At 33.3% G+C, this 71934-nt stretch overlaps 4 protein-coding genes and 1 pseudogene across 9 annotated transcripts; all 5 read left to right on the plus strand.

Annotated features, from left to right (window-relative positions):
• The first annotated feature begins 6230 nt into the window (after window positions 1–6230).
• On the plus strand, window positions 6231–6892 carry LOC133292871 (pectinesterase 3-like; annotated as a pseudogene).
• Window positions 6893–23442: 16550 nt separating this feature from the next.
• Window positions 23443–36034, plus strand: LOC133292818 (uncharacterized). The gene is made up of 27 exons (XM_061491267.1): window positions 23443–23554; window positions 23686–23908; window positions 24028–24149; window positions 25158–25274; window positions 25551–25697; window positions 25923–26596; window positions 26819–26940; window positions 27025–27116; window positions 27318–27537; window positions 27669–27735; window positions 28320–28468; window positions 28579–28652; window positions 28736–28900; window positions 29008–29079; window positions 29310–29411; window positions 29498–29587; window positions 30066–30141; window positions 30243–30339; window positions 30464–30533; window positions 30674–30853; window positions 30959–31081; window positions 31193–31276; window positions 33291–33475; window positions 33570–33708; window positions 33808–33867; window positions 34246–34350; window positions 35242–36034. Exons 1-27 carry the CDS (start codon window positions 23474–23476, stop codon window positions 35353–35355), a joined length of 3750 nt encoding a protein of 1249 aa, XP_061347251.1. The 5' UTR covers window positions 23443–23473; the 3' UTR covers window positions 35356–36034.
• Window positions 36035–37899: 1865 nt separating this feature from the next.
• Window positions 37900–40454, plus strand: LOC133292858 (thiamine pyrophosphokinase 1-like). Its single transcript, XM_061491338.1, has 6 exons — window positions 37900–38063; window positions 38148–38262; window positions 38949–39021; window positions 39230–39331; window positions 39615–39864; window positions 40201–40454. Exons 1-6 carry the CDS (start codon window positions 37922–37924, stop codon window positions 40317–40319), a joined length of 801 nt encoding a protein of 266 aa, XP_061347322.1. The 5' UTR covers window positions 37900–37921; the 3' UTR covers window positions 40320–40454.
• Window positions 40455–42349: 1895 nt separating this feature from the next.
• Window positions 42350–52118, plus strand: LOC133292835 (DNA mismatch repair protein PMS1). Of its 5 annotated transcripts, XM_061491292.1 has the most exons (12): window positions 42350–42716; window positions 42845–43168; window positions 43446–44675; window positions 45098–45360; window positions 45439–45565; window positions 45929–45997; window positions 46152–46225; window positions 46575–46640; window positions 47761–47864; window positions 48638–48819; window positions 48988–49085; window positions 52053–52118. In XM_061491292.1, exons 1-12 carry the CDS (start codon window positions 42495–42497, stop codon window positions 52054–52056), a joined length of 2763 nt encoding a protein of 920 aa, XP_061347276.1. In that variant the 5' UTR covers window positions 42350–42494; the 3' UTR covers window positions 52057–52118. The 5 variants fall into 5 exon arrangements, 4 of the variants coding, with proteins under 4 accessions (XP_061347276.1, XP_061347275.1, XP_061347277.1 ...); XR_009748978.1 differs by lacking the exons at window positions 48988–49085; window positions 52053–52118 and adding an exon at window positions 46968–47096 and having other exon boundaries at window positions 48638–48673; XM_061491291.1 differs by lacking the exon at window positions 52053–52118 and having other exon boundaries at window positions 48988–50043.
• A 7379-nt stretch (window positions 52119–59497) lies between these two features.
• Window positions 59498–62449, plus strand: LOC133292847 (probable U6 snRNA-associated Sm-like protein LSm4). Of its 2 annotated transcripts, none has more exons than XM_061491316.1 (7): window positions 59498–59665; window positions 59932–59973; window positions 60094–60192; window positions 60288–60365; window positions 60496–60535; window positions 60858–61025; window positions 62139–62449. In XM_061491316.1, the coding sequence occupies exons 1-7, from the start codon at window positions 59663–59665 to the stop codon at window positions 62159–62161; spliced, it is 453 nt and encodes a 150-aa protein (XP_061347300.1). In that variant the 5' UTR covers window positions 59498–59662; the 3' UTR covers window positions 62162–62449. The 2 variants fall into 2 exon arrangements, with proteins under 2 accessions (XP_061347300.1, XP_061347301.1); XM_061491317.1 differs by having other exon boundaries at window positions 62145–62449.
• Window positions 62450–71934: the final 9485 nt, after the last annotated feature.

Raw genomic sequence — 71934 nt, forward strand, 5'->3', positions numbered from 1 at the left:
TCATCATAACTCTGAGGCTCACCGTCTTCAGCAACAACGGTGTATTCATCAGATGGGTACCTTGTAGAGGGTCTTCTTTCTCGAGTTGGATATCTCGGCTGTTCTTCAGCTTGAGAACCCGGTTCATCATTTTCATCCCGGATCTCATCATCAACTCGAACCTCAATGTCTTGTTCATCTTCAGCTTGTTGCTGGTCATCAATTTCTTCATTCTCTTGATTTTCTCCCCCTGCTTCAGCTCAGACAGGAGGAACGGGTTCTTCACGTCTGACAGTAACTTGGACTTTGGGCTTCGAGATGTCATGAATGTTCTCATGCTCATGAAAGATCACATCTCGGCTTCTCACTATCTTCTTATTGATTGGATCCCAAAGTCGGAACCCGAACTCACATCTCGGCGAACCAAGATAAATGCATTCTTTGGTCTTCGCGTCGAGTTTTGCCCTTTCATCTTTAGGGATATGCACGAAAGCTCGGCATCCAAACACTTTCAATTGATTATAGGCCGCTTTCCGACCTGTCCAGACTTCTTCTGGAATTTCTCCTTCAAGTGGCCGTGATGGTGAGAGGTTGATCAAGTCAACAGCAGTTTTGACGGCTTCTCCCCAGAATGATTTTGGTAACCCGGCATTGGATATCATGCTTCGTACCTTCTCTTCAATTGTTCTATTCATCCTCTCAGCCAGTCCATTTAACTGTGGAGTCTTGGGGGGCGTCTTCTCAAGTCGAATCCCGACCGCTCTGCAGTATGCATCAAATGGGCCGCAATACTCACCACCATTATCAGATCGGACCACCTTCAATTTCTTGCCAGTCTCCCTTTCAACCATAGCATGGAATTCTTTAAAGGATTGGAGTACCTGGTCTTTAGACTTCAACAAATATACCCATACTTTGCGAGAATGGTCATCAATAAATGAAACAAAGTACTGAGCTCCTCCAAGGGATCTTTCCGACATGGAGCAGACATCAGTATGGACGAGGTCAAGAATATATCTGCGTCGTCTAGGTTGATCCGGTCTCACAAAAGAAACTCGGTGCTGTTTTCCAGCTAGGCAATGCGTGCAACTCTCCAACGCTTGGCCTTTCAACCCGGTCAATAATCCTTTCTTGTTCAGGATCTGGAGCCCTTTCTCGCTCATGTGGCCGAGGCGCTTGTGCCATAGCTCTAAGCTAGGTTCATCTCGAACCGAATTGGCTTCTCCGCCATTCATCTTTCCTTGCATCACGTACAAGGAGCCTTCCTTCTTACCTCGGGCCACGACCAAGTTTCCCTTGGCCAGCTTCCATCTCACACTACCGAAGTAGTTCACTAACCTGACATCATCAAGTTTGCCTACCGAGATTAGGTTCAAACGCATGTCAGGAACATGCCTCACATCTTTCAACACAAGTCGGCATCCGACATCCGTGGTCAGAGTTACATCACCGACACCAACAATCTTGCTGGTCACTTGATTTCCCATCTTCACGACTCCAAAATCACCACCTCGGTAAGAGGAGAAAAAACCTTTGTGTGGAGTAACGTGGAAGGAGGCACCAGAGTCAACAATCCAGGTGCAGTCATCATATGCAACATTCAAATAATTATCCTCACCAAGGAGGAATATCTCGGCATCCGGGTTGGCAGCCACCGCAGTGGTGCTCTTGTCTTCCCTCTTCTTGGGAATAATCTGATCCGGCTTCACAGATCCGTTCTTCTCATCATTTTGTAGGGTCCAGCAGTCTGGCTTCTTATGGCCTGTCTTTCCACAGTAAAAGCACTTCAACTCATATTTTGGCTTTGACCGACCTCTGGACTTGTCTCGTCTGTCACGACCTCTACCCCGGCTTTTGCTTCTACCCCGGGAGTCAGATTTCCCTTTGTTCTCAGCAATATTGGCCTCAGACGTACTCGAAGTACCTCGTTCTCTTCTCCTGGATTCTTCGCCCAGGAGGTTGTCTGTCACGACATCCATCTTCAATTTTCCATCTGGAGTCGAGTTGTTCAGGGTCACCACCAGAGTATCCCAGCTTTCTGGCAGCGAGCTCAACAGCAGCAATGCCTGCAATTCTTCATCAATTTTCATATCATCCTTTGACAGCTGATTCACAATACCTTTGTAGGTGTTCAGGTGTTCAATCATGCTCATGTCGTCCTAGTATTCAAGCTTAACAAGTCGGCGAACCAGGTGTGCTTTGTTCCTGGGAGTCTTCTTCTGAATCATGGACTCTAATTTCGTCCACAACTCATACGCGTTCGTGAATTCGGACACGTGCTCAAAGAGGCTTTTATCAATATATTTCCTGATCGTGGCTACCGCCTTCCGACTCAGGATCTCCCACTCCTTATCTGTCTTGCCTGCTGGTCTCTCATCAAGGATAATGGACTCATGCAAATCTTTGTAGTAGAGATGATCTTCCATCATCGGTCTCCAATATGTGAAATTGTCTGTGGTCAACTTGAACATATCTCTATCATGAGTTATGCCACTGGTCTCCATCTCGTCTCCCTCAGAACCCGTCGAACTCGGGCTCTGATACCACTGTTGGGAAAACTCGGTTCCCTCAAGCTCGGCTCAGGGGCCTTTGTGCGGAAGTCAATCAACAAGATCCTGATCTCGGATCTCGGCAATACCTCAGCCTGAACTTCACCAGGTCAGGCAGCGCAGCGGAAAAATCAAAATGTAAACACAGGAGAGAGAGAGAGAGAAGAAGAAGAACACAACCAGATTTAACGTGGAAAAACCTTCTTGAATGAAAAAGTAAAAACCCACGGGACCTAGTCCAGATCAAAAATCCACTATGAAAATAATGGTTACAACGAATCAAATACACCAATGTGGTGGTTAACTCAACCTCTCCAACAATGGAGATAATCAAACTACCCTAGAGATGTTTCACTCAAACTCTCTCTAGAGATCTCTCAAATGCAAAGCATAAAGCTTTACTCAAACAATTAAATAATTTTTCTCTCAAATCTGACCTAGCCTCCACCCACAACTAATGAGTATATATAGAGGAGGTGGAAATTAGGGTTAGGGTTTTTAGGAAACCCCTCAAATGGGCTTGGGCTTAGCATTGAAGGAGGAAGCCCAACACTTCTTCCCTCCATTCACATTCGATGGCCTCCCCTAGCCCCCCCTCCCTTCGGGTCCAAAGAAGCCAAGGCCATTCGACATCAAGTATCATGGCTTCCCATGATGTGCACTAGTTAGAGAGATAATTTAGGTAAATTTTAATCATAAAACTGAAAATCCCTTTCATCGGTGTTATTAAAACATAATGTGATGGAATTTGTTTTGGATGCTACAAAAGTGTATGCGTCGTGCTCCTCTTTCTTAAATAAGGAAAATATTATCATATTTAAATTTAGAAATTATTGTTTATCATATTGTATGAGATATGTCTCATGCCATATAAAAAAAAAACTTGGTCCCACCTATTTTTGTGTTAAAAATATTTCTTAAATCTAATTATTTTTTCTTGTTTTCCACTTACTTATAGCTTCTTCTTTTTTACTTTACCGCGGGACCTTAACAAGAAAAGTAAAGAATATCATTTAGTACTTCAGGTGCAATGTAAATCCCGTAGCGGATGAATTCCAACAACCCTTTGAAACTAGTACTTTTTGTAATCTTACACCAAAAAGAGAGAGTACTTTTTGTAATAAACTCTATAGCTTCCTCTATAATCGGTGATTCTGACTTCTGAGTCCTCACTTTTATTCATTTTTGGGAGGTATGGTGGTACACAGTAAAAGGTATCGTGATACAGGAGATTTATTTTGGCGCTCTTGGTTCAAAAAATATTGGGTAGGGGCGTTCACAAAATATTGGGTGGGGTGGAGGAGTGAGAGAGTGTGAAAAAGAGATTGAAGAGAGAGGAAAGAATAGGGAGAAACAAAAAAAAATTCATCTGTCACTCCCTTAATGGGGCGACCATCATAGTCCAGAAACATGTTAAGAATTTCTGTGATATAGGGAACCTTGTAGGTCCTAGATCTCCTCCTTCTTGTTTCAAATAATATAATTGCATAACTACTTAGCCCCAACAAAACCTCTTTCTTCTTCCTTTCATTCACATTTGATGGCCTCCCCTAGCCCCTTTCCCCTCGGGTTCAAAGAAGCCAAAGTCATTCGACTTCAAGTATCATGGCTTCTGCATGCTTCCCCCACCGGTGCCTCCAACAAGAAGCCTGAGCCACCCCATGTGCTCTATTTCTGCTTCTGCTGCTTCAAGTGAATCATGTCGCGTAAGGGCTTGAGCAGTCAATAAAAAACAAGTGTCATTATATCTGTACCGATAGTGGTACATAAAATGTGTCCCATGGAGGGTGAAATATGTTGATATATGGGGTGTCCATAGTGGCAATGGTAGACGCCAAAGCACTAGTGAAGTTTTCCATGGTGTGCATAAGGATAGTTCTCAATGGTAGCAGTACATGAAGTTGAATAGAGGAGAAGAAGTCCATTCCTCAATGTGAGAGGGGGTATTTAGAGTGGGAGTTGTAGTCAACCTAGCCAGCCTAGCCTTTTCAAGCTAGGCATGTTGAACCCCTGCCTGTGTGCAGGGGCAGCCATGTGCATGGGGAAGAAGGGAAATCCTATGCTGCCTTCTAGAAGTGGACTTTTTAGACTGAACCTAGTGGTTGGGCCTATGTATGTGGGTTATCCAGAACAGAAGCCCCCCAACAATTCTGCTCTTGAAATCACTTGAATTTGGGCAGTGTGAATGCTGTCGGGGTGCTGGGAACCGACCGGGTAGTGAATATGTACTTTAATTCTCACGACGTCTTTTTACAATTTATCAAATGAGACTTGCTGGGGTGCAACGACTAAGGTTGATTTGTGGTCGATCTGCACCGTTGCTGGTCTTGGGTATTCTGGCTTCTCCTTTCTGTAGATCTAGTTCTGGCATTGTGGCTTTCTTTTCTTCCTTCTGCAGATATGGCTCTTCATTCAGCTTTGTCATTCTTTGTGAGTCTGGTTTTTCTTTTTCTTTCTGAAGATCTGGGTTCTTTGTTGTGGTAGATCCGGATTCTGATTTTTTCTTCTTTTCTTTTTGGTAGATGTGGATTTAAAACTTGTTTTGGAGCAGAAAAGAGAGAGCTTTGATCCTAAGCTCGTAGTTGAGAAGGTAGATGCAGAGAACTTTTTCCACATTTGGGTGGGAATAGGAATTTATGATTCCCACAGACGGCGCCAATGTACCGAAAGTGGTACATAAAATGTGTCCTATGGAAGGTGAAGTATGTTGATATAGGAGGTATCCATAATGGCAGTGGTAGAGACCAAAGCACTAGTGAAGTTTCATATGATGTGCATAAGGGGGTATGGAAGTGGCTAGGATAACTCTCAATGGTAGCAGCACATGAAGTTGAATGGAGGAGAAGAAATCTCTTCCTCAATGTGAGAGAGTGTATTTAGAGTGAGAGCTATAGTCAACCTAGCCAGCCTAGCCTTTTCAGGCTAGGCATGCTGAACCCCTGCCCGTGTGCAGGGGCAGCCATGTGCATGGGGAAGAAGGAAAATCCTATGCCGCCTTCTAGAAGTGGGCTTTTTAGATTGGACCCAGTGGTTGGGCCTATGTATGTGGGTTTTCCAGAACAATATATAATTTGATTCTTTACTTATCTTTCAGTCATGCTTCTAGGCTCTAGCTTCTGACTTTACTGTTTTCTTGCTTAATTTGTTTATTACTTGAAGATTTACCTTTATAAATTTCACGATTATGCATAATTAAGTCATAATATTTAATAAGTAAATTAATGCACGCGTTATTTAAATCAAAAACTTTTAATCATGAGTTTTTATTTAATGAAAAATATTTTAGTGTATGTTTAATTAGTTTATTTTATTTTAATAATATAATTAAAATCTGGAAAAAAAAGTGTTTGTTCTCTATCTCAGTGGTCCGGACCTTGCTTTTTGTCCAAATAAAAAATAATTTTTTGGTCCAACTATCACCTCTTGAATAAAAGGATCACACGAGATTTGGAGCACACAAAAAAATTCCCTTCAAAGTGGCTTTTGTTAGAATGAGTATGAGCCACTTTATAGAGGCACTAACAAATGACTACAATATGCATGATTGTTTTTTTTTTATTTTTATCCCTTGTTTGATGCCTTTTGTTTGTGAATTCAGTTTTGTGCATTCCAAATATAAATATGAACAAAACTAAAGCGTTTTCATCTACTTTCTAAATATAAATGTGAAACCAAACTAAAGCATTTTTTCATTTTTCCATAATGTGGATAACCTTTCAAAACACAGCAGGGCCCTCAAAGCACCAAGCATTGGCCCTAAGAGTAGGCACCTTTCAGCCTTCTACAACTTTGACATCTTAGCATACCAAGATACCCTTTATGTACACGACAATCGCCAATTCTTTGTGAACTGTCTCATATCAGGGACAGTGTATTTTATGTTTGGTAACTCAGTTGTTGTGTTCCAAAACTGTGACATTCACTCTAGGCTTCCTGATTCAGGCCAAAAGAACATGGTCACAGCACAAGGCAGGGTTGACCCTAACCAAAACACTGGCATTGTGATCCACAAGTGTAGAATTGGTGCCACTAAGGATTTGGCACCTGTGAAGAAGAGTTTCTCTACATATCTTGGTAGGCCAGAGAAAGAGTACTCTAGGACTGTGATTATGCAAACAACTATTAGTGATGTTATTGACCCTGTTAGGTGGCATGAGTGGAATGGTGATTTTGCTTTGAACACATTGGTTTATAGGGAATATCAAAACAATGGGCCAGGTGCTGAAACTTCAAAAAGGGTTACATGGAAAGGGTTTAAGGCTATTACTAATGCTGCTGAGGCCCAGGCTTTTACTCCTGGAAGTTTCATTGCGGGCTCTACCTGGTTGGGCTCTACTGGTTTTCCTGTCTCTCTTGGATTGTAAAATTGTGTTAGAATTTGAATCCAGTTTTTTCTTTTAACTTTTTTTTTTTTTAAATGTCATCTATTAAGTGCTAGAGAGAAACAATAAAGTTGACCCAAAAATATAGAAAAACATGAAGAAAGGGAAAGTGGAAGAAAATGCAAAAGATGTGACTTGCCAAAGGTTAAATAATAATTAAGTGTGTGCCAAGATTTTGACTTTTTCAAAAATTGAATTTTGATTTGGTTTTATAAATTATAGGAGATGTGAAGCTACCTAATTCCAAGGTCAAATATCTCACAACCCTAAATAAAGATTAACATATTTACAATCACCTCTTTCAATAAATAGGAATTAATATTTTTTATATTGTAGGAGATAATTTTATCTCCTACACATACAAAAATGTGTGTGATCCGTATTTTTTTATTTTTTCTCTTTACATAAGCCCCACACATTTACATATATATATATAAGAGATAATTTATTTTCCATACAGTATGAAAAATATTAATCCCCAATAAATATTATTGATAAGGAGCATTAAACGTTAAGTCTAGCAAGAACCTTAATGCCATCTGACTAAACTTCAATTGGATTAGTAAAAAAAAAAATGCTTGTTCGAGTTACCCAGACCTTGGGTTTGTTGGCCCATACCCGAAACCGTTTGCATATTTTTTTATTGTAAGAAGAGAAGAAGAATTGGGCCGCCTCCCTAAATTGACAAATCGTTCAAGTAATTGGGCCGTTTACTCAGCCTCTTGGGTCCTAACCCGCTGGCAGAAGTCTGATCTGGGTATCCCATGGGTCGACCCGCTCTCTTTTTTTTTTGGAGGGAACAACGCAGTCTGAAAATTTTACTGCTTAAAAGATGCTCATCTGTTAATCAAATGTAATGTAATATGCTAGGTCTTTGACCTATCAGGGTCTTTGACCCCTTAATATCCTTATTTGGTATCCAGTAGATACATTTTATCATTGGGTAGCTTTTGGTTACGCGGGGGTGGGGGTTCCTGTGAGTTTGAGTCTCGCCCCTCTCCCAACGGAACAATTTTTTTTTACTTCTCTCAAATAGTTTGAATTGTTTGAACTTGAAATTCCCTCTGCTGGGGATCTCTTTTTTAAAAAAAAATAAGTTCTGCCTCTCCCCGGAAACTTTGACAGTGTGCCACGTAGCACAATCACAACCGTCCAAGTAAGGGTATTCATAAATTCGATTTAAATCGAGGTGACCGAACCAAAAATCAAAAATTGAAAAAAAATCACATATTTTAATTGGATTAGAACGGTTTTTGGTTTAGTTAGTGAAAACCGATCCAACATATTATGTGTTTATTATTTTTGAAATATGACGACTTGGAATCTTGTTATTTTGTAGACTTGGATCTTAGATGTTATTGATAGCAAACTATATTGTTTTAGTTTTTTATTGGGTTCATTTTATCTACAATCAATGTAGATAAGTTATTTACACTGAGCTCACAACGACGTCGTTTTGGGACGGAAGATCCAAGGTATTTTTATAATTATAATTTATTTCAGGGTTATAATAGTCTTTCTCATTATAATTTTTTAATATTCAAACCCAAAACAATGTCGTTTTAGGAGTGATGTAGATAACTTATCTACATTCACGGTAGAAACATTAAATCCTTTTTTATTATCTATTAATCTATTTTAACTCTTAATTAGTTTTAGGACTTGTTTTTGTTTGAAGACTTGAATTTTTCAATAGTTTGTAACTTTCTATGACTTTATTTTAATATAGATAGTGATTTTTAGGGTAAAATTTTAGGTTTTTCGAAAAATCAAAAATCGATCAAATCCAAATCGAATAAAATTGTTTTGGATTTGATCAGATTTAAAAAAAAAAATCCAAACCGAATGGATTGGATCAGATAATTTTTGCTTCAAAATCGATCCAATCTAAATCGCGAACACCTCTACGTCCAAGTCCTTTTTCCTAATCTATAAATAACCCCCATCCAAAAAAACTTGTTTTATAGGGGGAGTCGGAGGGACTCAAACCCGTTGAGATGCCCACACTGAACCAACCCCCCCCCAACGAATGGTAAAATGTATCCACATAATTAGGGTTGTGCATGTGTCAGGTCGGGTCAGGTTTTTGTCCCGACCCGACTTGGCTTTATAGGTCAGCTATTTTGACCCGACCTGGTTTAATTTGATTCAGGTCAGGTCTGACCCGCTTTGAATTTTTTTAAACTGGGTCAGATGCAACCTGACTTGATTTTCGAAGTGGGTCTGACTTGGTTTCAAAACCGGGTCAAATTCGACTTGATCCACTTTTGACTTGGTTTCAAAACTTGTTTTTGATATGATTTTTTTCATAGTTATTGATTTTATTTTTAAAATCATGTAATTTAATTATTTATTTATTTTAAAAAATATAAATTATATAATAAATTTGATATTTGTTGAATAAATAAACAACTGTAATTTTTGTATACATCACTGTTCTCAGCTTACAATTGTTACAGGTGAAGAAGGATTTTCATTCTTAATGGATTTCTCTTCCTCACCCATTTGGTAAGCACCAAAAGGAAAGCACTGAGTGGAATGCTTTCTTAGAAATTATTCAACTGCATTAAAAGGTGCCATGAAGTTGTTACAGTGAGAAAATGATACAAGGAAGACAAGTCAAAATTCATAAACCAAGGTTCATGCACTTCAGAACCTACTCATTATCTTAGACAGATACCAGTAAAATATAATCTTATACTCAAAAACTGTAAACAGGTTATAAAGGCAAGAAAAACAAAGGAAAAAAATGGAAAGGTAAAACAATTCCAACATTTTTAATTATTGTTTCATAAAGAAAACGACAACATATATTACAAAATAATTACATTGAAGGTGTGAGAGAGGTTCTAGGCTTCTAGCATAGTATAACACCAAGGACAAATTCAATTTTACTCAGTTAATGACTATTATAGTTTGACACTATGACTTCGTAAACTACTATAAAGATGACATCATACAACTATTATAGCTTTTTAGCCAAGGACCACAAACAAACCGAAATCAAAGACTTAATATTACAGTCAATGACATAATGGTAGAGGGTCAATTATGTCTATTTGATAGAAAATCCTAAATCTCCAAATTGTCTTATCCTATGATGCACGGACACGGACACGACACGACATGCCGACACGTTAATTCTAAAAAATATCATATTTGGACACGTTGGGACACGTTTTGATATTAAATAAAAATTTTAATATATATAATATAATTTATATTTAATACATATAAGAGTCCATAATAAGTCATATAACCAATCAAATATTTAAATTTCATAACATAAATATAAATATAAATAATTTTTCATACTTTGTTAATTTTTCATGTCAAATTTCATAACAGAAAAAAAATCAATTTATAAATTATTTCTTTTATATTTAGTTAACAAAATAAAATTAAGATTTAAAAAAAAAAATGTGTCCGAGCGTTGACCGCGTGTCAGAAAAAGTTGACTGTGTGTCGAAAAAATGTGTCGAAGAGTTGACCGCGTATCCCCAAATGTTGACCGCGTGTCGGACTCATGTCCGACACACAAATTTTCAAAATATTTGCGTGTCCGTGCTACCTAGGTCTTATCGCCCACAGAGAGAAGAGAGAACCTTAAAAACGAAAAAATTGCAATTGTGATTTTTCATTTTTTTTCTTCATACAATGGGTATGGGTTAAGTTTTAGGCAAATGGTTAAATTTTTAAAATAAGTCAGGTAAAAAACTGACCCAAATAAAAGTGAATCAATATTTAAAATCAGTTCAAAAAAATAGGTATTTATGGATTAGGTCAAGGTCAGATCAAGGACGGGGTAAGTGAACCAATTTTTTTGCACACCCATACACATAATACCAAATAAGAATATTAACGGGTAAAAAATCCCAAAGGAGTCCAAGTGCATTTTTTCAATAACACATGCAATTAAAGTTACACTTTTGCTCTAGTTTCCCATAAGAAACAAATAATGCATAAATATTATTATTTTTATAGGGAAAACTAAAAAAAAAAAAAAAAAAAAAAAAAAAAACTTGTGAGATTCCTCATAATCACTTACTCTTCCCTAAAATTTTTATCACTTACCCGCCCCCAATTTAAAGTTTCTTTATCATTTATCCCCCAAAGTTAAGGGTTAGTGATAATGAAACTTAAAGTTAGGGAGTAAGCGATAAAGAAATAATGATGTAAATAATTTAAAATTTTAGGGAGGTAGTAAGTGATTCTAGAGAAAACTTGCAATTCTTTATTGTTGAAGTTTTCCCTTTTTTGTATTCATAAATCTTGTTTATATATTTAATTTTTTTACTTTTAAAAGTGCATATAAAGTGCTTTTTATTTACACAAAATCACAAATGTACATGAATTACAAATGTTCTTCTATTTCATGGTCAATTTCTCTCTTGTAATAGATGATTTTTTTTTAATTTTTTTTATTATAGTCCTATTTGGTTGTAGACTTAAATTTTTTATTATTATTTTACAAAGGTCAAACCAATTTTGCTTGCGTTATATACTACTTGGCTTATTTGGTCTAAATTTGTTCCTTCTTTGAAAAAAAAAGCACAGCTGATATTTTAATTTCAGTTTATTAGGGGGATATTGTAATTTGTTGTCAACATCTTAATATATAGAAAGGAGAATCAAACTTTGGAAACTTTGCTGATGTGTCACTTCCTCCTTAATCCTCAGCTTTCTGTTCACACTGGAGATAGTTTGAAAAGTTACTTCTTTTGGAAATGTTTTTTTTCGTAAATAAATAAATTCTACAAAGAAAGAAGAGTTTCTTTTAAATCATTATAAAATACTTGGGGCTGACAGTTGTATTAATGATGTTCTCAATTCAAAATTCAAAATTGAAATTTGAAATGGATGGGAAACGCATAAATGGAGACGGCTTTATTGTATTAAAATACTTGGTGGCAGACAATTGTATTAATGACCTTCGAAATTCAAATTTGAAATGGGTGGGAAGAATAATTCAAAATATATAGTGGAAGATACATGTATTAATGATCCACTACTTTCTATATTGGTAGGTGGGAATGTCCTTAGTGGCAGACAACTGTATTAATGTCCCACTAATTTTTCAATTCGAAATTTGAAATTTAAACTTGAAGTTGGTGGAAAAATATTTAAAATTTAAACTTGAAATTTCGTGTATAAATAGGATATGTGTGGCTGCATATTTTCCATTGTTAATTAGCTTTTGTGCACATATTTTTTTGTTTGTTTCTATCTATTCATCTTCTTCATCTTCTCAAGTTGTTTTTCTCCATTATCTAACATAACATTTTTTATTTTTTTTTGTAAATTGCAGGTGATTGCAAAACAAACTGTGTAGATATTCTTAATCCATCCTTTATGCGTTCTGGTCGATTTGATTGAAAAATTGAGTTCCCACGTCCAACTGAAGAAGCAAGAGCCCGTATTCTGTAGGTATTGTATCTTTAAACTTCATCTACTATTTTTTTTAGGAACATTTACTTATTGCTTTCACTCTATTCTCAAAAGATGAATGTTCACCCAGTTGTCAATTTTGAAGAATTAGCTCGGTCCACAGATTATTTCAACGAAGCGCAACTAAAAGTTGTTTGTGTGGAGGCTAGCATGTTGGCCCTTCGTCGCGATGCATTTGAGGTTTACTTTCTTCTAGATATGAAACAACTTTATAGTTAAAAAATCATGATTAATCTAGCATGAATTTACCGGGTTGTCATTTCAATCTAAATCTTTCTTTTTCTTTTATTTTCGTTATTTCTTTTCTATTTTTTGTTCGATCGCAGGTGAACCATGAGGTCTTTAATGAAGGTATCATTCAAGCCCAAGCAAAGAAGAAAGCAAACTTGAATTATTATGCATAAGCACTCAAGGCAACGGAAAACCGACAATGATGTTTGACATTCATTTTACTCGAATCATGTGTAACTTATAGCGTGCCAATATCACCCCTTTTAGATGAATTAATTTTAGATGAGTGTTTTGTTTAAAAAGAAAAAATAAATGTGTAAGTTGTAATATTGTGTTGTATTTTTTTATTTTATTCTTAGTTCATGGATCCCACATTTTTATACTTTTTTTTCAATAAAAAATGTTATAAAAAAGTTTGTATAATTAAATTTCACCCTTCATTTTTTATAATTAAATATCTAAATCTGCTTTCAATTTTCTAAATACTAATTTGTAAAATTTCAAATATTAATTTGTTTTAAATTCCAACCTTTGCTCAATGTAGCGAATATTTTAATGTCTATAAATTTATGAGACACTTTAACGTTACAATTGATGTTGGTGGTGGCTGTTAGTATTACGTTGATGTTAATTTTATCTTAATAAAGTATTGAATGTTACATTTAGATTTAGTGCAATTTTAAAGCCAACATTTCTCATGCATGTTCCCAAATTAAAAATAAATGAATTCCAATATCCATTATTCTTTTTTTTTTCACCACATCTTTGCATAGAACTAGAAGGGCAATTGTGATTTTCTAGATGCATGGCTGTTCATAGTTTTTAGAAGATTGAGGTTAAATTAAATCCTTATCTATTTAACGAGTAAACATTTGTTTACCAAAAAAAAAAAAAAAAACAAGTAAACATTTAGCTTTAAGTTCACGCGTGCAAAAACATGCAACTAATTCTATGCACAATTAATGTTGACCTGATGAATGCAATTAATGAAGGCAACAATTCATTTTTTTATTTTCAAAAAAAAAGTTTAGAAAACATGCAACTATTTAGTATTTAACTGTTTATTTTGCATCCTTGCCTTTTAAAAATATAATTCAATGATACAATGTTGTTTTATTTTGTAGTAAATACACAATGTTGTTTTGAGTTCTAACCATTTCTCTGTACAAATATTTGAAATACGAAAAATACATGAGGAGGTTAATTACTAGCTTTGGAGATACGAAGAGTCCTATGTTAACTCTCATTTTAAAAAGCATTTAATGTTTTTTTTTCATATTTATCAAAAAATCAAAAGATCCAAAGAAAAGAGTTCAGCATTAATTAGTGGCAGACATATGCATTAATATCTCACTTGTTTTTTAAATTTAAAATTTGAAGTTGATATAGGTGAGAAAAGAATTTAACATCTTTTAGTGGTTACGAAAATCTTTTAGAGTAGTTTGTAAGTTTGTAATTTTTTTATCACTTAAAATATAGTTTTCTTATTCACACATAAGTTGTTACTTTTAACTTTTACGAATTCAATCTTTTCTCTCTCTTTTGTTTCATAAAACAATGTTCTAAATTTGATTTTTGTGTATTTTATGAAATAAAAAATTTGTACAATACACTTTTTTGTTCCGGTAAACATAATGACACTTTTACTTTAACATAAGAGACTTCTTAAATATTTTTTTTTTTAATTATGAGATATGATTTAGTTAGCAAACTAAATTTCATGTAAACGTAATGATTTAAAACCCAATAAAAATTCTTATAATCAAAACTAAATTAACATTATAGTAAAAATTAATCTTTCTCTAAATAGATAAAAATACTTTATAGTCAAAATAAAAAAATATGGAAAAAAACTCACTCCGTCTGTCACTTTTTTTTTGAAGTCCAGCTACAGAAAGTCGCAAGTCAAAAATTAATCTTCGTACCCGCTGTTTCCTATTTTCCTAAACACTAAACCCATATATAAAATATAAATTAAAAGAGAAAAAAATTATTTTTTAAAAGTATGTATAATTAATTTTATTATCATGTTGAATTTTAAATTTTAAAATTAAATATATTAGAAAGAAATCAAACTTTTATTATTTTGATGTAAGAGTGTAATTAACACAATTTCCTATGTCGTTGATTACCTATAAGCTATTACTTGGAGATTGGAGGATGTGCACAGACTTCTATGCACATTTTCCTTTATTTTTTGCATAGAAAATTGTTAAGCTTATTAATTTATTATTATGTCTATTGGGATGGAAAATTTTTAATACTTAAAATTTAAACTTTCTAAATTTAAATTTTGAACTTGACAGGTGAGAAAAGGTTCAGCATTTAATAATGTCCACTACTTTCTGCTTGAGAAATTATTAAGCATATTAATGATAGTTATTATTATGTCTACTGGTCTTAATTATTATACCTATTAGAATTAATTATAAACTGGAAAAAAGATATGTATAAAATGAATTTAATTTTAATAAAAAAAATTATTAATCGAAAAAAATATATAAAATTATAAAAATATACTTAAAAATAAAGTAAATTAAAATCTTAACTTAAAATAATGATACAAAAAGAAAAAAAAATCGTACAAAAAACTTTTTAGAAAATACTTAAGATAAATATTTTAAATGTATATAATATAAATTAAAAGATAAAAAAATAATATTTTAAGAGTATGTATAATTAATTCTATTACCATGTTGAATTTTAAATTTTAAAAATAAATATATTAGAAAGAAATCAAACTTTTATTTTTTTGATGTAATAGTGTAATTAACACAATTTCCTATGTCGTGAATGATTACCTAGAAGCTATTACTTGGAGATTGGAGAATGTGCACAGACTTCTATGCCTGTTTTCCTTTATTTTTTGCATAGAAAATTGTTAAGCCTATTAATTTATTATTATGTCTATTGAGAGGAAAAATATTTAATACTTAAAATTTAAACATTCTAAATTTGAATTTTGAACTTAAAAGGTGGGAAAAGATTCAGAATTTAATATTGCCCACTACTTTCTGCATAGGAAATTATTAAACATATTAATAATAGTTATTATTATGTCTATTGGACTTAATTGTTATACCTATTAGAATTAAATAAAAAAACTTGAAAAAAGATATGTATAAAATAAATTTAATTTTAATAAAAAATTATTAATTAAACGATTTCTTTTTTAAAATATAAAAATATATTTTAAAATAAAGTAAATTGAAATCTTAACTTAAAATAATCATGTAGTTTCAGCTTTGTATTCAAACTGTGTATTCACACTTGCATGTCAATTTAAAAAAATTACATAATAAGGTTTTAATTAAATCAAAAATTGAAATTAAGAAATTAGTGGGAGATATCTAATTAATGATCCACTATCATTTTTACATTGGAACTGTAAGGTTTTTAATTGTTATATTGAAATATGGAAGGTTCTTTACTAATGTTATTTGAAAATGGAAAACTCATCATTTGATATTTTCTTATAACCTTCAAACTATTCAGACGCTTAATCATTTGCCTCCCGTGTGTTCTCACTTGCTTGCCAATTTTGAAAATAAATAAATAACTAAAATTTAAGTTTTCAGTAAATTAAATATCGAAATTAAAGTATTAGTGACAGACATCAAATTAATGTCCCACTATCGTTTCTATATTGAAATTGTAAGGTTTTTAATTATTCTGTTGGAAAGTGAAAGGTGTATTACCAATGTTTCTTGAAAATGGAAAACTCATCATTTCATGGAGAATATACACAACCTTCTAGGCATGTTTCCCACTACTTTTAGTATGAAAAATTATTAAATCTATCAATAATATTTGTTATTATGTCTATGGGTGAGAAAATATTTAATATTTCAAAATTCGAACTTTTTAAATTTGAATTTTTAACTTGATAGGTGAAAAAAGAATTCTGCATTAATGTTTCTTTAGTGAAAAAATATATATATATATATATAGTAAAATTAAATTTAATATTTTAAATTATAGATTAAACAAAAAATTATTTAAAATTTCTAAAAAAATATGTATAGTTGATAAAAAATAATTTAAATATGAAATTTAAATGAAAAAATAGAAATGACATATTTATACCTAAATGTGACGATAAGAACCTTTTTGTGTGGATTCTCAAAGAGATAATTAGGGTTGGGTAACTCCAAAAAAATATATATATATAGTTAGAGGTGGCAAACTGGGTTCGGCTAACACTTTTTTATAATTAAATTAAAATTTCATCTTTCTTCTTTTATAATTAATTGCTAAATTTGATTTTAATTTTTGTAAATACAAATTTGTAAAACTCAAAATACTAATGATACAAATCTTTGCAAAAAAATAATCATTTGCATAAAATGCTGATAGTTAAAGGTTGCAAACTGGGCTTGGCCCTGAGAGCCTGCCCGCTCCGCCTGCCAACACGTTTTAATAATTAAATTAAAATTCCACTATTCTTCTTTTATAATTAAATTCCTAATTCAGATACTAACGACACAAATCCTTGCAAAAAATAATTATTTTATAAATCTGATTGTATTAAATGAAAGTTCATCTCTTAGATAAAACATAAAATGCTAGACGCAATTATAAGAGCCTTTTTGTGAATAAATATAAAAACTTATTACATACTAATAGTTAGAGGTAGCAAACTGGGCTCGGCCCGGAGGGCCGGCCACCAACACATCTTTATAATTAAATTAAAATTTTATTCTTCTTCTTTTATAATTAAATTTCTAAATCTGATTTTAATTTTTGTAAATTCAAATTTGTAAAATTTCAAATACAAACGGCGCAAATCCTTGCAAAAAATAATTATTTATTATTATTTTTTAAATCTGATTGTAATAAACGAAAGTCCATCTCTGAGATAAAATATAAAAACGTAAATGTGACTATAAGAACCTTTTTGTGGATAAATATAGAAACCTATTGCATGCTGATAGTTAGATGAGGCAAACTGGGCTCGGCTTGGAGGGTCTGCCCACCAACGCCTTTTTGTATTTAAATTAAAATTTCATTCTTCTTCTTTTATAATTAAATTCCTAAATCTGATTTTAATATTTATAAATACAAATTTGTAAAATTCTAAATACTAACGACACAAATCCTTGCAAAAAAATAATTATTTATTATTATTTTATAAATCTGATTGTAATAAATGAATCTCTATCTCTGAGATAAAATCATAAAATATAAAAACTTAGATGCAAATATAAAAACTTTTCATATGGATAAATATAAAAACTTATTACATGCTGGTATATAATGCTGACAATTAGAGGTTGCAAAGTGGAGTTGGTCCGGAGGACTGGCCCGCAAATATTTTTTTGTAATTAAATTATAATTTTGCTTTTCTTCTTTTATATTAAACATAATAACTCAAAAATTTGCCAACTCTATATGTACAAAAAGTTAGAGTTAAGTAGCCACCAGTATTGATTTAAATAAAATGTAGAGATATATTTTTATAATTTGCATTAACTTTTACGAGACAGACAAACAAATTTCTTTTTTTCCCGTGCATCGCACGAGTTATACTTAATTTTGAAGGAGTTTTTTATATAGGTGCTAATTTGGAACATTATCCAACAAAACTTAACGTTCTTAAAGAAAAATCCATGTTATTTAAGGTCAACGTAAAAAAAACAATTTGGAGTCATATAATGAGCCAAGATATCAAGTCCCAAGTGTTTGAAGCAGCGAAGCTATTGTCACCTCATTCTTTAAGTCTTTGGTGGACCCGAATGTATGTTGTTATTTTTTAAAAATTTATCATCGTGAGTTCTTTATATTGTTACAAGTTTTTAGCATGTGTATTGATTTGGTGCTGTTCAGACACATTTGTTCCAGTGTAAGCACAAAATATGACTCATACATGACCATTTGATTAATTTTCTTTCAAATCCCTTTCAGACAACGTTTTTTGGATTCTAAAAAAAAAATTCCATTTTTTTGCTAAGACTATTACTTCTGGGTGTTAACATATTAGCGTAATTTATTTAATGAACATTTGCATTTTGTATTGTAGGCATAAATATGATGGTAGAATAGGCCTGGTAATGCATAAACATAGAAAATCACATGTTTGGTATGTGTTGAACTCATCCCTCCAATGATTGCTACAGAATGACACTGAATTAATCGCGTTTTCTTATTAGTGGTTGTTATAGTTAGCAATAAGTTCTATGCATTTTTCTTTTTTTACCCATCCTCATTTTAACATAGTCAATTATGGCGTATTTATTTTTTTCAAAACTCATCGAGTAGATAACTATATTTGATTTGCATAATATTGATCACTCTGAATAGTAGATTTTTGTTTATGGTTGATATTTGCAAAGTTCTGTATCAATGTTGTAGTTTTTTTCACCTGAAATATAGAACAAGATAGCAACACGAGTTTTTGTAAGTATAAAGTTTGCAGTGCAATTAACCAACCACGGCGGACGACAAATACTTTGTTCTTTTTCCCCAGGCATCGCACGGGTAATTCGCTAGTTTGAAAGAAAGAAAAAACCGGTTCATGGAATTTAAAGCAGACACGTGTCATTTTTGTTGTTAATCATTTAAGTGTAAAAGAAATCTGGTTCATGGGGTTATTTATGTGAATGTGACAGATAAATTTTTCTACAAAAACATTAAATCCTTATATATATATATATATATATATATATATATATATGATAAAATCATTTCTACATACGCTTCACGTACAACAATGATATGTGTATGATTATATTCTCCACATTTAATGCTTTCATCTTTTGTATGATCATGATTCCTCATATTTAATATTTATATATAACAAGTATTTAATTGCTGCACGTATAGCAGCTGCAAAAATGTAAACCCATAAATATAAGAGAGGTTATATTTACAAATTAAATAATTTACAAACTTTTACAACTAAATCTTAACCGTTGATTTCCGTTAATCTAACAATTATACTTTATTGAGAATTAATAATAAATTAATAAATGTGACCCAATAAATTATAACAATTATAATGACAGAAATCAACCGTTAAAATTTAGTTGTAAGAACAAATTAAAGTACGAACATGTTGTGGCAATAGATGACTTATATAATTGTGGATGACATGTGCATCAATGTTAATTGATGATTCACATGCCATAATAGTTATACAAATGTTTAAAAAGTCATGATCCATTAATGGTAGATAATGGAAATAATTGTTAGTGTCTTAATCATAATAGTTCATTCAAATCTTCATAATAATTAAAATCTAAATTTGGCTCATACAAATAAGCATTTAGTTTAGAACTTACAGTTGTGCGAATTAATGAATGAAACACATTATCGAATAACCATCTCATCTATACGGTGAACGCTACTTAATTTAAATTATTAAGTGAATGTCACTTCTGAAGTCTTAACAAATTTGTATAATTTAGTTTCAGGTTCGAGTCTCTCCACTGTTATTGGAAGTTGTGATTCTCATAAAATACTTTAATAATATTTATATTAAAATTCTGTAATACATATAAAAAAAGAAGAAGGTAGAATCTAAAAAATACACAATATAAAATACGGGTTTGTTTTTTCTGATGTTACTTTAGATAACTTTATCTAATGTTCATCAAAATGACGTCGTTCAGGGTTATAATATGGGTCCCACGTGTTTTTTATCTTTATGAAATGAGATTTCAATTCTCATGTAAAATAAGAATTATAAAACCTATATATATAGAGAGAGATAGAAGTAGGATCATTTCACTCTAAGAGCCATTAGATTAAAAAAGATCAACGACTCTGATTTATAAGCATGTGAATCTTTTTCGATCTAATGGCTCTTAGATGAGGTGTTAAATTTCAAATTTAACATTGATGTCAAAGGATCTTACCTTATATATATATATATATATATATATATATATATATATATATATATAAGACCCGCCTACTTTTACGAAAATGTGGCCGATAAATTTTTTTTATATCAAAAATAGAAATATTAAATTTACATATAATATATATAAATAGGGATAGAAGATTATACTTGTTTTTTTTTTCCATACCTATTATTTTCTAATACCATTGTATGAGAATATTAACAGGAGAGAAAAAGACGAAGATTAGTTGAGATGTGATCGAATAGTATTAGAGATGAATAAATAAAGTAAATATTAAACAAGGTAAGCAGAATATCTTATCTAATATAATTAATAAATAAAGGGACACGATCATCTTACATCGGTGTAAGAATAACAAGTCTTATATGAAATCTTAACCGTTAATTTTTGTGCGTATAATGTTTAAGATTTATTGGATCTCATTAATTAATTAATTTTTAATTTTCATTAAATCTCAATGGTTAGATGCACAAAAATCAACGATTAAGTTTGATTAAGACTTATTATTTATACGATTATATCGCATAAATAAATATTATTGTAAATATTTTAAGGGATAGAGTATTGTTATTACCAAATAATGATACTACCAATATTACTATTATATCTTAACTGTTGATTTTCGTCAATAAACAGTTATCATTTATTACGAATTAATAATTAATTAATGAATTTGATTTATAAAAATAATAACCGTTGATTGACGAAAATCAACGGTTAAGATATGATAAAAATATTGATAATAATATTATTTGATAATAACATTATCCTATCCCATATTTTAGTATTGGTATTTTGTATTGATTCATTTTCGTTGTTTCTCCCCACATATAAAACAGGAAAACACACGAACCTTGATAATATTTATATGTCTCTCTTTATCATTCTTGAGTTGTAACTTACCTCTGATCTCTCTATCTTCTTTCAAACAGGGACTAGACCCTTTGCTAGAACAATATGCATCTCATCACGTTGGTGCTGTATGCATTGTTGTACATGAAGATACTCAATTATTTAGTACATAATTATATTTGATTTGCATAATAAATGATGTTTCTCAATTTCAATGTTTTGTTTGTGGTTGATACTTACAAAGTTCTACGTGAATGTTGTAGTTTTTTTAACTCCAAAAATAACACGAAACAGTGACAAAATTCTTTCTTTTAGACAAGGGCGGACCTACATGGAGGGTGTGGATGGGCGGCCGCCTCCTCCCAAATCTGAAAAAACATGTATATGCTCCCAAAAAAACATAATATACTTCATTTTTTTGTAACTGTTTGTACATGTTCTCTGCTTTTAGATTGTGATTTTCCTATTTTCCACTGTTGACATGGGCATATGGCAATAAAACAACTTATGTTAAATTCGTCAGTTCAGTATACTTGTTAAACTATATCTTATTTGAAATATAAATTGGATTTGTTAAAATTTCAGCCCCCTCTTATAATTTTTTGGGTCCGTCACTACTTTTAGAGATTAACCAATGATAGTCGTAGACAAAATTTTTAATATTTTCTCCCATGCATCGCACGGGTAATGCACTATTACAGTAAATATTAACAAGGTAGACATAATAACTTATCCAATATAATTAATAAATAAAGGGGCATGATCATCTTAGATGCACGAATGATAAATCTTATATCAAATCTTAACCGTTAACTTTCGTGCATCTAATGTTTAAAGTTTATTGGGTCTTACTTATTAATTAATTTTTAATTTTCAATAAATTTTAACAATTAGATGCACGAAAATCAATTATTAAAATTTGGTGTAAAATTTATTATTTTTACATTTGTATAAGTTGATCCTATCCATAACCAAAAAAAAAATTATTATAAATATTTTAAGGGAAAAACTACTCTTATGCAACATAAGAGTAGTTTTATTTTCAATAAATCCATCGAAAACAATGACATTTTTTTTTATAAATAGCGAGCTCCATCATATGTATATCTACAACACGAGAGATCTTATCTCATGCAACATGAGATTGGATGAACTCATATTTTAATGAAAAAAGTGTGTGTCATTTTAAAGATGTAAAATTGTGTCATTTTAAGTGAAAGAAATAGATAGATAAAGGGAGAGAGAGAGTGGACAAAAAAATAAAGGTGTGAATTCTAACTATGTGTGAGAATGAAATGATAGAAGTTTTGTGTGAAACACTTTTCCCATAAGAAATGATAAAAGTTTTGTGTGAAACACTTTTTCTTATTTAATATTGGTATTTTGTATGGGAAAAATGTTTATTTTTTTAAATGACACAACTTATATCCTTTCACTCTCACGAGGAGGTGAGACTCACACCTTTATTTTTTTTGTCAACTCTCTCTCCTTCTTTATCTATGTCTTTATCTCTCTTAAAATGACACAACTTTACATCCTTTAGGGCCTGTTTAGAGCACCTGATAAAGAAGATAGAATAGGATAGCTTATCATATCTTATTTTTATCTCTTGTTTGGTGGGTCAATAGGATATGATTAGCTTATCCTATTGTCTCATTTTATCCTATCCAATGCATGATTTCTTATCCTATAGATGGAGCTGAGTTATGATTCAATAGGATAGGATATCACTATTGAATACCCAATAAATTCTCACGTTACCCAATATATCCCACTCTACCCAATATATTTGTATTTATTGCCTTATATTTTATTTTTTCTTTCTCCTTTTTTCTTCTACATAATTTTATCAGATTGCTAATTAGGTGCTCATCAAACACAGGACATGATATATATTTATCAGCCTCATATCATATCTTACCCTTATCCTATCCTATCCACCAAACAGCCCTCGAGATCTTTTAAGATCTTTTTTAAGATTACATACACTTTTCCCATTTTGTATTGAGTCATTTTCGTTGTTTCTCCCACGTATAAAACAGCAAAACACAAGAACCTTGATAATATTTTTATGTCTCTCTTTATCATTCTTGAGTCTTAACGCACATCTGATCTCTCTATCTTCGTTTCCAACGGGGACCAGACCCAGAACCCTCCACAAACCATCATGGTTGAAACTAGACGCAGCTCCTCTTCTTCCAAGCGCTCTCTTTCTTCGCCTTCTTCTTCCACCGCCAAACGATCCAAGGTATAATCTTTACCGCCTTTCTCTGCTCCTCACCTCTGTTATTGGATGACAATCATCCTATTCGTCATCTGGGTATGCAATTTTCATCTCAATTCGTGATGGGTGTTGATCGATTTTTTGTGATGACCTAGGTGTCCGAGGATGCCACATCCTCAACCCAGCCCTCGGCGGGAATTATCGCTCCGGTCAACGAATCTGGAACCGGGAATGAATCTGGGGAACCGGAGATACGGCCCTCTGATCTGCCGGAAACGGCGTCGTTGAAGGCTGTGGATGTTTGTGATGCGATGTTACCAGACAAGGAACCTTCTGTGCCCGTCGAAGGCGAGGATTTGGTGTCCCCTCAGTATATAGGTGAGAAAAATTCAATCTTTTTTGTGTGTTTTTCATCATTTGATGTATGGGGTTGCTGACTCTATGCATGCATGTGGTTTTTGGATTGGTTGGATTCATGAATTTGTGGCTGACATCAGGTAAAACTGCGGAGAAATCAACGGTGGCCGTTGCCGGGGCAGCACAGGGTCGGTCGAAGAAACGCCCTACAAAATCGAGCCCTAAGACTGCGTGGGGGAAGCTCCTCTCTCAGTGGTCTCAGGTTTACTTTTACTCTTAGTTGAGTATTTGCATGCTTGTTGTTTGTCTCAAAGCAGTTTCGTTTCACATTCTAGGAGAGGAATGAATGGTCGATATTTTTTATCCTTGGATTTTACTTTTGTTCCAAGACTAGTGATTTTGATGATGCTGGAGCTCTTTCTCTTATTATTACATGTTGCATTGTGGAGTGTGGGTTAATTACAACCTTATTTTGAAAAATTACACCTACCTCCCGTATTTTGTTACTTTGCTATTTAGAAGCCAAAATGGTGTAGGAAGCCTGCATAAAGTAAGGGAGGTAAGTATAATTCCTCGAAGAAAGAGGAGTGTTGGGTGGAAGAACAATACATAAAGTAAGGGGTGCAGGTTTAATTTGCCAAACAAGAGGGTCGTAGGACATAATAAGCACTAGCTTCAAGGGATGTCCGTGTAAGTGCCTGTTAGAGATACGTCATCTGTTACATATCTCCAATAGTACCGTTAAATTATAAGATTGGAATGACAGGCCTTAGTTGCCCAGGTCCCTTATTCTAGAGTAGAATAGTGAAAGCTAATTAGCTGAATTAGTTAAATTTGTTTGGAGGTTAACGTTGCATTGCTGTAAAAAATAAGCAAATTGGTGGGAACTGATTAGCAGAAATTAAGAACGTAACAAAGCAGTCTCAGTCTTGTTATCCCTTTTTCTTTGGAATGGTTAAATTTGTAACTTTGGGAAATCTGATTTTCTTATGGTGCGTTGCCAAGAAGAGAAGATCTTGTTTTATGCTATATCACATATAGCAAATACTGTTTCGGATTATAGGATGCACCATCAACTATGCACAGAAGATTTGGTGAAAACAAATATTGTCTTTGATTTTATTGAAAAAAATAATGATGGTTGACATGAGTAATGAAATGGGGAGAATTCTGAGCTGATTTATGCTTCTATCTTCTTATTAACTCTTCCATTTCTGATTGTACTGTTGTAGGTTTGGAATTAATCTTTTTGTTATTCTTGCTTCTCCAGAATCCTCACCTGTCCATGTATGATCCTATCTACACTGTTGGTCAAGGCCGTCAGTGTAATTTATGGCTTAAAGACCCCACTGTCGGTAACATTTTATGCAAGTTGAGCCGCATAGAGGTAGAGAGTTTTTCTCTTTTATCTTTTGAAACTTAAAACAACCAGCTGAATAACTAAGGGTTCATCTGCTTTATAGCTTTTTTATGACAAATATGTAATTTCTCAGACAAAAAAAAATTCTATTTTAGTTGTTTGGTGAAACAGCTGAAAAGAATGAATTTTTGTTCAGTTATGGTAGATGGTTCCTAAAAATGTCCCAACTGAAGAAAATTGCGGCTAAGCATTTATTTGTTTCTTAAGATTACTGACAGCTGTTGTTATTTGAACTCTGCACAGCGTGGAGATTCGTCTGTTGCATTACTGGAAACCACAGGGGGTAAAGGTGCTGTTCAAGTCAATGGCAAGACTTATCGAAAGAATGCCAGTCAAATATTAAGCGGAGGTGATGAGGTGGTCTTTGGTTCATCGGGCAAGCATGCTTATGTATCCTTTACATATGGTTCCCTAGGAAGAATTTATCTGTTTTGTCTTTTACCTCCTCCTTGCTTTCTTATTCTTTCTTTGCATGCTTCTGTGGTCACTTTTACAATGAAATCAGTTAGTCATTTGTTCTTTGTATTTACATTATAAAGTATAAGCTGCTATATTTTTGTCCATTCTTAAATTCCTTCTGTTGATAATTTATGGGTTCCTTAGCATGGAATTTAGATCTTTCAGCAGCTTACAAATGATAATATTGCTACTGCTGGTATAACTTCTCCTGTGAGTATTTTAGAAGCCCAGAGTACTCCAATAAATGGAATGCAAGTTGAGGCTAGATCTGGAGACCCTTCAGCTGTCGCAGGAGCATCAATATTGGCCTCTTTATCTAATCTTCATAAAGATTTATCTCTCATTACACCTGCTAAAACTAGCAAGAATGTGCAACAGAACACTGATGTTTCATCACAACCTTCTGGCCACGGGGATGATATTCCAGACATTGAAGTGAAGGATACCATCAATAATGATGAACCAGCTGGAGTTTTTTCTGCTGATAAAGCTGTTCTTGCATCCTCTACCACTGTTAATGAAAATCCTAGCCTTGACAACTTGGATGTTGATTCCAATGTGAAAGAAGATGTTGGGAAGATGACTGCAACCTTACAATTGAGGCCATTATTGCGCATGCTTTCTGGGTCGCGTCAGGAATTTGATTTAAGGTCTACCATTTCCAAGATATTGGAAGAGCGAAGGGAATTAAAAGAACTCCTTAAAGATATTGATACCCCAACAATATTGGCTTCGACTAGACGGCAAGCATTTAAGGACAGTTTACAACAGAGAATTCTCAATGCTGAGAATATTGATGTTTCATTTGAAAGCTTCCCATATTATCTAAGGTGCAAACAATTACTTCTTGTTTTTAATTTATTTCTTATTTGATTTCCTAACATATGCTACCTTAGCTATATACTACCTCTAGTGTGGTTGCAGTTAGATGTACTCTACAGCTACCTTGATATTCTTTATTGCTATATTGATGGGTCGAATTGCTTGTAGTTTTTGAGATAGATAAAAGATAATTTATGACTATTTGGTTATGATGTTTTGTGTTATTACAGTGATACGACAAAGAATGTTTTGATTGCTTCTACATATATTCATTTGAAGTGCAATGGCTTCGGAAAATATGCTTCAGACCTCCCCTCAGTGTCCCCGCGGATATTGTTATCTGGTCCTGCAGGTAGCTCCATCATTCTTGTTTATGCTTTCATTTCCCCCTTTTTGTAATAGGGAAGTGATATCATTCTAAACAATTCTTGTGTAGGTTCTGAAATATATCAGGAAACATTGTCCAAGGCACTTGCGAAGCATTTTGGTGCCAGGCTACTGATTGTGGATTCTCTTTCACTGCCTGGTGTATGGCTTCTAAGATGTTCTTCTTTTGTTATATGTATAAATTTTTTTAGGATTGTACTTTACTAGTCTGGGAATTTTGACTCTTTCCTGCTTCATGATCTTTCCTGGCATTATCTGCTTGCTTCTGTTAGGATGGTTTCTTGCTAAATCAACATTAACATAGACACATAATTGTTTTTTATTGTGTAATTGATTTTTCAGGGAACACCATTAAAGGAAGTTGATTCTGCTAAAGAAAGTTCAAGGCCTGAAAAATCATCTGTGTTTGCTAAGAGAAGTACCCAGGCTGCCACATTACAGCATAAGAAACCACTTTCTAGTGTTGATGCTGAAATTATGGGTGGATCCACATTAAGTTCTCATGCTATGCTGAAGCAAGAGGTTTCTACTGCATCATCAAAAGTCACAACTCTTAAAACAGGTATGCTGTTGTGTCGTGACTCCTGATAATGAGCACCTATCTGCAAATTTTATTCCTATTGTATCGTTCTATTACGTACGCTTGGCGTCATTCTGAAGGCTTTAGTTGCATGATGCTTACTTATTTTGCAGGTGATCGAGTAAGATTTGTTGGTAACTTTCCTTATGCTGTATCATCACTACAAAATTATCCTTCAAGGTAATTTGGGTTATGGGAGAATTATTCTTTATAATATTTTTATAGATTATGAGTCGTATAGGTTGATATGATATTGTAGAGATGTAATATTTTTGTAGTTTTTTTGTTGAGGAGGATTCACATAAAATTCTTCTAATATGGCTTTAAAAATCATTGTGACTTTTATAGAGACTAATAAGATTTTGTAGCAGAAGTGTCCTCATTTGCAGAGCTTATAACTTTTGAAAATTTCTTTTGGAGCAGTTACTCTCTCTCTCTTCTCTGTAAAAGAGCAGTCTGAATGCATATGATTTAAGCTCTAGATTTGCTTTAGGTTAGAATGGTGTTTATGTCTTCACTCTGGTGCATTGCTCATGACTGTTTCAAGGGAGTTTCAGTTTCTGTTATATGGAGAGTTTAAACAACTTTCATTTGTCTTATTTCTATATATTTTTCATTTTCAGTTTTGGTGGTCATTTTATTCTCCTGGCAGTTGTTCTTTTCCTCTACTCTCTCAAATATAACTTCTTTTTAAATCTAATCCTTTAGTTTAATTTTTGTTCTTCTGGAAAATTTAGAGTTTACTCTTCTGCTGTATTGGGTAGGGGACCAAGCTATGGCTCCAGGGGCAAAGTTCTCCTTGCTTTTGAAGATAATGGGTCTTCAAAAATTGGCGTTAGGTTTGATAAATCAATTCCAGATGGCAATGATCTTGGAGGCCTTTGCGAAGACGATCACGGGTTCTTTTGTTCTGGTATTTTACTGGACTTTTGATTGAGCTTCTGTTCCCTTAGCTGCATAGTAGCAGATTGTATGCTATAATTTTTGCATATATTAAAAATTCAATGATTATTTATAATGCAGCAAATCATTTACTACGGGTAGATGGTTCTGGAGGGGATGACATTGACAGAGTTGCAATTAATGAAATCTTTGAGGTGGCCTAAGTTCTTTACTTGTCCAAAAGTTTGCTTGTGTTCTGAAAAATTATATTTAACACCCGCTCTTGTTATATACATAGGTTGCCTCAAATCAGAGTAAAAGTGGAGCACTGGTCTTGTTCATTAAAGATATAGAAAAGGCAATGGTTGGGAACTCTGAAGTTTTGAAAAGTAAATTTGAAAGCTTGCCGAAGAATGTTGTGGTAATTGGCTCACATACCCAGCTCGACAATCGTAAGGAGAAGGTGCTGTATGATTATTATATTCGTTAGCTTGCATTTGTTTGTTGTGATCTCATGACTAGAGGAACGTTTATGCTGCTGTATTTGAAGATTGCTTCTTTCTCTTCCAGACCCAACCTGGCGGCCTTCTGTTTACGAAGTTTGGGAGTAATCAGACAGCACTTCTTGATCTTGCTTTTCCGGTATAATAATCATCGACAATGCTCTTCTTTACCTTGATCTAAAGCATGGTGTAGTTCTAGCATGGAAGTTACAGTGCTTGTCTTTGTCTGTACCCTCACTTTTCCATTGCTTTGAGATAGATGGATTTCTAAATATTTGTTAATATCATTGTGCATACATTGTACCTTGACTGTTTCTGGTTCCTTCAGGAGTTAATTATCAATCTAATATAATTTGGTCCTTTGTTTAGGATAACTTTAGTAGACTGCATGATAGGAGCAAAGAAACCCCCAAAATAATGAAGCAACTTGGTCGCCTTTTCCCTAACAGAGTAACAATACAGCTGCCTCAGGTATCATGTTAAATTAATTTTATTGTGTAATTTATATTGTTTCTATGTACAGTTCATGTATCCATTTTACTTTCAAACTTGTACAGGATGAGGCTTTACTTTCTGATTGGAAGCAGCAGTTAGAACGTGACGTTGAAACCATGAAAGCTCAGTCCAATGTTGTTAGCATTCGCTTTGTAAGCCTGGAAACATCTCTTGGTTATTGTTCTATTCTATGCTTCCTCTTGCTGCTGCACTTTTTTGTGCTTGTTATTGAATGAGACTAATTATTGTGTGCTTTTGGAGTATGTGGTATCACAATCATTTGCTTTTTGAAATTTTCGTTTACCGGGCTTGACAATTATGGATGTCATTTTAAAAGATGTCTCCATGGATAATTTCTTTTTTGTTTCCTGTTTTTTAAAGTTTACCCATCTTGGCCATCCGTATTCGTTGTTGTTTGCTTTGCGTTGACTTTCCACTTGGGCTTAGTACTGAGAAAATAGATACAGAAACTTTTTCTGCAAACAATACAATTATCCACTTGATGTTGATTTTTCAAACAATATGGAAAGCTTCATTTTGTTGTGCTCTGACTTGGGTTTATTCAATATTTTAATTTATTGTTGTCTTGCCTTCTGTAAAACTCCTGATGGGATTCTTCTAATGAATCAGGTTCTCAACAGAATTGGACTGGATTGCCCTGACCTTGAGACACTCTGCATCAAAGATCAAACCCTAACAACTGAAAGTTAGTTTTTTTAAATGTTTGAAATTATTTTCGTGCTAATTATGAAATATTGAGGTTTGCTGTCATATTACTAATAATATCATGTTTACTCCTTTTGCTAGGTGTGGAGAAGATCATTGGCTGGGCTATAAGTTACCATTTTATGCATTCATCTGAAGCTTCTATAAAAGAATCTAAGCTTGTGATAGCTGCAGAAAGGTTGTCCCCATCATTTTTTATCATTTCCTTAATGTCAACCCTAAAAAATTGAGTAACAAAATGTAACAGAGTTCTCAGACTTTCAATTTTTATTTTAACACTATTTTTCATTTCATTTGTGCAGCATTAAGTATGGGCTTGACATTCTACAGGGTATTCAAAATGAGAACAAGAGCTTAAAAAAATCACTGAAGGTAATTTAACATAAGCTATTACGTATTTATACCTTTTCTCACCCTATCTTGCGGAGTAAGTATTTTGCGATACTGGTTTCTTTACAGTCAAAGTTTGCATTATGGGATTAATACCCATATCTATTAAATTGTTTTTCCAGGATGTGGTTACTGAGAATGAATTTGAGAAAAAATTGCTTGCTGATGTTATTCCACCAACCGATGTTGGGGTCACGTTTGATGATATTGGAGCTTTAGAAAACGTGAAGGACACCTTGAAGGAATTGGTCATGCTTCCTCTTCAGAGGCCTGAATTGTTTTGCAAAGGACAGCTGACTAAGGTGGAAAGATTTTCTATTTTAGTTACTTTAAATGATTTGTGGAACACTTTTTAAAGTAGATCATGCCATACATATAGCTCCTTACTGCAATTACTTTGGATATAGCCTTGTAAGGGAATATTGCTTTTTGGGCCCCCTGGCACGGGAAAAACAATGCTTGCAAAGGCTGTAGCAACTGAAGCTGGAGCAAATTTCATTAACATTTCCATGTCCAGTATTACTTCAAAGGTATTTATATTGCAAATTGAAACCATTTTGTTCTATCGTCGACTTTTTTTTATGCTTTAGTTTTCCTTTTATGATTTAGTGACAGGATAGATATTATTTTGTTTGTTACAGTGGTTTGGCGAAGGAGAAAAATATGTCAAAGCAGTTTTTTCTCTGGCCAGCAAAATTGCTCCAAGTGTTATTTTTGTTGATGAGGTTGGTATAACTTGTCAGATGTATCTTCCTTTGAAGTTTTATTTTACTTTGTTTAAATATTTTTATTTTCATGTGTGCTTAATTGTAATTTTTTTTATTATTATTCTCACCATTTAGAGGGTGCTGTTATGCTCACGTAACTAGTGGGTAATGACACATCATACGGCATATCAGTGTGACATGGAAACATGTGACAGCTGAGGTGGCTCAATGGTTTAGATGTGAATACAACCCTCTTTTCGCTATGTCCCTGTATTTGACTGCATTCGTCATTGTGCCTTTAAAAATGGTAGCTTTCCATACGATATATCTTGGTTCAGAAACAGTTGTGAATTCCCCAACTTGAACACGCAAGTGGGATTTTTGTTGGTGTCAATTAACAAATGTAATTGTTTGAGGCTTGTAATTTTGTAAAGTGTGTTTTCCCAAACTCTTTGATGAAATTCAGCTGTTTTCCATGTAAGTAACAAATTCTTTATAGTCCTGCATTCAGGTCAAGGCGCCTTGGCCTTCCAAATTAGAGGTACTAACTACTGTAAACGCCAGGCTATACATAGGAGTTTCCAATTCTCTTATCTGCATTACTTCAACTTTAAATCATCAATTAAATATCAAACTGATGATAAAGAGATCTCAAATCCAAATAGATTCAATTTTACCAAAGGGTCCAGAGTTTTCAAGCCTTGAAAGAAGAAATTAAGAAAGTTATTTCGGGTAAGCCTTTGGTGACTTGGTTTGAGAGGTTATGTATGTGCATCAAATGGGGGAAAGCAAAGTAGTGAACTATACAATTATGTTAAACAGATGTGCAGAAGGAATTTATGGCTTGCAATGTGATGGAGACAATAATAGAAGTCTTTGAAGTGTTAATTTGGGTGTAGCATTTGTTAATTGTTGTGGGTAAAAGGCTGCTTAGGGAATCCCGACAGTGTTTGTGTTACATTGGGTTGAAGAGCTTGTGTACGTTGTGATTTGGAATAAATTTGTGAGGATCCATTTGCAAGGTATGGGACTTTGAGTCCCACATTGGTTGTACGGGCAACGAATGTGGGGTTTATAAGGCTTTAGGCATTCCCACCCTTTGAGCTAGCTTTTGGGGTGATGCATATCAAGGTTCTTATCAAATGGTATCAGAGCCTTCCACTATATCTCCCGGTTGCAATCGAGTGGCGCAGGTGGTGACGCCGAGTCGCCGACATTGCAGTGTTCGCCCGGGGCTAGTAAAATACTAGCGCAAAGTCAACTCGCATGGGCGGCGAGGCTGCGGAGTGTGGTGGAATGTTAGGACCCATTTTGCTAGTTATGGGACTTGGAGTCCCACATTAGTTGTATGGGCAATTAATGTGGGGTTTATAAAGCCTTGGGCACTCTCATCCTTTAAGCTAGCTTTTGGGGTGGTGCATCCTAAGGTTCTTATCAAATTGTATCAGAGCCTTCCACCATGTTTCTCGGTTGCAATTGAGCGACACGGGTGGTGATGCCGGCATTGCAGTGTTCGTCCGGGGATAGTAAACGACTAACGCAAACTAGCCCCGTGGGCGCTGGGCTACGGAGCATGGTGGAATGTTAGGATCCATTTGCAAGGTATGAGACTTGGAGTCTTATATTGGTTGTATGGGCAACGAATGTGGGGTTTATAAGGCGTTGAACACTCCCACCATTTGAGCTAGCTTTTGGGGTGGTGCATCTCAAGGTTCTTATCAAAATTCTATTCAAATTTGAACCAAAAGTTCAAAAGGTTAAACAGATATTTTTTATTGAACACCTCAGTTATATAGCTTTGTGATTATTTCTTACAATGGTATATCTTTAAATCAGCTCCAAATTTCCAATTCTTCAGCACTACTGAAAAAGTTCAATGAACATTTAGGAAAAAAAAAAAAAGGCCAGATGAAATACTTGCTAAAATTAAGCCCTAAACATATTTAAATCCTGTCTATTTTTTATGGTAGCTACTATGGATTTTCTTATTTTCAATTATTTGTTTTAATTTATTTTGTGGTACTTATGGCAGGTTGATAGTATGTTAGGGAGACGTGAAAATCCTGGTGAGCATGAGGCTATGCGTAAAATGAAGAACGAATTTATGGTTAATTGGGATGGTTTGCGGACCAAAGATAAAGAGCGTGTACTGGTTCTTGCTGCTACAAACAGGCCTTTTGATCTTGATGAGGCTGTTATTAGGAGGCTTCCTCGAAGGTAAACATGTTATGTTTGATTTCAACTTCATGTTTTTCATGATTTACAAATGGGATCTATTCTAATTCATGGTCTTTCTTCAAAATATTTGTAGATTGATGGTTAATTTGCCAGATGCTCCAAACAGAGAAAAAATTCTGAGAGTCATTTTAGGGAAAGAAGATTTGGCACCTGATGTTGATTTGGAAGCAGTAGCAAATATGACTGATGGATATTCAGGGAGTGACCTAAAGGTTGTCTTTCTATATATCTTTCACTTCCTTTCTTTGTGTCTGGAGAAGGTTGCATGTAATTCTACATAAAATATTCTCATTTTTATCTTTTCATTGCAGAATCTGTGTGTCACAGCAGCTCACTGTCCAATAAGAGAGATCTTGGAAAAGGAAAAGGAGGTTAGTTTTATATTATGTATGTGTATGTGTGTGTGTGTGTGTGTGTGTTTAATTTAGAGTTTTTGTTGGTTGAAATGCCTATTACTTGTCTTCCTTGTTCTATGTTGGTTGTACTCAAGGGTGGCATTATTTCTTTACCTGTTGTGTGACTTACCTTTATGAGTCTTTAGAAATAGACAGTGCTTTAAGCTCTTGAGGGTTGTGAGTGTTGATCCAACCTTTTAAAATATATAGTGAAAGTTCCCCTTTTGAATGAAGAATACAAATTTATGTTCATGCAAGGCATTGATCTATGAACCTGTGCACCTTAATGTGCTTGCATTATAGTTCAGGGCTTGTTGATCTCTTACTCAGTTTGTGACATGAAATGTCTTTCAGGAGAGAAGCTTAGCATTGGCCGAGAGCAAACCTTTACCTGGATTGTGTAGCAGTGCTGACATTCGTCCCTTAAAGATGGAGGATTTTAGATATGCACATGAGCAGGTATGCTAATTTAGTTTCATTATCCAATGTTTTTCTTTTTTGGTGTGTTCACATTGGAGAAGAGGGTGAGCCTTGGCACAACTGTAAGATTGCTGCCTTGTGACCTGGTGGTTGTGGGTTTTAGTCTTGTGGACAGCCTCAGGGCAACGGAGCAAGGCTGCATAAATATGACATGACCCTCTGCAAGCCTCACCATGGTTGGAACCCTGTTCATTTAGCCATTTACCTTAATTTTTATTTCACTTTGGAGGAAACAGATTTAATCTCTGCTTTGCTAGCAAAACTGTATCAGCTATTTCAGAATTATAATTTGGCTGCTGGGGGATGGAAAATGATACCAAAAAAAGCGACGTGGTTGGTCTTCAGCGTTCAATTATTCTGGGGTTGACTATTTTGGTTGGGCATTTCTTACGGTCATAGATGAAAAATTAAACCTACAAAGAATGTAAACCTGAATTTGTCACATGCCTTTTCAGCCTCTCGTGTAAACATGATGAGGCTCTTGCTAGAAATTGAAGTTTGCTGGGTTTGACTGGCTGTATTGATGAGATCTTTTGGGGATGGGATAGTTGGTGGAGTTCACTTCATAAATCAGATAATTGGGTCATTAAGCTTTACATTTTGTTGGGAAACATCACCATACGTAACAGAGGCAAGAGAAGTTAGAAAATGGAAATTCAATGTTGAATGACTTTTGAATTATACGATGTGGGTTTGGTGAAGGGAAACTGACGTGGGTTTGAACATTAAGCTATATTTGTAGGGACTGAAGTTCTTGGATTACAAAATCAGTTATTTGTTTTTCATGTTGGATGCATATTGTATGATAATTGTCCTTTTAGTGGCCTGCAAGGATAATGTATAATGTTTCATATATATATGTTTGTGCAGGTGTGTGCAAGCGTGTCATCAGAATCAACAAATATGAATGAGCTACTCCAATGGAATGACCTTTATGGAGAAGGTGGATCCAGAAAAATGAGATCTTTGAGCTATTTCATGTAAAGCTCTCTTGTTGCATTTCTTGCCTAGGCTATTCTTCCATCACCAAAATGGTGTAACAAGGTCAGCGACCAGTTAATATGGAAATTCCATCATTAATCCTGCCTTTATTGTATTATATCATAGGTTTTCCTTTTTTTCCTTCCTCCAACCTTCACCATCCTCTGTTCTACCTCCAAATTTTTCCGTAATAGAATTTATTGACAATTTCACCGGAGATAAAGCTTAATTTTTAGGTCACCTTCTCATCCAACTCTTTCCCTCTTTCTTTATTCTTCCCCCTTGGCTTTTTGGGGTGCCCTCTTCTGAGCTTTCTGCTTGTAAATACCCAGTTTTTTTCTTTCAATAAAATTAAATTATTATCTTTTTTTTTTTTTTGCTAATTTCATATATGCGTTGTATTTTTCATTTGCTGTGCAACACCTTCCTTCCCCCCCAAAAAAAAAATAAAAAAATAAAAGAATGGAATTGCATGTTATTTGTATTGCCAAATGGATAATTAGACGCTGTAATTTTTGTTGGTGGAATGTTGGTGTACCTTAAGCAAATCCGTCATGGAAAGTGAATATGCTACTGTTTATCAATTTGATTTAAAACTATCCGCGTTACTATTTTACTAGCGTGTATTGTAAATGGACCTGTGGCACATGTTATATTGTCTGGAGATTGAGTTTATGGGCGAATTGATATTTTTTGATTATTAGACACTGTTATATTCTTGCCGTTTGTGTTCATTCCGTCCATTAAACTGTTACTCACAATGATGATGATGATGATGATAATAAATGTTTGAAGTCAGTTTGATTCTGGCTCCATTTTTACTTTGATTCGTCGGCTTGCTTTTTATGTCCGCCTGATGTTTCTAAAATTGAATTTCGTTTGTATGAGATTCCTGCAGCTTCCTTATCAAAAACAGTTTGTATGTATCTTGTGGTTAAGCATGCTGTCCATAATGGATACTAATTTTCATGTGTTATGATGTGTATGTGGGTATTGGACCAAAAAAGAAAATGAAGAGGAATAATTGTAGAAATTCACTGAAATTTTCCCGAGTTCACAGAGAGAGAACGAAACCATGCTACTGAAATTGTTGTTGAAAGTTTTTCTCAGTTCTTGTAATACCAAACAAAAAGGACTATAACGAAAGTTTATTGACAACACAGCATCATATTTTAGTAATTTTGGTCTCGTGTTTATAATTTGCATTTTTTAAAGAACGGACGAGATTATTATAACTCTAAATTGAAAAACTAAGTGAGATTTTTGGATTTTTAGCAGGGGATGTATTGTGCAATTTAATACTGATAAGATAGTTTGATCTGTCGTATGAAGTATCGTAAATGAATGCGGTTTATTTTGACAGTCGTTGCTGTATTAATAGTTAAACTTTGCTATTGCCCCATTGGTGATAGTTCCATTCGAAAGTAGTAAAAACGAATTTGGATACTGCGACTTGTAAGAATAAGTCTTTAGATATAGTCAAATTATTAACAGCTAACAATAATAGAAGAAGGGTATTTTTATAAATTTACACTCTTAATCTACTCTATTGGATAATACGTTGGTTTTTTTTTTTTTAACTATTTGTAAAAGATAATACACTGGTTTTGTTATTGAACAATGTTGAACGGTTTGAATTACGAATGAGTTGGCATTTTTGTTTTGTTTACAGTTTTTTACTTCTGTATTGGAAACTTTGATCATTTTTATCTTTTTTGGTGAGGAAACTTTGTTCATTTAACATTTAATTAATTACAACCCATTCATAATAATATTTATCATAATTTTTTTTTTTGTAAATACTAAATATTATATAAATAACTTGCATACATAGGCAATTTGCGTGGGTCATTTTTCAGAATGGATCCGAATTCAAACGTTATAAAAGTAAATCAATACGGAAAAGAGAAAAATATTAAAATAAAAAACAATAAAATTAAGGGAATGATATACTTACCACTAAAAAAATTTACAACCTTTACAACTAACCTAATCACTGTTGAGTTGATTTTCGTCAATCTAACGATTAGAATTTATTAAAAATTATTGGGTCGTAATTATTAATTAATTATTAATTTTCAATAAAATATAACCGTTAGATTGACAGAAATCAATGGTGATTAGATTGGTTGTAAATGTGGTAAACTTTTTTTGTGGTAAGTATATCTTACCCCGTAAAATTATCACATTAATTTATTCATAGATGATTAATATTTTTTTACTTGATATGATTATATTAAATAAAACAATGGAATATCCATTTTTGTAGTTTTTCTCATTCGGTATAGTCTGCTGATTATTTAAAACAAATATTGCATGAAAATGAAAGTAAAAAGTTTAGATGAAGGAAGAAGTAGGCAACATTATTTTAAGGAATAAATTGGTTGATGGGACAATGAAGAGGGAGAAGCATGTGCATTTGACTGGTCGAAGTCGCGAGTTGTGTGTCTGTGTCATTGTAGAAGGAAGCATTAGGCTAATTATGTGTACGGAGGGTACATTTTAATCATAAGCACCGACAATAACTAATAATAATAATCTGGAAAAGAAAAAGCAGCGGTCAGAAAGAATGAATAGGGAGGAGGAGGAGTTTATGTGTCATCGTTCAAGCTTCCTCCTTCCACCATCGGAGAAGGATAAGGATTCTGTAACCGCTCTTGTTATTCTGAATCAAAAACTTCCGAGATTCGCTCCTCTGCTTTGGGACCACGGTATTCATTCTTTCCTTTTTTGTTTGTTAATTTGTGTTTGTTGTGTTTAGGTTGTTTACTCCTTTTTGTTTGTGTGTCGTACAGCACAGGTTCGAGTCTGCGCCGATGGAGGTGCTAACCGTCTCTATGATGAAATGCCTCTTCTGCTTTCTCCTCAATCTCAATCTCAATCTCATCCTCATCCTCATCCTCAACTCAGGTCTTTACTCTTTTCCTCCTTTTCCCTTTCACATCTTAGCATCGCTATTCGCGTTTCATGGTGTCACCATTTCAGGTTTTATCACATGATTTGGCTTAACCTCATTATTCACATAACCCCTCTTATTTCTCATTCATGCCTAAATAACCGATTCAACGGTGATTAATGATTTTATATTTTATATATCCATAACGTAAAAGTCCACTCGGATTGAAAGGTGAATAATGTATAGGTTTGAGTTAAGAAATTTTACAAGACTTCATTAATTATTAATTAAATGGGGGGTAAGGATCAATCCATGACACCGGTGCTTTTTGATATTATATAAAGAACCAATTTAATCCAAAAACTTAAGCCCGCAGTGGTGAGGTTACGTTTCTTAAATTTCTTGCTCTCTGAATCACAGTAACTCAAATAAAGATTGTAACTTTTTTCCATTCTAAACATTTAAATTTAAATTGGAATGGCTCTGGGTGCACGCCATGTCTAATCATTTTATCTCCAGTGCTTCTGGGATTTGATGTCCATGGGGTAAGACCTAATGAAATTTGTTAGCTGGTATTGTCTTTATTCCACCTCTAGTCGAAGGAGTTCAATTAACTTTGACTAAAGACAATGCAATCTCGAATTTCCTGATTCTTCAGTTACAGAATTCCTTTAATATTAACTTACTAGGTTTCTGTCAGGTACAAGCCTGATGCAATCAACGGTGACATGGATTCAATTCGGACAGAAGTACTTGACTTCTATACAAAGCTGGTATTTCTATCTCGTTGTATGTTCATTTTTCTTTGGGGTGTGTGTGTGTGTGTAAGTGCTTATGCGCATGTAATGGAGAAAATGAGTTCCACATTCAACTTTCTGGTTTTCACAAATTAACATTTATTTATTTTTCTACATTTTACTTCTAACTATACAATCTTACATAAATTATGTCAAGGGTGAAATGCTAGTTTGCTGCCTGCAGGGAACTAAGATAATCGATGAATCTCATGATCAGGATACCACAGATTTACACAAATGTATAACATACATACGTAACCTCACACCAGATATTGATAAACCAAAAGTAAGCTTGCTCTCTAATTATACTTTTTTTTCTATTTTTTTTTTTTTTTTTTTTGGGGGGGGGGGGGGGGGGGGGGATTATTCTGATGACAAATTTAACTGTACGCTTTGTTTAGTACTGGAATAGTTGAAATGAATTGAGTCAGGTACAGTACAATCCTTATCTAAAGAACTGGCTATGTTCTAAGTGTATTTGATATGCCATTCCTTGAGTTTTTATGGAAATAAGTCGAGCCGGGCATACTTTATTGTTTTTTTAACCCTTCCTCATAACTTATTGGCAGCTATGCATTCTTGTTGCTGGAGCACTTGGCGGGAGATTTGACCATGAAATTGGAAATATCAACGTTCTGTGCCGTTTCCCTGACACTCGAATTATCCTTCTGTCTGATGATTGCCTCATTCACCTTCTTCCAAGGAACCACTGTCATAAGATCTTTGTTCAATCTTCTGTTGAGGGTCCGCATTGTGGACTTATTCCCATTGGGATGCCATCTGGAAGTTCTACAACCACCGGACTCCAGTGGGACCTTAGTAAGTATATATCATTACTTAATTATACATTAATACTGTTAGATGACCACTGTATCTTTCAATGAGCGTGATGATGATAATCTTTGCCTGTGATATGCCACCACAAAAATTGTGATTCTTATATTATGTGGCTGGTGCTAATATGTATATTGGATGGACTCAATTATCATATGATCCCAGTTAATAAAATAATACACTAGTTAACAGTGTACTAGAGAACACACTATATAAATATGATGCTGTTATGGTTCTGATGAATTCATTGTCTTTTTAATCACTCTGGTAATCTTGTTTGTCAAATGGAGCCGAATGTGTAATATCTTTTGTCTGTTTCAGATCACACGGAGATGAGATTTGGTGGTTTAGTAAGCACATCAAATATTGTAAAAGGAGATATAGTAACAGTACAGTCCGATTCAGATCTTCTTTGGACTATTTCTATCAAGAAGCCCTAGTTTTTTAGAAGTTACCTATTGTACTAATTTTCATATCTGTGATACATAGACTGGGGTGACATTCCATTTTAACGCCATTGCACTGCGTAACAGAGGGAAGGCAATTAGGCCTTCTTGATTTTTGTGAGGCATCTCTTCCATGGATTTCCTCCCACAAGAAATGAAATGCGATGTTTGAACTTTTGTAAAGTTTGTGTGTGCGCGTGTGAGTGTGGGGGTTGTTATGTTTAACATCACTAAACTAGAAATTGGTCTAAGCTACAATATCAAAAGAAGCTTTTCCCCCTTATTTACTAACACTAATACTACTTGTTTAGTAATATTTATATAAACTCATGTCACATTTAGCCTTCATGTTTACAAAATGTAAGTCGTAAGTATAACTAAAAAATCATTGAAAAATAGTAGTTCCTATTTTATCATTTTGATACTTACATAAAGTATACACATCTTGTCATTATGCACAGTTAGGTCAAAATATTAGATGCAATAAATTAAAATTAAGAAATTCAAAACAAATTATATAATACATAAAATATTGGGGGTTCTCTTTTCAGGTGAGATAGTATTTCTCGTGTTATAGATATAACAAGTTGTGAGGTCCACCGTTTGTTTTAAAAAAAAAGAATAGCATAGATTTTGATGTCTTACAACATAAGAAAGTAATTTTCTATTATATAAGAAAATGATTTCCTTAAAATATTATCATATAATACAAAAGGTTCGTTTGTTCTGCAGTTACTGCAGATAAATTATCTGCAGTAAGCCCAATTCGACGTCGTTTTGGGGCGGAAATTATGGTGTATTTGTAATTTTAATTTATTTCAGGGTTATAATAATTTTTATATTTATAATTTTTTAAAATTTCAATACCAAAACGACGTCGGTTTGAAAATAAATGCAGATAAGTTATCTGCATTAATTGCATAAATATTTTTCCCTAATACAAAATGTATTAGTTTATGCTTTGAAATCTTGCAGTTTATTACTAATTTTTGAGAAAGTTATGTTTTGAAGAATTCTGTGACCTTGGGTCAGATCATGTCAAACTCGACCCAAAAATTATATTTATTCTATTTTTTCTTATATATATAAAAGAATATGTAGAGCTATTCCATACTCCAAAATTGAGGAGGGAGAAAAATCAAGGTACATAATGGAGATGAAATAAGTTTCATCATGTATTTACTGCATCATATTTTGAATAATATAAATAATGATAATTAGAGTACGTTTGGTTTGCTAAAAATAAAGGATAATTATAATATATATATATATATATATATATATATATTATTTTATTTGATTATTTGAATAATATAAGTACTAGACAAAAATCAACTTAAGGAATAGCACAAATATCTAAATTTTTATTTTCAGCTTACAAAATCTTATTTAGAATTCAAAAAGAGAAACAAATCAATAATCCATAACCTTCCGGTATCTTAATTTTAATTTTCACAAAACCATTTGCCATACATAGGGTATAATAATAAATTTTGTGTTATTCTATTTATAGGTTTTGTAAAAAAATTTGTTATGTTTATTATTTATCAAACAGTTAACAACACAATAAATTATTATTACGTGGCTCAATTACTTATATTGTACTGTTTTGAATTTTGATTATATTGTGGCTCAATATACATCAAATGCGTCTCTAATATCATTCCATTCTATTCTATCCATTTCCATCAACCAAACCCAGCTTATAATAAATGTTAGCAACACTATTATTGAGTAAAATATCTTGCTGGTGATACAAGTATGCAACTAATGGAGTGTGAATCTAAATTATCCAATAACAATAATATTAGTTTTACTCAATAATAAAAAGAAATCAATAACATAAATCCAATCGCCTTATCCTCTTGGGTGTTATATTACTATGTTTATGAGTTATGACGGACATCAGAGAGTATTAGACAAAAATCTGATTAAAACGCAAAACCCTATGCCGTATTTGGAAAAAGATAAAAAAAAGATCAAACCCCAAACGTTATATTGTTTTCCGCTTTCTTATTGTATTTTTCTTCTCTGAAAAAGTTCCAGTTCCGTTCCCGCTTCAGTTTTGGCGGTAAACTTTGCAGGTTTCTGTCTCAAAATTGTGTGAGTTTCAGTGACTCTGATCACCGAGAAAACACTGCGACGGTTAATCGAGCGCGGGAAGCAGCAATGCGAGTTGAGTCTCAAATTATCAAACCTATCGATAAGGGAATCGTTCACAGAATCTGTGCAGGTCAAGTGATCCTCGATCTCTCTTCTGCGGTTAAGGAGCTTGTCGAAAACAGCTTGGATGCTGGCGCCACCTCCATCGAAATCGCTCTCAAGGACTTCGGCCAAGAATGGTTTCAGGTCACCGACAACGGTTGCGGCATTTCCCCCAATAATTTCAAGGTATTATTATTATTATTATTGTTATTTTTATTATTGCGGCATCTTAAAACCATGAAGAAAAAAAAATTGCATTATGGTTTGAGCTTATTTACCTTTTTTTTTTTTTTTGGGATTTTGAATGATTGCAGGTTCTTGCACTCAAGCATCATACTTCAAAGTTAGCGGAATTTCATGATCTTCAGTCTCTAACCACTTTTGGCTTCAGAGGAGAGGCGTTGAGTTCCCTTTGTGCTTTGGGGAACTTGACTGTTGAAACAAGAACACAGAGTGAGCCTGTTGCAACGCACTTGACTTTTGACCATTCCGGTTTACTGGTAGCGGAAAAGAAAACTGCACGACAAATTGGTACCACTGTCACTGTTAAAAAGTTGTTCTCTAATTTGCCTGTCCGAAGCAAAGAGTTTAGTCGTAATATACGCAGGGAATATGGCAAGTTACTCTCTCTGTTGAATGTGAGTCTCTATTTTCTTAGAGGCCGAAGAACCATTTTGAATAACCTAGTGTAGTCAATGGTACTGAGATTATCAAGTAAGCACCAGAAGGGTTCGGGTGTATGCCCTTTCTGGGTCTGTCCAGGAATGCCTTATTGGTAACTGTAAAAAAAACCCCAAAAAGTCTAGCCATCTAACTGCCATGCCTTTCTGTGCTTTTGGTTTATTTTATTTTATTTTATTTTTCTCTTGAAATCCTTGCATTTTTTTTCATGTTTCAATGTGTTTTTCTCTTCAGGCATATGCCCTTATAGCAAAAGGTGTCCGTTTTATCTGCACCAACTCAACTGGCAAAAATGTAAAGTCCGTGGCACTTAAGACGCAAGGAAGTGATTCTCTTAAAGATAACATCATAACAGCGCTCGGCACGAACACTTTTAGTTGCTTAGAGCCCATGGCATTATGTATATCTGATGGTTGCAAAGTTGATGGTTTCGTTTCCAAGTCTGGACATGGTAACGGACGCAGTTTGGGAGACAGGCAGTATTTTTTTGTAAATGGTAGACCAGTGGATATGCCTAAAGTAGGCAAGCTTGTGAATGAGTTATATAAAGCTGCAAACTCTAAACAATATCCCATTGCAATCTTGAATTTTACAGTTTCTACAAGAGCGTACGATGTTAATGTGACTCCTGATAAGAGGAAAATATTTTTTTCTGAAGAAACTGCCCTATTGCAAGCCCTGAGAGAGGGTTTACAACAAATTTATTCTCCTGGTAATGTATGTTATTCTGTTAATGATGTTGAGCTGCCTGCTGCGGAAGAAGACTGCGTTGAGTTGTGTTCGTCTAATAGGAAGTCTCCTATCATAGTGAAACCATCGTCCCCAAATGGCAGTCTTCTTCAAGAAGAGCATTACACTGAGTGCAACATTGGTAATATTTCTCATGGTGAGCATAAGGAGAAACATATTACTGATTCTGAAAATGCTTATGAATCTGTTAATGAAGATCAGTCTTCACATGTTGAAGAAGGGTTAATCTGTGAGGATGATGGGAGTTTAATGGCCCAGGAGTTCACACTCAGAGCACACAGCACTTTAAAGGATGATAAGAGTAGAAGACAGTCAGCATGTACGGGTAGTATTATACTTGATCAAGCTACTCTTGTCTCTAGGAAAGTTGAGAGTTGGGGCATTTCTAACAAGGATTCATATAATCATTCAAGACATGTTCAGTCAACTCTTAACAAATTTGTTACTGTAAATAAAAGAAATCGTGATAGCATCGTTACAGCCTTATCTGAGGTGCCTGTCCTTAGAAAAGCTCCTCATTGTCAACTGAAGACTGCAAATACTGAAACACATGACTTGGTTACCCGACAATCACTTTATTTTGACCAAATTGATGAAACTGATAAGGCGAGTCAGATTGAATCTTTGCAGCAACTTAATTCTGATAACATCATCCACAAAAATGAAAATGCAATTTCTTTCAGAGGTGAATCTACTGATGGAGAAACTAAAATGGTATGTGGGTTTGCAGTCAAACATTCCAAAAATTAGTTTAAATTGCTAAAATTTCATATATCTATTATTTTAGTTCTTGAAACATAGTATAGCATGTGACTACTATATATTGATTTATAAAATTGTAACATTTTATCATTAATAGTGGCGTTTCTTGAATTTCTTTTTGGGATCACTTAAAGTTTTGAGTAGGAAATCAGATAATAATAATAAAAAAAATAACTCAGCACAGTATTAATGTCTTTATCTCGTATTGATTGTGCATTTATATGTTGCTTGGTCAATCCTCCTTTTCTTTGTATTACTTCTTTCTTTCCAGTAAAATTTCTTCTTTTATCCAAAATGAAAGGGAAAAAATAGTTAAAAATAAAATTTCTATTTTCTCTTACTTAGTTTTCATATATGCATGTGCTGATTTACAGGATTTAGATCAACAGAATAATACATCTCTAGCTGATACAGCATCAATTGGTCCATCTAGCAATGATCTGATCAATACTACAAAGCATGTTTTGGTCTCAGACCCCCCGTTACATTCTTCGCCTGTACAGTTAGATTCTTCCAAGTCTTCTGGTCAGAAGATACGCTCCAACATGCAATTTTCTTTTCAAGACCTTAAGAAAAGGAGAGAGAAGAGGATTTCTATGTTGCAATCCAATAGATGTGGAAAAGCTAATGTCAAAAGGTTTTTTCTTTTACAGTAGCCTTTGTATGAAACAGGAAAATCATATATGTGCTGACTTTTTCTCATAATTATTTCTAGTTGCTATACGGCTGCAACTTTGGAGCTTTCACAACCAGAAATTGAGGGGCAGAAAGAAAGGGCTTTAGCAGCTGCAGCTACCGAACTGGAAAGAATTTTCAAGAAGGAAGACTTCAGCAGAATGAAGGTTGTTAGTATGCTTTATATTTCCATTTTGTAAACTTGCAATACCATTGCTAGTTCTTTTATCTTTTCATTATGGAAGGCTTGGCTTTGTGTAAATGACATACTTGTTGCTATTTTTGTGAAGGGTTTTTCTGTGCTGTTTTTTGTTTGCTATCTTAGTAAGTGGTGAAACTAAGCTGTTTAGGCTTTTCGGTTTTTTTCTCCATCATAAAACCCGAGTCATTTTGTTTTTGGAATACATAGGCCGCATTATCATGCCAAAATTACATTCAATCCTTTTTCTGCTGCCTGATCATACTTGCGCTTTCAGATTACATATATACTGTAATCACTTGCTGGTTACTTAGACACCATATTTTAACAGGTCATTGGGCAATTCAATCTTGGATTTATCATTGGTAAATTGGATCAAGATTTATTCATTGTGGATCAGGTAATTTCCAATATATTTTTTGAGACTAGTGAATCTGTAGTGTCTTCCACCATCCTCTTGAATGATTGATCCATATAAATGCATCCTTTTGCTAATTTTCAATTTCATTTTTTTAACAAAACATAATTTGTAATGGTGAATATTCTATTTCCAGCATGCTGCTGATGAGAAATACAATTTTGAGCATCTATCGCAATCAACCATCTTGAACCAACAGCCTTTGCTTAGGTGAGGAGTTCATATCATTGTTCACTTACAATCATTATACATATATAATTCTGTTTTTTTATTTTATTTTATTTTATTTTTCTGGACTGGGGGGGGAGGGCGGACACTGTCAATAACATGGTACAAGGGAATTACTTATTCTGATGCCAACTTGAGTTCAAAGTTAGTGTGTGCTTAGAGGATAAACTTTGATTGTTAATCACAATGATAAACTTTAATTTTTAATCACAATTACCATAAAAGGATGATATATTTTCTACATTACCCAGATGGAACATAAAAACGTAATTTATCTCTTTTCTTCATTTGTTCATGATCTAAATCCTCCCAATAAAAATTGCATATGTAGGCCCATAAGATTGGAGTTATCCCCTGAAGAAGAAATAGTTGCTTCAATGCACATGGACGTAATCAGGTATAAATAGAGCCATGTTGATTAAGTCAGGTGACTTGTTCATTTTACTTACTTTAGGTTATTGTGAGAAACTAGATTTCATTAACAGGATCCTGATATCAATCATACTGTTTATGTTTCCTGTTTGCTATAGCCAATACAGAAATATTGCTGCACCATTATTTCTTATTTACTTTCTCATTTAATTAATTTGATTGTCATAATGAGTTGCAGCACACTGTCAAAAATGATCATATTGATTATCTATCTATGCATATTTCAGAATCTTTTTTAAATAGTAATAGTGATCTAATGTCACCCTAAAAAAATCATTTGTTGATGTCCCAGTCATGATTTTTTCTACTACCAGCATGGAGATATCTTTGATGGCCCACTTGAGAGCTGTGCTCAAAATACTGTTGCTGTACAATGTTAATTCTAAGTCAATTCAATGGTTGACCTAGACTGCCTTAATTGGTAATGAACAGAAGTTTCAGCCACTAAGAGCAAAGATATTTGAGAAATTCAGGCATATGTATATTGGATTTATTTTATGTTTGATATTGTTAATTAGATCCTTAATCAGGTTAAGATGCAGCTGTTATTATGTTCTTCTTTCTCCTATTTTCTGAGGATTTGACTATTATTACAAGATTTGATACACTTAAACCATCAAGTAACTTACAGATTTTGATTTTTGTATCGTATATTTGAAAAGTATAACGTACATCAATTGTAAGATGCATTTGTGAAGTGCTGAGAAAAGAGAATGTGTCTATTCGGAAATTGCTAAGTGAGCAAAGCTTGAGTGGCATGTTTGAACAAAAGTCAAAGCTGTGAACTTTGAGCTTGAGAGCTCCCAAATTATTTAACTAGCTGTTTCCTGTAAGCTAGTATCTTTAATTGTGGTTGTGATGTGTCTGCTATGATTGCTGCATGTACATTAGAAACTAAAAATCTGCATAATCACTGAAAGGTTGTCTTGTGCTTAGGAGTACACCAGTAATGTTTGACGTAGTTCCTCTTGCAGTATTGGTTACTTTTGTCTATGGAGGTTTGATTGAAATTGATTTCTAGTTTTAAAATTTTGTGCTGTTGTCTTGTTTTTTTGTATCTTCATTTGCATTATCTCCATCTTCAGGAAAAATGGATTTACTTTGGAAGAGGATCCAAATGCACCGCCCAGATGCCGTTTTAAATTAAAGTCTGTTCCCTTCAGTAAAAACACTATATTTGGAATTGAAGGTATTATCTTTGAATTTTGTGGATTTTATTATGATTCGTTTAGGGATTCTGTTGGTTTATATGTGATCAAGTAAAACCATCTTGTTTGCATTTGATATGTAATTTTAAGTCCATGATACTGCTTTTATTTTCAATTTTTGTATTCGTACTGGGAGATGGTTCAGGCCAAGCTGGAAAGTCTATTTAACTGACATGGGTCAAGTTGATATATGATGCAATGTGATGAAGCATGCTATTAGTATCAAGAAGAAAATTTAAGATTAACAATTATGTAGGTTTTTCATCTTCTCATGGCCTTGGTACTTCAAAACAGATACTGAAGAATAGTTAACATCTAAATCTACAATTCATAATAGATTCAATATCTTTTGGCATGAACATGCTTTAGGATGCATAATTGACATTCGCATTGTGTTTAAACATTAGAGAAGCCCTCAGTTACTGTAAAGGTCTGTTGTGCCTGCTTCACCTTAGAAATCATTATGATGCACTTGCTAGTGCCCTTTGAATTGAGATCTTGTTCATTCCATGATACCAAAATTTTGTTCTATTTTTTCGAATATACCCTAGTGCATAAGCTTTGATTTAAAGATTGACACACACATTTGAATATTGTGAACGTGTAGGGCAATTCTTCTTGTGCCTAATCATTCTTTTTAGAGATTTTGTTTAATCAGAGGGAATTACTTGCTCATCAAATGATGTATTGAAGACTTTCATTAAAAAAAAAATGATGTATTTCAGTGATTAATGATGAGCATTTTTCCCAACAGATGTTAAGGAGCTGATCTGTACCCTGTCTGATGATCATGGGGAATGTTCCATTGTTGGTAGTTATAAACTGGACACCTCAGATTCTATCTGCCCTTCAAGAGTTCGGGCAATGTTGGCATCACGTGCATGTCGATCATCAATTATGATTGGTGATGCACTTGGAAGAAATGAAATGCAGAAGGTAGTAAAACACATTACTTTTAGCACTGCCCCCTCCCCTTCATTAAGAATAAAATTGCAGAAGTGGAATGAGAAGCATCTGGTTTATTGGACCCTACATCTAAAAAAATTTAATTTAAGAATTTTCACCCTCACAAACTGAGTTTGTAGCTTACTCTAATTGTTTCAGATACTCGAGCATTTGGCTGAGCTGAAATCGCCATGGAATTGTCCTCATGGCAGGCCGACCATGCGCCACTTGGTCGACTTGACAAAAATTCACAAGAGGTCAGAGCTAACCTTGCAGATGTAATTAAGAGTGGATTTTTACTCCAATCGCCGTTGCTATATTGGAAGTTGAGGGAATTATGTAACTTATTCTGGAGGGGGGATATTTTGACTACCAAAAGTATCCACTATCACCTTACTACCTATCAAATCACCATTGGATCAAAGAGAGAGAATGTTAAAAAGTTTTTGAAGAGAGAGAAAATGTTAATCCAATGGTGATTAGATAGGTAGTAAGGTGGTAGTGGAAACTTTTGGTAGTCAAAATATCCTCCCTCCTTATTCTGTATAAATACCATGTACAAAATATTAGTTCTGTAATGTTATAGAGTCTGGATGTGTTGAGTGTCTCCGGCAACAGTGGCAAAGTGCCACTGTTGAAAAAAAAAACACCAAAATGCTACGCCAACAGTAAATTTTGTCAAAATGTCACGTGGCATATTTCGCTACATTGTGTAGCGAAATATGTGTGCAAATAATTCGCTACACGATGTAGCAAAATACCACGTGTCAGACAGGGAGAATTTCACTACACTGTGTAGCGAAATTCTCCCTGTTTGACACGTGGCATTTTTGATTCTGACGTGGCATATTTCGCTACACCGTGTAGTGAATTATTTGCACACATATTTCGCTACACAGTGTAGCGAAATATGCCATGTGGCATTTTGACAAAATTTACTGTTGGCATGACATTTTGGTGTGTTTTTTTTTGCCAACAGTGGCACTTTGGCCACTGTTCGGTGCATGAGCATGCTTGATGTGCTGAGCTTCTCACCGGACAGTCTTCCTGCTTGACATTGCCTTACTTTGCTAATGGTCTGCTGCACAACTTTCAAGCCTTCCTGCCACTCTAGTCTTCCTCCTTAGCACTCGCTTTGGTTTTGGATGTTACATTGACCCTTTGATAGTGTTATTTTTATTTATTTATTTATTTTATTGGGAGAGGTTATATTTACTAACTCTTTTTTTCTACTTCTTATTACTAAATCTTAAACGTTGATTTTCATCAATCTAACAGTTATAATTTATTGAAATTAATAATTAATTAATAAGTATGACTCAATAAATTACAATCGTTAGATTGACGAAAATTAATGGTTAAGATTTAGTAGTAAAATATAATAACTATAACCTCTCTCTTATTTATTTATTATTATTAATTTGTGTTTGTGTGTGTTGTACTACTTATTTTTGTTTCTGGTAAATCATTTTAAATAAGGAAGGCATCTGTATTATGTAATCAAAATAAATGATAATATAATATTTAAAATTAGAGGACTTTTAAAAGATTTTCCTGAAGACTACTTCCCTTTTTTGAGCTAAGTGGAATGCTTTGTACTTAGAAGGACTAATAAACTCTGGGCTATTTGAATTTCGTTTAGAAAACAGTTTTTTAATTTTTAGAATAAAAAAACTTATTTGATGATATTTGTTTTGTAAAACAAGTTCTAAAAATTATAACTAATTTTTAGTTTTTAGAATTAAATTTAGGAAATATGGGTGTTTGATTGTGTTTTGAATTTTTTGTTCTTAAAACTGTTTTGTAGAATAATTAATGTTTTTTGTTTTTGTTTTGAAAGTTAAAAGTCAAAACAAAAACAAAAGTAATTATTAATTTATTATTTTTTGAAAGTTAAAAATCAAAATACAAAACAAAAATAATTCAAATATGTTCTCTAAATTTGATTCTAAAAATAAAAGATAGTTACAATTTTTAATTTTTCTTTTTACAAAACAGTGTTAACTAATCAGGTTTTTTTGTTTTGAAAATCAAAATCTATTTTTCAAAAAAGATGTCAAACATGCTCTATATTTTAGTTGTTTTTGTTTTGTATTTTAATTTTTAACTTTCAAAATAAAAAAATACATAAATTCCTATTTCATCAACTATTTTACATAATAGTTTTAAAAACACACACACACACACAAAAAACATTATCAAACAAGTCATCTATTTCTAAATCTTCCAGTTTCTTTTAGGTGATTTTTTCCAATTACGTTTTTAAATTATTTAGGATGGACTTTGCTATGATACAGTTCTTTTGAAGTATGCATACTTTTAAAAAAAAATAAAAAAGAAGAGAATTGTTTAATGAATATTTTAAATTGTTTTATTATCGGTTTTTTTTGGTACAAATTTTATTATCGGTTTAAGTCCTGCACTTTCGAGTCCTATAATATTTTACCATTGCGAACACTAAATGGTTGTCACTTTTTTCCTTCTTAGGTGAAGTTCGCGCAGTCGGCTACTAGCCTATCACCTTTATGCATTTTACTCTGTTAAATAAGATCTTATGTATATAATAATAAGTTCTTCTGAGAATTCAATCATGCAATTAGATGATATAAACATTCTAATGGACCCTGCAGTTAAATATTGACGCAAATAAATTGATAAATCATAAAATCAGTTTCCAATAAGTGACCTTGTAAAAGCAAAAATAATAATAAGTAGAAAGAAATTTTCAGCATTTCAATTCTGCAGGCCGCCACTCTAATATCAATTGTAGTTTTACTTTGCATACAAACATTATGACTGATCGACAATCAATAAATAGTATCGTGGTCGGAACACCGATTAAAATGTCACTGTTCATCAACTTTTTTACCTAAATGTCACGCGAACAGTATTATTTTCCAATATGTCACGTGGACAAGTTCGCTGGGTACCGTAGCGAACTCGATTTGCTGACGTGTCACGTTTCTAGTGGACACTGAGAGTAGCAAACTTGGTTGGAATGTATAATTGGAAAATGTGACATGCAAAAGAAAATGTAGTCTACAAGCCAAACAAAGCCTTGTATGGCCTCAAACAATCACCCATGGCATGGTTTGGTAGATTCACATTAGCAATGAAGAAGTTTGGGTATAAGCAAAGTAATTCAGATCATACATTGTTCAAAAAGCATAATAATAGAAAGGTGGCCATACTCATTGTGTATGTGGATGATATGGTGTTAACAGGTGATGATGTGGAAGAGATGAAGTTACTTGAAAAGAGGTTAGCTGCTGAATTTGAAATGAAGGACCTAGGTCAATTAAAATACTTTCTTGGAATAGAGATTGCAAGATCCAAACAAGGCATATTTCTGTCACAAAGAAAATATATTTTGGACCTCTTAGCCGAAACTGGAATGTTGGCTTGTAAGCCAACTGATACTCCAATTGAGATGAATCACTCCCTTGCGGTGTACCCAGATCAAGTTGAAATAGATAAGAACAGATACCAGAGGTTAGTATGAAAATTAATTAATTTAACACATACTAGACCTGACATTGCCTATTCTGTGAGCATTGTGAGTATGTTCATGCATTCTCCTAGTGAAGAACATATGAATGCAGTGTGTCGCATCCTGATAATGAATATTTTATTGCATTTATTTATCACTCTTTATTAGTATTTTAGGAGTATTTGGAATGAAAATAATGGTCTTTTGGGTTAAATTAGATTTCTGGTTGTTTATTAGGTTTAATTTATTTTCGTCATTAATTTTTAACTTTATTTTACTTTAGTATTTTGACCATATCTCACTCCATAGGTGTCTGATTGACTCCGTTCATATTGAGTTTTAAAGATAACTCAAAGGGCTACAAGTTCTATGAAGACAAGAAAGCCCAATTCAGACAGGAAGATGGTCGAAATCAGAGCCCAAGTCAGAAACAAGTTGCTGAAATTTTATTGATTTAAATTTGTAATTAGAACCCAATTTTGTTGAGGCCTAAAGCCATTGTTTCAGTTCTGATTTTGTTTATTTTATTATTGTGGACCAAAATTAGTTGAACCCTAACTCGGTTGTGATGTGGGTTAAAAGGGTTCGTTTAGGAAACTTGTCGGCAGTCTTCATTCGAGAGTTTGTACGACCGACAAATTGTCTCTGTAGATTAATCTACAATTTCTGTCCTTCTTCTTCATATTTTCTTCTTCTTTTTAATTTTTTAATTATGTTTACTTTAACTATGCGAGGCTAAGAACCTTTAATCAACCTAAGGGTAATGGATTCCATGGAAGAGACTAGAGGATCTGAACTTTTTCTTTTAAATCAGATTCGTTTCTCTTCCAAACTCAGATTGATATCGTACGATTGTGGATATTCAATCTGAGATTCGCGATTGCGATTATGGAAAGAGATTAATCATCAGATTTGGTGATTAGATTGATTAGCCCTATAACCTTAAGTCAAACGGGCTAATACTCTGCGATTGTATGAGGAGAAGCACCGTATTTGATCAAATGCTAAGCGATCGCTTAGGGAGGGTTCTCAATTGAAGACAAGGATTCTGATTCAATTGAGATCAATCACGATTCTGGTATCTTTTTATCCGAGGAAAGACGTCCTAGGAATCCTAACCTTAGGTTGGTTATTTTAATTACGAATTTCAATTTCCAATTTTTATGTTCTGTTTTAATTCTTATTCAAAGCGAACAAAAATCCCCTTTTTATTTTCTATTTTAATCTGCGATTTTAATTTTAATCCTTGTGATTTCCTTGAGAGACGACTCAGGTTGACGCTCTTTTACAAATTTTAAGAAACTTGATTTTATTAATTTGCGCGAGTTCGACAACTCGTGTCACATCCTTAGATATCTCAAAGGTTCACCACGAAAAGGCTCTTATACTCTAAAAATAATAAAGCTGGTATTGAAGGATACACTGACTCAGACTGGGCTGGAGATAAAATCACTGGGCAATCAACTTCAGGGTATTTTACCTTTGTAGAAGGAAACTTAGTCACATGGAGAAGCAAGAAACAAAAGGTAGTAGCAAGATCAAGTGCTGAGGCTGAATATAAAGGTATCACTTATGGTATTTGTGAATTACTATGGACTAAAAGCATCTTAATATACTTGGGAATCAGATATGATGAGCTTATGAACCTATATTGTGATAATAAAGTTGAGAGATTGCTCATAATCCAGTTCAGCATGATAGAACAAAACATGTTGAAGTAGATAAGCACTTCATTAAAGAAAAGCTAGATGAAAAAAATGTTCGAACTCCTTATGTACGGTCTGAAGATCAACTTGCGGATGTATTGACCAAAGCTGTATAAGGAAGAGCCTTTGAAGAAATGATTGGCAAGTTGGGCATGATAGACGTTCATGCACCAACTTGAGGGAGTGTTGAAAGAAAGTTTTTGAATTTAAAATATTGTTGCTTTGGATAAGAACCAAGTTGTTTGAATGTAATCTGGTTGTTAGCATTTTGTGTAAATAGGATTAAATTGTTAGGTTGTTTCCTATTGTTATGGATTGTTATATCCACTTGTATAAATAAACCTCATTCGGGAGGAAGAAATATGAATGAAAGCATATGTTTATCCATGGTATTGAATTTTAACATATACGAATCTTGGGAGAACCTCATCCCAAAAGCTAGCTCATGAGATAAGAATGAGGATTATTGGGGCTAGGGCAAAAAATAACCCTACCATATGTGGGCTGAAAAAAGAGGCTAAAAATTGGGGTTGTATGGCTAGCTTGTGGGCTCAGGCCCATTTTGACATCTCTATCCATACCCTTTACATGGTATCAGATCTTTCTTGATCCATGAAGAACCTAACGCAATCCTAGCTGCATTTTTTTCCAATCCAACTTCCTTATGTGGAAGCAACAAGTCATGGCCACCATCAAAGGATTTAATCTACAAAGATTCTTTACAGAAGAAGTTGATCAGCCATAAGTGCAACAAGATCAGCTACTGATGTCGTGGTTACTCTCTTCAATGTCAGAATCGCTGCACTCAAGGATGATAGGGTGTCAATCTTCCTATTAAATTTGGTGCAAACTCGAAGAATTTTACACTTGGCAAACAAGAGCCAAAGTGAAGCAGTTAAAGATCCAATTGCGGAACACTAAAAAGGATACAACCGTTTCAAAATACTTGCTGCAAATCAAGAAGATAGTTGATTCTTTAACAGCCACCGGTTTTCCAATTTCAATTGAAGACCACGTAGATGCAATTCTTGATGGACCCTAGAGGACTATGATCCATTTGTGACTTCTGTTACCTCAGGGTCAGATCCTTATTCAGTAAGTGAAATCAAAGCAAAGAATTAATAAGCATAAGAAAACTAAAGTTGGAGAACTGCAAGCCAACAAAAGAGGACGTGACAATAACAGAGGTGGCAGGTATGCTGGAGAAACATTTCTGGACGATCAAATGGTAAACCTCAATGTCAAGTTTGTGGTAAATTTGGACACATAGGCTGGAAATGCCATAATCGATTCAGTCAAGTTTGTGGTATATTTGGAAACATTTCTGAACAAGGTCTCTATGCCTTTGAAGGAGTAAAAACTCTTCATGCTCCTAAAGATTACTCTGCTTATCAAGTTGCTGTTGGCCTAACGAAAGCTGTGTCAAAGCCCATATTCATAGAGTTCATAAACAAGCTCCGACTCTCCAATGTTGCTTGCGGGTGATGAAAGAGTAGTAACTAAGTAACTAGTTATTAGATAACAAACTCTTAACTATTCTATTATAACTGTATTGATCACGTTCACTATGTATGCATCAGGTCTATAATGTATTGTAGATTGCCTATGTATTGTACTGTTGTGATATATAATCCCACATTGGTTGTAAGTGCAACTAATGTAGAGTTTATAAGGTCTTGGGCACTCCCACCCTTTGAGTTAGCTTTTGGGGTGGTGTATCCCAAGGTTCTTTACATGGTATCAGAGCCTTGCCGCCCCCTACTTTCTCTTGTGGCGTTTCTTAGCACAGGTAGGCTGAGCCTGTTGCATTGTCCACTCTTCAAGCCCAACGGGCTCTCGTGTGAGGGGGCGTGTTGAGATATATAGTCCCACATTGGTTGTATGTGCAACTAATGTAGAGTTTATAAGGTCTTGGGCACTCCCACCCTTTGAGCTAGCTTTTGGGGTGGTGTATCCCAAGGTTCTTTACATGTACTATCTGTATTAATTAATTGATTCACTTTTCACTCTTAGCTATACCTTTACAGGGTGAAGTATTATATTATACATCAATGTTTCGACAAGTGTAACCCATCGCCAGTGGAGAACGAGAAAATTTAAGCAATGGAAACAGATTATTAAGGATAACAGCCACACCTAAGTAAAAATCTGTTAAATATTTATATTTATATACATAAAATATAATAATACAAAATAATGAGCTCCATTTTGATCTATTTTTACTTTATTAGTATAAATTACTTGTATATTAATTTAATGGAAAAGTTCAAATACTCCATTGGTTTGCCTTTGAATTATTTACCACCCTGTGTTTTTTTTTTTCATCCAAGTCCTTTCTTAATAGTATTAAAGTTTTTAATCAATATATCTATTTTACTGTTTTGTTGAAATTTTAAATAGTAAAATGGATGTGGTGACAACTATTTATGCAAAAGGTAGCAGCCAAAATATTAAATTCTTGAAAAAGAGACTTGAAGCTCATTTGATATTTTATTTAAGTTAAAAATTACTTTAAAACTAAAATTAAAAAAAAAACTAAAAACTATTTGTTGATTTTATAAAGTTATTACAGTAATTTTGAAAAGGGATGATAAAATAATTTATTATTAGAATTAATTATTAGGATAAATGATAAAATTTATATACACAAATTTAGAATAAAAGTAAAACTGTAAAATAAATTAGGTGTTAAAAAACTGACATACATTACAAGGAAAAAAGCTTCTTTTTGGAGCTTAGAACTGACAGGAGACATTCAGATATGGGTGGTTGTGCACTGTTACAACAATTATGGGTCTGAACCAGGTTCCCGACTATCTCTCCTCCACTCCCTGAGGTCATCGATGAGTATGCCATTTATAGAGCGAGGTATGTATCCTTTGACTATGTCACTTGTTCCTCTTTTCGTCCTTTTTATTGTTTATATTGTTGTTTGTAATATAATATATTATCATAAATGCAGGTTTAACAGTTATGATCAGCGCCAGGCTGTGTTTAATCACATTCGCAGGTACCGACATCATATGGACGTGATGCGTAGACGACAGTGTCGTTGGAGACCATACCTGGGCTTGACCCATAATGTACCTCCTGCAGACACTGCCCGCAGATGGATTTCAGTTTGTCCACTAATTTGTTATCAGATCGTTGTTTACTAGCAGCCCGATAGAGTTCTTCATCAACCTCACTGTCCGGAACAAGACCTTGATCAACCTCTTCCTCGGAACTATCGGTACACCATGATGGATCGTACATGTCGTGGACTGGCAAGCTTTCATCAAACAATTGTTGAGTTTGTGGTGCAAGCGCGGGGGACGCGTCCTCATCTTCCGGATTAACCACTGGCACCATGTTTATGTAGATGATGTCAGTGGATGGTGGAGAAAGTTGACTGCTTGATTGTCCACCACAGTTGACTTCTGCATAAAATTCAATAAATCTTGACTCGCCGTGTTCTGAAGTGCTTGCATCTACTACTAACGTTACATCGTCATCTTCAACAATTTCGACACCAACCCATTGCACGGGGTTACCAGAGGCACACCTAGCAGTCAATCGAGCAAGAGTTTGACCACGTTGTAATCTCAACTTCTTGTAGATTATCTTCTTAAGCTCGTGAAGATTGCATGTTGGGCTCATGCGAAACATTTTTGCATCACCTTCAAAAACTTGCCCGTTTGGTCCAAAATATCTTCTCCCATTATAATAAACTGTGGCGATTACATCATTCCTACCCTCACTCATCTTACAAAAGTAGAGAATAAACTAACATTCACAAAAGATAACACAAAAGTAGTAATGTTTGTATATAAATGACAAAGTTTCGCACTCAGAGTCCGTTCCTGAAATGGAATTGAGCTGATTTATAGTAATAAAGTTCGCTACATGGGGTACCACTTTATGCAACATAATTCGCTATGCCCCCTAGCGAATTACTAGGGGGCTGACACCTGTCCATTATCAGTCAGAGCGGTCCCTAACTCGCTATGATTCATGACAAAATAAGTACATAATTCGCTAGGCAGTACAGCGAATTTTGGGGATACTGACACGTGTCCTGACAATGACTGGACAGGACTGGCAATCTGACATGTACTTCGCTGCAAGGTATAGCGAATTATGGGAGTTGTGACACGTGTCCGACAAGAGACTGCCATGACTGACTCCTGGTCAACTTAATTCGCTACACACCCCAGCGAATTACTCCAGAGTTGACACGTGGCATTCTTGCTGACGGGGCAATCTGACCTGGCATAATTCGCTACACAGTGTAGCGAATTATCACGCGTGGTAGTTTGGAAAATTTTACTGTTCGCGTAACATTCTGGTAATTTGTTTGCCAAAGCGTGACACATTGGTCACTGTCCCCATCTGCCTATCACACGCGGCTTATCCTACGGATCAAACTCCATTTTTCCATCGCATGGAACTTGATAACGCTTATCACCTAAAAAAGGAGTTTGATAAACAATTTACGTTTTTATGTAAACATTTTTTATTTATCTAATGAAAAGAATTTGACTTTTAAAATAATTTTTATAATTAAATTCTTTTAATGATGAGTGATAGTGTAAATATATTTTTGATATATAAAAGGGTTTAAGTTTTCTTATGATGTATAAAAGATTGTAGGAGAAAACCGAATGGGTACAGCTCAGTTGGTAACTTGGCGCTGAGTTAGTGGGGTTGAATATGTGTTTGATTCCCGCTGAATGCATCCTTGGGGAGGGGGCTGAACCTTTAGCCATCACTGTTCCCTCGCACTCCGGATTAGTCCCATAGCCGGCTCAAAGAGTCGAAGCTCGTGGGGATACCGAAGGGAGCCAACTCGTCTCAAAGAGATAATTAGGGTTGGGTAACTCCAAAAAAAAGATTGTAAGAGAGAAAAAAAGTAGTGAGAAGTTAAATGTGGGTCCCATATTTTATATTAAAAAAGAAAAGAAAAATTAATTGGCACGAAAAATGAATTTATGTAGGAAAATGAATTTGCGTAGGAAAATGATTCTCTTATGTAGCATGAGAGTATTATTTCCTATATAAAAAACTAATTTTGATTATTTAATTCCTAATGTTTCAACGATTATTTATTCAGGATTTTATAATTTATTTTTCAAAAAAATTACAATTGCAGAAAAGTTTGAAAATGATTACAGTTCTATCTTTTTCAAAATTAACGATTGAAAAATAAAATAAAATAAAATTAACTACTGCTAATTTCAAATTAATTCAATAATAATCAAATAAGTTATAAGAATGATAAATCTAAAATTGTGGTAAGTATAACCACTCTATCTTATTATCAACTTATTTTTTTTTTAGATACAAACTTATCTTCTTTTATCTACCAAAAGAAAATAAATTTATCTTCTTTTAAATTTTGAAATTTAATTTGTAGTTTTAATTTTAATCTTTAGTAACTGATTTCGTTATAAATAAGACGATTGACAAAGAAAATTTCACATTATACGGTAGTAGTTCATCGAGTCCTTGACAACATAGGAATAAGATTCATTGAATAGCGTAGGTAGAAGAACCATAAGGAAAGTAAGCAAGAGCCAACAGTGACACATACCATCGACCTCTTCCTCTTCGCTTTCATTCCTTAAATCAACGACAAACACTACTTCCGATTCACGACATGGTATGTCTCTGCTTCTCTCTATCTATCTATCTCTTTCTTTGTTTGCCCTCGTTTATATCTTTTAGCACAAACAATGAATGGATGGATACCTAGATCTCATCAAGTTCATTCCTTTTTCTCTAATACAATTTTTTACCCCAAAACTCAATACTTAATAGGTTTTAATTCCCCCTCTCTAATCATACAACTAGGGTTTGTTACTTTTAGGGTTTGCATTCACTGGCAAATTCTGCCACCGTTCTCTCACTATTTATTATTTGCTGCAGTTGCCCCTTTCCTTGCTCAAGACTGCCCAAGGTCATCCAATGGTGAGTGAAGGCCTTTTTTTTATTTTACCTTATATATATTATATAACTTGTGTTAATACTATTTGATTTTTTAGCTTGTGATTTTATTCTTATTATTATTTTTGTGACATATTGTATCAGTTGGTGGAACTGAAAAATGGGGAGACTTATAATGGCCATTTGGTTAATTGTGATACATGGATGAACATCCATCTCAGAGAAGTCATATGTACCTCTAAAGTAATGTTCTTTTCTCAGCCCTCTTTGTTTTCATTATTATTTGTCATTTGTTGTCTGTTACAACTTACAATGTTTGATTGAAATTGGCAATGTAGGATGGAGATAGATTTTGGCGTATGCCTGAATGCTACATTCGAGGCAATACCATTAAGTACCTTCGAGTTCCTGATGAGGTGTGTAGTGGTGGTTCAGTCTTTTTTTACTCTTTCAGTGAATAGGTTGAGCACTTTTTAGTGAATGTCTTAAGCTCTTAGCCTTACATAGATTCATCAACTAATCTTGCTTTTCTGCCTGTTGATTTAGGTTATTGACAAAGTCCAGGAAGAAACCAAAAGCCGTGCTGGTAAGCCTTGTTTTGACATCTAGCTGGTTGTTCATGTTGATATTTAAATTGACTAGGTGATCTAAGGGGAAAATTAAATAAATAAATAGATAAAAGACGTATTGGTATTCTTGTCATAGTAAAGATGCATTTTGCGCATTGTTTTGTTCATGTTAAACCTAACAGTTTCAGAGTAAAACTTGTTTCTTTTCGAGATCAGAAAATAACTGTTTCATCACTGGGAATGAGTCATTATTATGCATATAGTACGATTTTCTATTCGTGTAGTCTTTTCCGGTTAGAAAAAGCTAGAATTTCTTTGATTAATTGTGACCTTTTTCAGATCGCAAACCACCTGGTGTGGGACGTGGAAGGGGAAGAGGTAGGGAGGATGGTGCTGGTGGACGTCAAGTGAAAGGAATTGGGCGTGGCCTTGATGAAGGTGGGGCTAAAGGGCCAGGAGGAGGCCGAGGCAGGGGTGGCCCAGGTGGAAAGCCTGGTGGAAACAGAGGTAAATCATCGCTTAGATCTTTCAAAATGCAACTATTGCATGTATGCCAACTGTTAATTTGTTGGTTTCTATCCCTCAAATTCACCAGAAAAGTGGTTTCTGCTATTATGCTATTGTTTTCACCTGGATGATCTGATGAGCCAAAAATCTCTTCAATGTGAAAAGTAAATTATTAAAGGAACTCAGTCTTACTCTTCCTTGTTTGGATGTTTAAGGAAAAGAGGGAATTTGGCTGTTCAAGTAAATATTAGAGAGAAGTTATATGTTACAAAATTAAATTTTCAATATAGTCCATGTTGTAATGAAGGGGAACCTTGGCACAATTTGATTTATCTAATCAGCCTCTTGCAATTACAAGGCAAGGCTGCCTACTTGTTGAGATATATAGTCCCACATTGGTTGAAGAGCAACTAATGTGGGAGTTTATAAGACCTTGGGCACTCCCACCCTTTGAGCTAGCTTTTGGGATGGTGACCTCAAGGTTCTTAACATGGTATCAGAGCTTGAGGTTCGATCCTCACCGCCCTCCACTTTAAAGTGGAAGTACAAAAGGTAAACCAAAGATTGAGCCTGTTACATAATCCACGCTTCAAGCCAAGAGGGCTCTTGCGTGAGGGGGCGTGTTGAGATATATAGTCCCACATTGGTTGAAGAGCAACTAATGTGGGAGTTTATAAGACCTTGGGCACTCCCACCCTTTGAGCTAGCTTTTGGGGTGGTGACCTCAAGGTTCTTAACACTACTATAGACCTACACTATGGGTCTAACCATTCCTTGGACTAGCGGGAACTTTATAGAACCAAACAGCCATTTTATAATCCATTTTTTAATCTTGTAACACAGACCTTGGGGTACTGCATGTAATCTAAGAAATATTTAAGGTTGCTTATAGATCCACACAAAAGGTCTAACCCTTCCGTGGACCCTGCTTTATAACATTAGGCTTCCCTTTTATAATGTCCCCGAGGGGAACCCTTCCCCTCCTTTAAACCTCCAAACAAGGGTCTAGGTCACTTTTTTCCTCACGCCTCATCTTTACCTCCCATCCAACATATTACATACCATAGATATTGTGATTGAAATCTCATCCAATGTTTCTTCTTCTTGTGATAGGTGCAGGACGAGGCAGAGGTTGATTTGAAAGTACTTCAGATGGGCCAGTTGCTGCTTTTTGAGGCATTGGTGCCCGTTCAGCAGATTTACTCTCTGTGTTTCGTGTGTAATATTGGATTTTAGGTTTTTCCAATTATTTTCTTGCATTTCTAGTCATAGAAATGGTGATATTATAGACCTCAACAGAGCTTCTATTCCAACATTATTTTCTAATGCCTTTCCTATTGAAAACTTGCCTATGTATTCCATTCCCTCAGAAGTAAGAGGGGGGTACATGTTAATTCTTAAATAGTAAATACTTCCCAACCTTGCTATGTTTAGAAATGTTGTCTTCCTGAATCTTAATTCTTGCTATTCGTGAAGGTTGAAGCCTAAAGTAAACATGAACGTAATTCGCTTATTGGGTGTGGTTTAATTTTTTATTTTCTTTTTATTTTTTCTTCTTGTGTGTGTTAGTTGGGGGTAGGGGTGTTAACGAGCCGAGCCGAGCTTTGGTCTTAAAAGGTTAAGCCTGTGTTTAAATGTGTTAGCCTGACCAAGTCTATTACCTGTTATAAATATAATTATCGGCCTGTGACTTGCTTTGTTTACAAAAAATAAAAGTCTGATTTAGCTTGTTTAAAAAAAATAAGACAACGAAAATTTATTCAAACAGAATATACAATCAACAACACTAGTAATTCAATAAATATTCATAAATTTAATGTATATATAACAAAATTATTCAAAAAGTCTGTTTAACCAATAAAATGAGGTGAAATGGATTAAGGAGAAAGAGAAGCTATTACAAATAGTATAATAAAATATAAAATATAAAATAATATATTAGGCTAGTCTGAGAGGTTCTAAGGTCGAATTTTTGAACTGGAGCCTGAGACTTTTTTATTAAACGAGTTTTTACAAGTTCAAGTCTGGTGTCAACAATCAATTTTAGACATGTAAACTCAGGCTTTCATGAGCCGAGCCAAAGGCCTTTGAAAGATTCCTCGTTTGTTTAGCACTCCTAGATGGAGGTTGCTTTAGCTTTTAGTAAATGTTCCCAATGAATTAGATATGCCCGAAGTAGTTTCGTCTCTTAAAAAGAAAAGAAAAAGAAAATAAAAGTGTTTGAGATTTTTAATGACATAATTTTTTGTAATTTTAAGTGAAATAAGTGTATTTTATTATATATTTATTGATTTTTTTTATATTTTTTGTTATAATTTCCTTTTTTTTGCCATTCCTAATTTTGTGGAGGTGAATGAATATAAAAGATAAATAAATATATATCAAAATAAGGTTCATTTAAAATGATAAATATTTTTTTAAAAATAATTAAGTAAGAAATTAACGTTCCTCTTATAATATAAGATAAAGTTATTTTTTGTAATATTAAAATAATATCGTTTGAGATTTGGGAAAAATAATGTAGGATATTTTGGTAAAATTAAGTAAAATTTTAAAAATACCTGTATTTTTTTCCCTAAACCCCCAGAAGATAACTTTATCTCCTATTTTTGGAGAAATATTTTTCCTTTAGAAATTAGAGAATATTACAATTCTTAATTTTATTCTTGATTGCACGTTGAACTGGTTTGTTTTTCTTGTATGTAGTCCAATATTTCCCTTCCAGTATTAGTCATCAATTTTATTTTTTAAAGCTAACCATCATGTGACTCCGTTTTCCCAATGTGGGGGCTTGGATGATGTAGCCTGTTTATTTAAGATTTTTTTTAAAAAAAAGTTTTTATGATATAAATTTTTTCGAATGTTATTATTATTAGATTATGAAAAGAAAAACATTATAGCAGTTTTTTTTATGTTTTTATCTTTTGTTTTGAAAAATTTAAAAGTTTTTTTAATTAAAAAACTTATTTCATATCTACCAACATCTGCTCAACCCTAAGTTCGGCAGTAGAATTTCACTCCTATATGCTCCAATTCTAGAATATGCTTTTTTTACCTCATTAGTCGCAAACCAGTCATAAGATTAAGTGACACTAGGCCCATTTCAGTTAGATACAGCCTCAATAAAGGCCCAAATACGAAAACACTTATTATCCATTACTGATTTTAACATTAACAAACATATAATTCGTCATTCTTTACCAATTACCATCTTTGAATGGGAAAGGGTTGTTGAAAACTTAACCTTCGGAAAATTAATAAAGTTCAATGAATTATTTTGTTTTTATTTTCAATTTTTATTTTATTTTAATTTGACTAGTTCTAGTTAACAAAAATGATATTAACCTTATGCACATAAGTATAAATTTGTAATCAGTATTATTCAAACAAATAGTGGCTTTTGTTTTATTTATGACGTGGGGAGTAAGGAAACAATACTGGTCGAGTGGTCATCATTGAATTTATAATGCATAAGCAATACTATTCAAAGTTCAAACAATTGGTCATTTTTCTTTTATTTATGTCGTAGGAAGAAAGGAAACAACGCCCCTTCATCGTTGACTTGATAATGCCCTGGCTCCGCATCCATTGTGGATTCTACAGTATTATTCACTACTTCTAAAATATTAACAAAACTATTTTTTATATTTTTTCTGGTAATTTTTAATCATTAGATGAAATTTTATGTTAACTTAGTTGTATTAGTAGAGAATCAATTTAAATTATTTAATAAAAATTTCATTTAATGATAAAAAAAATCAAAGAAGATGTAACTGTCATTCCTCGTCGACTAAGCATTTTGGCGTGCTGGGACCTGGTCATCAGATTTCGAAACACTTAGTTGACGTGTTTGTGTTTAAAACTTCTGATTGAGACTACTGTTTGAACTTTGAATTGGTCGTTTTCCACTTTTTTTTTTTTGGTAGTTGTCAATTTCAACTTTTGAGTTTTGATTGCCATTATTATTGAGTTCATAATTGCTTTGAGAAAACTGAAAACTATTGATAGAAAAGAGAGGCCATATAATGTTTTTGTTTTCTGTTTTACAAATGACATGTGTTTGACTAAACTCCACGAGTTTTTTCTAGTTCTTTCAAAACTATACTTTATATTTTTTATTTCAACTTACTTTAGAAATAATTAAATTAGTACCGCATTCGTTAAATAAAAGATCTTATTAATTAATATTTTATGTGGATACAAAATCAAATTTGACACTGCACAGTCTGCATCCATCTGGAGTACTATTATATATAGGGCAGGGAAGGTTTTTTGTTTTTAATCTGAGTGTAGCGCATATGTTAAAAAGGGAAAATATACTTTACATTCATCATGCATTGGATGCACTTTGTGCCAAATACCAATTGTATAGTGTGGTACGAAATGTATATATTTGCTTCCATAACATGCCATATTAGTACATTTTGGTAAAATATTCGGCAAAGAGTATAATGATTTTTATTTTATTTTTTAAATTAAGACGAACATTACATGGAATGTAATTAGTATATTAAAATCATACAAGATAAGATTTAAATGAGATTTTATATTAAAATCATACAAGATAAGATTTAAATAAGATTTTTCTTAATACAGTTTTTTTTTAAACGTAGCCTTTATCTTCTCTTCTCTCTATTCCAACATTTTCCTACCAAACATTACGAAATTAATGATTAAATGTTTTGCCTCGGTTGAGTGCTAAGAGAATTTTTTACCTATTCTTATAAGGAAAAAATGTGTGTTATTTTAAAGAATATAAAGTTGTGTCATTTTAAGAAAGAGAAAGAAATAGATAAAGGGAGAGAGAGAGTTAATAATAAATAAATAAATATGTGAATCCTACTTCTTTGTGAGTGTGAAAGGATATAAATTGTATCATTTAAAAAGATAAATACTTTTTCCTTCTTATAAATATAGTACTTTATTGTAAAAAAGTTAAATAAAATCTTAACTGGTGATAATATTATTCTGAGAGCATTTATGTTTTTCTTGGATTTGGATACTTTCATATTTAAAAATAATTATGAAATTATATTGTTTGATCACAATTATTTATTGGTGATTAAATAAGATGGAGAAAAATATATAATTTTTAAATAAATAATTATAATTAAACAACATAATAATCACGTGGCCACTTTTATCCAAATACGTTTTTATTAGTGGTAGTACGATTGTGACCAATGATAAGGTGGTTTGTGGCTGCGTGGCCGCATTGAAATTAATGGATGCAATTTTGTGAGGATCGGACCAAAGGGAGCACTTGTGTTGTATCAGTGTTTCGGTATCAGTGTCATCTCATATCAATTCAAGGTACACATACAATAAAAAACAATAACCGTTATTAAGGCTATGTTTGATTTCTGTTTTGCAAAATAATTTTTTAGTTTTTAAGAGAAAAAACAAAAAAATTCGTTTGTTAAGACTTGTTTTGTAAGAAATGTTTTGAAAATTATAACGGTTTTTTTTTTTAAATCAAATTTAGAGAACATATCTGAGTTATTTTTGTTTTCTGTTTTAGTTTTTAACTTTAAAAAAAACAAAATATAAAAAATAACTGTTTCCATAACTATTTTACAAAACAGTTTTAAGAACAAAAAAATCAGAAAACAATCAAATATAGTTTTTTAAAATTACTGTTTTAAAATAATTAATTTTATGAAGTATACAAGCAAAAATATTATCAATAAATCATGATAAATCAATATAAAAAAATTTAGAATTAAAATAAAAATAAATTTATTTATATTAATAGGTAGAATATTCTTACTATTAATTTATTATATTCTAATATAATTATATATTTCGAGAAATATATTAAAAAATGATTTTCTTCAGAAATTGTCGTTTGAAAAATGAAATTTCATGTGATAAGAATAATGTAAATTATTATTAAAAATATTTGATAGCAAGAATATGTTGCACATTTACTCTTAAATTTAATTCGCCAGCTATTTCTGCACCGTGAAAGTCTATTCCACACCAGATACCTTGTCCCCCTCTCGCTTCTTTTTCTATCCGTAGTTCGGTGATGTTGAATTATTGAGCCATAAAGTAACAATGAATTTGTGAAACTTACTTCTTTCATTTTTTTATTTAAAAAAAATTGACAGAGAAAGAAATATACAGAGATTTGATTTTTTTATACAATTAAAAACAGAGGCAGAATCAAATTACTTCGGTTTAAAAATAAAAATAAAAAGTTTTATAGTCAATGTTAACTTTTGATGTCACTTATAATTAATTATTTACATAACTACTAAAATATAGTCGTTAAAAGTAATTATATAATAATTGAAATTGGATGTAATATTTACACGAATATAACATTTAACAGATTTAATAATTTAAGAAATATTGTAATCGGTTTATCGCTTTGCGATTATTTTGATTTGAGATGGGTCCCGGGATTAAGGTTTTAAATTCTTTTAAAGATATTATTGGAGAGAATCAAATACATGTTCTTATCCTGTCACCTCCACTTGTTCAGTTCCTAACGAATTGAATTATCATCATTTGGTCACATATTTAATATTTTAGTTAACACGTAAATTTGATTATTGAATTCTGACCCTTTATTTACTTCTTTATATCTAAAACGAGCAAGCTTATATAGAAAAATCTTTAGTGCATCAGATACATTGAACTCAATGTATCTATCTATTTATTTTGTGATACATGAAAAAAAAATATTATCTAAAAAAATAGATGATATAATATATTTTGTGCACATATCACAAAATAATTGGACAAATACACTAAATTTTCTATGCATATGATGCATTAAAGATTGATTCGCTGAGGGTCAGTCAATCAGTTTATTACCGTGTTAGTGTCTCTATTAGGTTAGAATACTCTAAGGGTGCGTTTAGTACAAAAGAAAATTTTTGGTATTCAGAAATCACGATTACTGAGAATGTTGGAATTAATGAATGAATTAATGTACAATGATCCATTGGTTATGAATAAGAAGTGGGTTAATAAAGAAAAGAGAAAAAAGGGAAGATGAAGAGGTGTGTGGGTTTCAACAAGTCCCACATTGGACAATTAGTAGGAAATAGGAGAGTATATAAGCTCCCACTTCCCTCTCTTAGATTGGCCCTTGGGTCACTACATGTTTTATGTAGGGGGAAGAGCTAGGTGAGCATTGGTTCACCACACACGCGCGCGCCCCCGGATTGGTTCGGTTCGGTTCATAGTGTGTAATAAAAAATAATTTTTTATTAAATTATTTTTTAATATTTTGTCCAAAAATTTTTACCGTTGCTTCCCTCCAACCAAAACGTTTCTACCCGCCGGATTTTTGAGCAGTATTGAACCGAACCGGTTCTTTCCCTTCGTGAACCAGTCACCGGTTGTGTCTGCTCGCAGAACCGGTCACCGGTCGTATCTGTTCGTCGGAACAGTCACCGGTCGCACCCATTCGCCGCCATCAGACACGGCGGTTCGCCGCCGGCGACTGTTCATCGTGACCGGTCAGTGTCTATAAATAGACACTGACACCTTCAGAAATCTATCCAGTTTTTTCTGCACTTAAACTCTGCCGGAATTTTTCTTCTTCCGGTTTTGCATACTGTTGTTCATCCTCCGGTGTGACTTCCTCTGGCATATTGTTGTGTTCATTTGGGCTGTTGATTGGTAGTGCCACCATTCTTCAGACGAAATCCGTTCTATCCTGGGAGACAAGTGTCCATCAACCCTAGGCATCAGTGAGGGGGCAAATTGTCTTAAGGAGACACGTTCTGTGGGCTCGGATTTAATTCCTCTGATACTGCATATATTCATCCTTTCATTCTGTCTGTTTCATCATTCTGCCACTGACAAGTAAGTCTGTTTTTAATATTTTTAATTACACAGTGATAATTCTGATCATCTACCTCCTCTGCTTTATACATGGGTTCAAATCTATTAGTGATATAATATCACCCACTGTCTTCAGTAACAGAGAATACACTAGAAATTGAATTTATTCGGAATATTATAAAAAAAGTGTTTGGTTCGCCAAAATATTACCGAGAATATTGGGTAAAGATTACTGATTCCATGTTTGGTTTAGAACGAAATATGATTTGGAATATAAGGTTATTTTACAAAAATAACCCCAAACTATTTTTACTTTTGTAATTGATAAATTGGGTCTAAATTTTGATATGTGTTGGATATTTTTGTCTCAAAATTTATTGTTGTGCTTTTCCTTTACTTGTAATTTTGCATTATCATATTATTTTTGGTAATCTGAATAGTGACTTTTCTTTGTAAATCAAATTACCAGTAAACCTTGGATATCCGAGAATTAGTTTTTATTATTTCTATCAAATATGGTAATTGACGTTTACCAAAAAAAGTTTATCAGTAATCTTTTTGATATTTTTGTACCAAAGACACCCTAAATATTATTATTATCCCTTCCTCGCTATTCGTTGGCATTGAACTATTCCCTTCGCTTACCAAGTGGAGGCTGGTTGGTACTTGGTGGTCATGTTCAGTGGCTTTTTCATTCTTTTGTCCTTTATTAATTAATTAATAATTATTTTGTCTCAGATTTGAAACTATCTATCAATCTGCCCTTCTTTAATCGACTATCTTGTATTTTTAATCGACTAAATGGCCAAAACAGGATTTGAAACTATCTATCAATCTGCCCCTCTTTAATCGACTACCTTGCATTTTTAATCGACTAAATGACCAAAACAGGCAAAAATGACTGTTGGGAGATTTAGTTGACTAAATCTCCCTATTTAGTCGACTAAATCTCCCAACAGACAACAAAGGAAAACAAGCCAGTATGATTTTTTAATCGATTAAGTAGGGAGATTTAGTCGATTAAATCTCCCAACAACCATTTAGTCGGTTAAAAATGCAAGGTAGTCGATTAAAGAGGGACAAATTAATAGATAGTTTCAAATCAAAGACAAAATGGTTATTAATTAATTAATGAGGAGTAAAATGGTCAAATAACCCAGGTTCAGTCCTTATTTCAAGTTAACCTAATTGTCAAAGGAGAAATAATTAACTCTCTAGCAGATACATTATATGGTGTGGGACCAATCAAACTAAAAAAAAAAAAAAAAAAAAGGAACAGTAGAAACTTTGTTTGTTCAGGAGGTTAAGCTGGAAAAACAATTAACCCTATTTTAATACATACAGCACCCCATTTATAAAAATGGTGCTCATAAACTCCAAGTATTAACTGATTTTTGAAGGTGAGATTACATCAATCAATTTATTAAAAAGCTTACAACTTAGCTTAATTCCAGCCTATCTAGACCTAAATTATTTAACAAATAATAAGTTGTTTTTTGAAAAGCTTATTTAACTAAATACGTTAAGAGATAGGTTATTTTAAATACTTTTTTTTGCCTACCACTCTAAAAGATAATTGGATCAGAATCTTAATTAATATTTATTTTTCTTCTTTCTCTTTAGATTCTGATCTAATGGTGTTGGAGAGTAGTAGACAAAGATATACAGAAAAAAATATAGATAGAATAACATATCTCAATTTATGTCAAAACCTTTGTCTTTTGTTCTTATCATGCTACTTTATTTAATTATTAAACACATGATTAAAATTATATATATATATATATATATATATATATATATATATATATATACCAAATTACCAATGCAGTATATTGTTTTATATAAAAGATAATGATTTTATTAAAAGTTATGGCTATTTTAACATAAATATATTTAAAATTTTGTAGACTTTTATACTAAGTTCAACTTTTATGTTTTCGAAAAAATTAAGCTAAGCAGAAAAACAAACTTATAATAAATAACAAACCTTACGCATATCAGCATTTTATAAAACAGACTTAAAAGCTTCGTTAGAATTTTTTTTTTTTTTTGGATTACTTCGTTGGAAAATTTTAACCCTTCCATTTTTTCCCATCAATTAAGTGAAACCCAGTGATGTCTTACGTACGAGAGGAATTATTTTAATAGCGAGTAGATAATAAACATTTGACGAAATTATAAGAATTGAAAGAATAATTTAACCTTAAAATTCTAAATGAGATAAATTCTATAATGAACATGGTCTATTAATTTTAGAAAAACAAGACCATAATTTATTTATGAGTTTGGTGTTTGTCATTTTAAATGACATAAGTTATGTCATTTTAAGAGAGAGATAGACACAGAAAAACGGAAATCATAAGAGAGAGAAAGAGAGTGATTTTTTTTAATTTAAAATTTAAATTTTCTGTGTCTGTATCTCTTTTAAAATGACATAACTTTCTGTCATTTAAAATGACAAACACTTACCCCTTTATTTTTTTTTTATGAAAAAAGAAAAAAGGTGAGGTCATGACATGACTCCTTGAGCACGTGTCCAAACCGGGAAAATGAAAGGGAATATGCAAAGCATCCGGAAATAATTATTGGCAAACAAACAAGAAAATGAATATTCTGAAAAATTAGAATTTGTTCGAAGCAAAACGTGTGGGGCAACGAAACGAAAGGGGTTATCAAAATGTAGAGGACCAACAAAAGGGTTGGGTTAGGTACTGGAGGAGAAAAAAGACGGGTCGTACTCGTGCATTGATTGCACCAACTTTCCACGAGCTTTGTTAGTATAATTGTATCCTATTTCTCCATTCATTCACTCCTCACGTTCTCCAGGATAACGTGGTCTCGTTTCTAGAACACGAACCGATAAAAGTTCACTAAAAAACAATACAGATAAAAAATTTATCTATATATATACACATACACACACTGACACAGTTGACCATTTATTAGGCGGTATGAAAAATATATTTACATAATAATGTAAATTCAAAATAAATTTAATAATGCAAAAATGAATAGCAGATAAGTAAAGAATTTTATTAATACCTGCTTTCATGGTAAAAGTTAAAAAATACTTCATATTTTTATTAAATTATTTTAATTTCAT

The sequence above is a fragment of the Gastrolobium bilobum genome, unplaced genomic scaffold (genome assembly GCF_033153095.1).
Source record: "Gastrolobium bilobum isolate Gb01-03AN ecotype WA unplaced genomic scaffold, APGP_CSIRO_Gbil_v1 utg2530, whole genome shotgun sequence".
In the NCBI taxonomy this organism is placed as follows: domain Eukaryota; kingdom Viridiplantae; phylum Streptophyta; class Magnoliopsida; order Fabales; family Fabaceae; genus Gastrolobium; species Gastrolobium bilobum.

What these genes read in the sequence shown, in the direction of transcription:
- LOC133292835 (XM_061491291.1), top strand. Translation starts at nt 42,495, where the DNA reads ATGCGAGTTGAGTCTCAAATTATCAAACCTATCGATAAGGGAATCGTT. An exon ending in TTTCCCCCAATAATTTCAAG is followed by an intron (nt 42,717 to 42,844) that starts GTATTATTATTA and finishes GAATGATTGCAG; the next exon opens with GTTCTTGCACTCAAGCATCA. An exon ending in ATTTATTCATTGTGGATCAG is followed by an intron (nt 45,998 to 46,151) that starts GTAATTTCCAAT and finishes TTCTATTTCCAG; the next exon opens with CATGCTGCTGATGAGAAATA.
- LOC133292847 (XM_061491316.1), top strand. An exon ending in AAGTCATATGTACCTCTAAA is followed by an intron (nt 60,193 to 60,287) that starts GTAATGTTCTTT and finishes TTGGCAATGTAG; the next exon opens with GATGGAGATAGATTTTGGCG. An exon ending in ACCTTCGAGTTCCTGATGAG is followed by an intron (nt 60,366 to 60,495) that starts GTGTGTAGTGGT and finishes CTGTTGATTTAG; the next exon opens with GTTATTGACAAAGTCCAGGA.
- LOC133292858 (XM_061491338.1), top strand. Translation starts at nt 37,922, where the DNA reads ATGAATAGGGAGGAGGAGGAGTTTATGTGTCATCGTTCAAGCTTCCTC. An exon ending in TCCTCTGCTTTGGGACCACG is followed by an intron (nt 38,064 to 38,147) that starts GTATTCATTCTT and finishes TGTGTCGTACAG; the next exon opens with CACAGGTTCGAGTCTGCGCC. An exon ending in CATCCTCATCCTCAACTCAG is followed by an intron (nt 38,263 to 38,948) that starts GTCTTTACTCTT and finishes GGTTTCTGTCAG; the next exon opens with GTACAAGCCTGATGCAATCA.
- LOC133292818 (XM_061491267.1), top strand. Translation starts at nt 23,474, where the DNA reads ATGGTTGAAACTAGACGCAGCTCCTCTTCTTCCAAGCGCTCTCTTTCT. An exon ending in GGTGTCCCCTCAGTATATAG is followed by an intron (nt 23,909 to 24,027) that starts GTGAGAAAAATT and finishes GGCTGACATCAG; the next exon opens with GTAAAACTGCGGAGAAATCA. An exon ending in GCTTAAAAAAATCACTGAAG is followed by an intron (nt 30,534 to 30,673) that starts GTAATTTAACAT and finishes TTGTTTTTCCAG; the next exon opens with GATGTGGTTACTGAGAATGA.